This window comes from Gavia stellata, chromosome 4 (genome assembly GCF_030936135.1).
Source record: "Gavia stellata isolate bGavSte3 chromosome 4, bGavSte3.hap2, whole genome shotgun sequence".
Lineage (NCBI taxonomy): Eukaryota > Metazoa > Chordata > Aves > Gaviiformes > Gaviidae > Gavia > Gavia stellata.
In genome coordinates this window covers 58,788,090-58,858,687 of record NC_082597.1, presented here as the reverse complement: position 1 = coordinate 58,858,687, position 70,598 = coordinate 58,788,090, and the positions used below count along the sequence as shown (strand labels likewise).

Sequence of the window (70,598 nt, the reverse complement as noted above, 5' to 3'; positions counted from 1 at the left end):
GAAGATGCTTATGAGAACAGCCAGGATAAATTGCTCCCATCTGATTTTTGGTTCTTGTCTCCCACTTCTCCATTTTTGGGCTCTGTGCTGGTGTTAGCAGATCCATAAAAGAGGGGGTCGTTCCAGCACCGTGGCTGTTCCAGTCCAAAACCTTCATTGCCGTCAGCCTCCACTGCAGGTCGGGACTTGCTGGAGAGCTGTCGCTGGCTCTGTGTTGAGCAGCAGCCTCATCCTGCTGAGTGAGGACAATATGCAGCTCAGGCAGTGTCACCAGAGGTTTGCTAGGTTTAAATGAAGGAAGGCAAGTCCAAGCTCCCCACTCATTGGGGTCCTTTCCTAGAAAATAGATCACCTCTGCCTTGACTGAAGATGCCTTGGAAAGCCTTAAGATGGGTTGCTTTCCAGCTTGCGTGACTGGACTTCCACTTAAAGAGGCAGCTGAGGATTGGAAGACTAATGTTCACATTAAAACACTATTTTCTAGCAGTTCCTTTTCTCATTCTTGTAATAAATGCAACAAAAATAGCCAGTTGGAGGTTTTTTCCCTCACTCAACAACAAACACACTGTATGCCTGTGCCATATGCTTAGTTTCCATTGCCCCATGCTTCTTGGCAAACCCAGAAACCGAGAGAAATAGTCTCAGCCTTAACGCCTTCCCCTTGCAGAGAAGCCTGATGTTTACACACCTCTTCAGGTCAGATTCTTCTTCCGAAGTCATTCTCGTCGTCTTTAAAGCGGCAAAACTCACTTCTGGCTCCTGGGCTCTCGTTGCAACCGACCTTGGCCATGTATGAAGTTGCTCCTGCCGTAGGCCAGTATTCACAGGCTGGGAAGCCCTCTGTCCTTCCCTGGCCTTCCTCTACACATCCCATCTTTCCCGTTGCACTTTTAGCTGCCTTCTCAGTCTGCTGTTCTCCCAGGTCAGGTGCTTCGCTGCGACGTGTGGCCTCCTTTTCATGCCTCTCCCAGGTGCCCTGGAGGCTGAACTATAAACCTGCCCTCCTTGCATGGCAGTTCCTCGCCAGCTTTTTTTGGGAAATGCGTGATTGGATTTTCAGGAACCCTGGAAAAATGGCCATAAAGCAACTTTACTGTGCACGTGCTGGGAATCTGATTTTTAATTTGCTGCCTGTGCGATCTAGCAGGGCTGGGAGCAGGTGGCACCTGGCAGATTTGCTGTGTGCGTTCAGACCAGCTGTGTCCGTACAGTAAGGTCCACGGAAGGAATGTGCTGAGTTTTTTATTCTTGGTAGAGGACAGTACTTTCACTGCGAGGCTTTCTCTCTTTTCCTCCTCCCACCATGCCGAGCTCTCCCCAGAGCTGCTGGGCCGCACCGTCTCACCCTCAAGTACAGACAGGGGCAGGCTTCCCCTTCTCAAACCATGTTGCTTCTGTAGGCTGAGCTCAGAGCCTGGCCTTGCATTGTCTGCTCCCTCCGTGCTACCAGGAAAAGCCACAAATTTATGGCGCACCCCAAAATTGTCTTTCTCTGAATTAGTGCCGTCTCTTGCCTGGCTTTGACCATTTTTATCACCAGTGTCAGATCTCTCCCAAGGCTTCTGTAGCTTTGACCATCAGGGCCTGGACCGTGTGTATTGTTGAAGAGGCAGCATGTATCATGCTCTGTCCTCGTCCTCAGCTGCTGAACACTGCCCTTTCCAGAGCTGTAGAAGGAGCCCGTGTCTGGCTGTCTCCTCGCAAACTGTCAGGAAGATTGCCTTCTTTGATCTGCACTCAGGGCTGGATTTTATCCCAGCAGCCAACAGGCTAATTCCGTAAGTTTATTCTACAAAGCTCAATTAGAGCAGCTGGCGCCGGCAGCATCCCTGCTGGCTCTGAGCCTGCAAAAGGAGGGGAAGGCTGGTGCAGTGGCTGGGGTATGAGCTTGGGAGTCCACAGGCTGAGCTGCAAATCCTGCTCTGTGGCTGTCCTCTGGGCCACCCCAGTAAGCCTCCTCAGTGGGAGCTTGGCACCTCCATGCCCCGCAGGGAGGAACAGCATTTCCCTGCCTCACTGGGGGAGAAATATGTTTGAGCATTTCCCTGCCTCACTGGGGGAGAAATATGTTTGAGATACAAGCTATCACGGTGATGGGGAACCCTGTCAACAGAGGCAGAAGCAGGTCATGGCTGTTGCATCTGGAAACACTGCGCAGACCCAGCCAGGCCAACAGCGGGGAAGAGGATGGGGCCCCGGATGATGGAAGCTGCGGGGTGTGCCATGCCTTCCAGCCACTGAGTTAGCGGTTTGCCTTTCAGCTGCGGGAGCCCCGCTCCGTGCCCTCCAAAACCCAACTTATATTCAGCACTGTCCTGAAAAGGGTCCCGGCATGCGCGAGCAGAACTGCAGGCAACATGGGCTTTCTTTACAAGGGCACTCTTGCCCAGCACAGAAGTGTCCACAGTTATTTCCTTCAACATTAGCAGTGTTACAGCAACCTCTGTGAAAACTCAGAATCTGCTGGGGCTAAACATCCTCTCCAAATACTTCTGCCTGGCTGGTCCTTCCTCTGGAAAGCTTACTGTTTATGCCAGCCAAGCAAAGAGGTCTAAGCAGGACATCAGGAGGCAGAAAGAGAGTCCAAGCAATGTCTGCTAGGGAGCAGAGTTGAACCCTATTTGCAAAAGATCTAGTTAGCAAGGCAGTAAGGAGTCGAACGCAGATGCTACCTATGTATAACATGCTGTTCCCCTCCCAGGGACTCTCAGGAAAGTCCCCATAAAAGAGAACAGGGGCAAGGGACACACAGCAGTCCAGCAAACTTGTGGTTACCATCCCCTTCCCTGCCCCTCAGTGAGTGAGAGACGGGGCTGGCCGACACGCTTGGATGGGAACAAATGTGCCTCTTGGGGTACAGGGAGTGCGGAACCTCGGGGCTATTCCTTCCTCTCCTCTTGAGCAGATTTCAGTGCCATCTGCTCTCTTCTGTCTTTGGAGTAGTCAGCGGGGTGCTTTTGTCCCTTCTGGCAAAGCTGTGCTGCGTATGTCCCCCATCGGGCATCAGGCACCCCGAGGCAGCCGGGAAGGATGCGCACTCTCAGCCTTGCCTCAGAAAGCTCCCACTGCAGCAGTCCAAGGTCTTTCTTTCTCTCCTCTTCCTTGTCTGCTGCCTGTCCCTCTGGATGAGGCACTTCCCAAGGTCACAGCTGAATCCCAAGGTCAGGTCTGGGCTTTGGCGTGGCCTCTGCAGGAGGGGATATGAAGGGGCTGGGAAGGGACCTGACATGCACTGCTGGCTCTCCCAGAGCCCATGAGCAGTACCAAGCCCTCGGGGGAGAGCAGCAGGGGCAGGAGGAGGTGTGGGACCAGCCATGGGGCTCCCTGACCTGCTCTGCGAGATTGCCCTTTTCTCTGCCCATGTGAAGTACCTCCCCTCTAAACGCTCCTTGGACAATGCCTGGCTCGGCATCAGCCAGAGACTGGAGGAGCTGCAAAATTTAAGAGAGGAGAGGCGGGGAGGCTTGCTGATGGCAGGCAGCTGGCTGGGACATGCTGCCTCGAACCTCATGGCCACACAAAGCTCAGGGTAAGAGTTTTGTCTCTGCCCTCCCCTCCTAAAATCGTACCTGCCCCTGGGCTGGCTGGAGCCTATCATAGGTAGGATTGAGCCAAACACCCATGTCTGGGTGAGTTTACATCCATTGTGTGCCCTCCGAGCTTTCCTGCTGGAAGGAGAGGGGGGAATGAGGGGAAGCAGGTAGTGAGGAGCTGTGGCAGGCTGGACATGGTCCCTGGCCACCCCTGTGCACCAGTGGGACTCCGGGTAAGGGTCCCGCTGCCGCATCTCCTGCAGGAGCTGTGCAGCTGCTCCGGCTACTGCACAGTGCAACTTTGACACTCTGCTGCTGTGCTGAGCTCGTCCCACGGGATGGCACTGCCTGCTCAGGAACAGGCAGCCAGGCCGGCGCTCCTGGCAGGCATAAATTCAGCAAATTAAACGGTGGTGGCAGATTCTGATTGACAGGTCCCTAGAGAGCAAAGTCCCTTGTTTTCTCCATCCCCGAGGGGATCAGGAGCAGCAGGAGGAGCAGGAGGAGCAGCAGCAATGAAAACCCTTTCCCAAGACCAGCACTTTGCCCTTGTGGATCTGTTTTTGGGACTCAGCCCATACCGGTATATCTTGACCCCTTTGCTGAAGCTGCCGGTGCTGGGCCAGCTGGCTCATTCACTGTGGACTTTCCGCAATGTCAAGAGCCGACTGCTGCAGAGGATGCCGAGGCTGCCTCATCCGAGCCCTCATGGCACACATGAGCCGTTGCACCCTTGTTGCTCTGCGTCCGGGGTCCGAGGCATGGAGGTTTCAATAAAGGGCAAGGGAAATGAGGCCAGCAGGGTTTGTCGTCATTCGCAAGTTACTCCTCTCCACGGTGTAAAACTGGCACAAATGACAACGCTCTGCCAGAACGGTTCACGTCTGTGGCAGCTCTGCTGGAGCCAAGTCTAAGTGGGGATTTGCAGCCCGAGAAGATGAGGGCTGGGTGAGCACCCGGACGCCACTCTCCTGCCTCTGCTGCTTTTCCCCCAGGAAGCAGCGTGGCTGGTCAGGGTCCTGGCTCCTCCTGGGGGGTCCTGCAGCCTGATGCCCAGCAGGTCCCCAGCACGCCTCTTCCGGCTGGTAGTTGATGGTTTTCGGTCAGGGTATCCACCATGGATGCTGGGATGTCACAGATGTCTGCCCTACCCGTGTGGGCACAGATCCCTGACAAAAGGCCTTTTTAGGACCTGTCCCATGCCCTGGGGAGAGGTCCCCATCCCCTCTACAGGGCTGGAGAGGAGCTTCTCTTCTCTGTGGGGGATTTTGGCTGCACAGCTGCTCTGGAGCTCTGCGGAGCCACCAAAACGTGGTGCTAGTGTGCTCGGTTTGGTCAGGACTTCTTGTAAATGCCCCACCTAGGTGAGGAGCCACATACGGGGCAGCAGCCCCTGTGGGTTGCAGTTCCATGCCTCAGCTTAGCGAGAGGGATGACTTGTTCTCCGCTCTTGAAGAGAAAAGTCAGAATGGTGGCATTTAATTCATATGCCCTTAATCTGTACACGTCCTTGGCTACTCTTAAAGTTCACCCTCCCTCTGCCCCCCTTCCCTACAAAAACTGTTGCCTCTTCTTTCTCTCTTTCCAGGGGGTGTCCCGAAGGGCCTGGGGAGAGCAGGGGAGAAACCCCCAGCAGCTGGAAGGCAGCCAGGGAGGGGGTGCCGGGTCATCTGGAGCCACCTCTACCCTCAGACAGACGTCCAGGACATTCAGCTGGCCTGCCCTTTGCCAGCATTGCTCTCTCAGCGGCTTTCGTCAGGTTGACTGTACCTCCTCACAGACCCCCTTTCTCCATCAGCTCTCCTTCCTGAGCCTCTCTCCTTCATTAGCCTCAGTGCTTGGCTTTGGAAAGGTGAGATACGTGGCTGTCTTCCTCCCCTGAGTCAGTCCTCACACGCAAGCAAGGCAGTAGGCTTGTGTGTCTTACACTTGGCCTCTCTCTGTAGTCATTTGGCACTAAAAATTATCTGCGGAGAAAAGTACTGGGCTCCATACCTGGGTCTTAATTTCCTCCGTCACCAAACCATTATTACTAATTACCACTCATAGGTGTTTAAACCATTTCAGTAATGCTGTTAAATGCTCGGCGTTAATTTAATAGCCAAGTATCTGGGTTTCCCCACATGAGGAGCTCTCAGAGCATCTCCCACAGAAGCCAAACCCAGCCAGCCCTGGCTGTGGTCCATACGAGAGAGGCAGCAGAGGAGAGATGAGCACACATTAACAGCAGACCCACCAGCACCAGGAGCCAGGTATTACTCAGCAGGAAGCGCTCCCTCGCCCCGTACTGTCCCCCAAAGGGAGCCCCCTCTTCAGCCACACTGCCTCCATGGTGAGGGAAGACCTGGCACCACTGCCAGTGCCGGCTGGCATCCCTTGGGCAGAGCATGCCTTCTCAAGCTTCATCCTTTGATCCCCCATCCTAGGGGATAGCTCCATCTGAGCAGGGCAGCATCCTGCTTGGCAGACACCCTGCCTGCCTTCCACCCATCCCTGGCCAGTGTTTGAGAGGGTGTCCTCAGATTTGGAGGCGGTGGGGGGACTGCCAGAAATCAGCCCCATGCAGGGCTGGGTGCTGCTTTCCTCCAGCACCTGAAAGCAGGGACCGGCCATTGCGCCCATAGAGGTCTTGGGGCTGGGGCGCAATGGGGACCTGGCTGAAGGCATCAGACCAGACTTCGCCTGCTGCATCTCTGCTCCTGACATGCTGCAAAGGGCATGCTGGCTCTCCTCACCCACTGCTGGGGCGTGGGACTGGGGCAGGGGGATTTTTCCAACCCAAATATTTTAACTCATCTCTCAGTCAGAAGGTGGGAGGTCTTTGGCATCCCCAGGACCTCATCTGCCTCAGTGCTGTGGAGGAGAAGACCCTGGTGCCCTGCCCACACCTGATACACCCAGGGCCCACCAGATCATGCTCACAGCACTGGGGGAGGTGAGCAAGTGGCACCGGGAGTGCCGAGACCCAGGAGGGGCACAGGGTGACATTTTAGGGTGGAGGTGTGTGGGGGGGCTGAGCCACGTACCTCCTCCACTCTGGGCAGGGCATCATGTGGGAAGTGGGGCTGTATCTCCCCAGTGCCCCACTGGCTTGGGGGGGGATGAGGGAGCACCCTCTTGTCCCCAGCTCTGCAGCAGACCGGAGTTGGAAACATCACAGGGAGGATGGAGAAGATGTGGGGGGCTTTCTGCAGCTCATCCCACCCCTGCCTAGGTGGGGGCACCCAGTGCTGGTGGCAGCTTCAGAGCCAGGCAAGGGGATGAGGAGGCAGTGAGAAGGTTTTGGGGTCTGTGAGCTAGACAGGGGCGTGGGGGCAGCTGCGTTCTAGACATGCACATGGCGGGACTGGGAGCTCCCCGGCGTCCTCCAGAGCTGGTGCCTGGCCTGCTTTGCTGCCTCTCCCCTCCTCGCGCCCTCCTTCTTGGCAAGGCTGCTCCCGGGAAGGGTCCCCAGAGTAGGAGCAGAAATGGGGCGGCGGGCGCCCCCAATTACCTCGGTGGTGAAGCGTCCCGCCGGCTGGCCCATGAAATGTGTGTGCTGAGAGGCACACCGGGGAGGTGCGGGGTGGGTGTGGGGTGCTACCGGGGGCCCAAAGGAGAGGGCTGAACTGGAGGGGATTGGGCTGGAAGGGGGGCCGCGGAGGGCCAGCGTGGGGACCCACAGGTGCCAGCCAGGGCATCCGGATGCTGAGCACCGGTATCGACCTGCGCGAGGTGCAGTGGGCAGTGGGCAGGACTGCAGTGCTGTGATCACACTGTGGTGCACTGGTGTCTGCTGGGACACTGGGAGCTGGGTGTGCCTTCACCCCGCTGCCCCCCTGCCACTGCCAAATTAACCCCCCTGGTCCCACTTGCTTGTTCAGCTTGTGGTCTTACTCACCTGCCATGGGTCAGACCCTGGCTGCACTTCGGAGGGGCTTTGTCACTCAGGTGGCTGCCTTTCCATGTCACCCCTCTGAGCTGCTGGTGATGGGGTCTGGTGGGGATCCTGATCCACTCCAGAAAGCCATGGAGGGTCCCATGGCAAGTGGGAGCCCAGCAAAGGGTGAGGGGATCTCAGTGCATTGGTGGCACCCCTGCTGCCGGTGGTGGGGTGGGAGGTGAGGGAACACACCTTTGCAGGGCTCCTACCTCCCAGCCCTGCTGCCACCTCACCCGTTTCTGGTCTGCAGCTCCAGCTGTAAGTAACCCCCTGCTCCAGACACCAACGCCAAGCATTTCCACCAGGCCACCAGGCAGCCACTGCCAACCCAGCTACTGAGGAAATCGCCAGAAATCCCATGAGTGGCTGAACAAGACCCAAAACCAATGTTAAGCCCATTTTCTTTTCTCTTTCCCTTTTGAGCCCTTGAGCCTGTGTGAATTCTGTGCTTGCCGGCGATTCTTGGCTTGCCGCCACAAGAGCTGCTGTCTTTGGGTGGGAGTTGGGGCATCATCCCTTGTGGTAACACCACCCCGGGAAGAACGGGACGGGGGGGCAACGCTGGGGGCTAAACAGGGGCTGGAGCAGATGTTTTGGGGAGCAGCAGGGAAAGCCCTCACTCGTGACTTGGGTTTACCCACACTTACTTAAAAAAAAAGTTGTGGCAAAGCCCTCTTTTCTTGCCTCGTCCTTCCTCCTTGTATCTTGAAGACCGGCTTGAGAAGAGCAGCTGAAGCAAGACTGTCTGCTCAGTCGTCAAAGAGGACAAAGCTGTCCACAATAGTTGACTCTCTTGCTGGTTTTCCAGGTGCTCCTCCGGCACAGCAGGACAATAAATCCCCCCCCAATAAATCCACATAAACGAGGACCAAGTTATAAAAAAAAATCTTTATTTCATGTACCAGGATTTTTTTTTTTTTGTCATTTTCTCTTTTTAAAATTTTTTTTCTTTTTAACAGTCTGAAAAAAACCACAAAATAAAGAAAATGGAGGTTGGTTTCTTGTACTGGTTTGAGCTGGCCATGAGCAACACCCTCAGAAAAAAGCTTCCCCTCCAGCCCTCACCTCTCCCCTTCCCGCCTGGCCCCGGGGGCACGCTCAGCCCTGTGAATGCTCCGCTGTGCCACAGAAATCCCAACACCACCCTGCCTCTATGCCGGGTCTGGGAAACTGTCTTTAAATTATTCCTTGGGGGGTGTGGTGTGGGGGGATCCCTGTGAATCTTTTTTAAAGGGCTGGGGAGTCATGGGAGGGGATTTCAGTGGTAGGGGGGTCTAGACACCCAGCCAAGCCGCTCACATCCTCTTCTTGCCCTGTGATGCTGTTTTTGGGGGTGACCCCCTCCCACTGCTGCCCCCTGCCCTGCCCCGGAGAGGAGGAGTGGGGGTTAAAGCAGCGGATGGGGGGGTGCGGGGAGGATCAGACTGCTTTTAAGCAGAAACCCCACTGGGACCTGAAGCCGGGGACTGCGCGGCTCCTAAAACTGGAGCAGCAGGAATGGGGACGGAAAAAAAGTTGAAAAGTGGGTCTGAGCTGCTGAAGGGCTCAGCGGCACCATCCTGCAAACCCTCGGCCTTGCACCTGCCCGGAGCGCTGCTGCTTTTGGGGAACAGCCCCAACAGAGGCTGTGTCCTTGTCCCAGGCGGGCGGGCACCTTGCGGGCTGTCACAGAGGCCCCTCGACCCCGTGGCTCCCCTGCTGCTGCCTCCCCACCTGTATCCGCAGCGGCCATCGTGGGGGGAGCTGGATTAAAAGCGGTTTCTGGCACCCCTGGACCCCGGTTTCCCCGGGGTTAGGCTCCCGGCATGGTGGGGAGGGAGGGGGCTGCGGCCAGGATGGGGGACCCGGGGCAGGATGGCAGGGGCCCAGCTTGCCTTGCCGCTGCGGATGAGACCACGGCAGGCCGGGACCCCAGGCAAGGGGGCAACGAGGACAAAACCCACTGGGCGTGGACATGCCCGGCAGCCTTGCACCTCGCCCTGTCACGGCCGCCAGGACTCGGGTGGGCTCAGGCCCGGAGCGGGGGGCTCCCTGGGATGGGAGCCGTGGGGCACACGTGTCAAGGCCAAGCAGCTGGGCAGCTGGCTTTGGGTCAGGGCGGGCTGGCTGTGCCCAGGGGAGGACAGGAGTGATTTCACAGGGCGGCTGGGTGGGCCTTGCCATGCCCCCACATGGCTGCAGCCCCACGGGTGGGACCTAAGGGGGGTCCGGGGAGATCTGGGGGGCACGTGGCCACCCCAGAGAGCCTCTGGAGCATTCACAGGAGAGCGTGTGTGCACCTGGGCACACGTGTGCGAGCATGGGCACACCTGTGCGTGAGTGCCACCCCCCCCCGCCATCAGCATGCTGCCCTCAGCTTTGACCTCCCATATCCCACCCAGCCTGCAGCATCCTGAAGGGATGGGAGCCCCGGTTCCCCCCACCAGCCCCCCACCCTCTGCCTGCGCCTCCCACCCCACTTCCCTCTGTCTTTCCCTTTTTTTTTCACAGTTTAAAGCTGGAGAAAACAAAAATGAAAAGAAAAAAATACTATCTGTTTTTCTTGCAAGTAAATTCACTTATTATATTTACATTTATTTATAGCTGTTGTTTTATTAAAAAAATTGCCACTTTTTTTTTTTTTAAGAAACTTTTTTTTTGTCCTTTTTTTTGTCTCTGTGTGTGTCTGTATTTACTGTGTCTGTTTGCTTTTTGCACTGTCACCATTAACCCCAGGGTCCCCAGGGCCGGGGAAGCCGGGGACCCCCCCTGGGGACACTGCAGAGGGGTGACTCAGCATTGGCTCCTGCACTCCCTAGGGACAGGAGTCGCTCTTAACCCCTACAGACCCGTGGGGGACAAGCGGATCCCCACGGATCCTGGGGGAACGGAGTGGGTCGTGATTGACCCTGGCACCCCGGGATCCTCCGTAACCGGCCCAAGGACACCGAGGTTGCTGCTGGCCAAACCCCCGTCCCCTGTTCCTTGAGGAGCCGTGCTGGCTTAAAGGTAAGTGGGAAACAAACTGTAAAATTAAAGAATAAAACCCCTCCAAATCCAAAGAGCTGCCTCCTCCTCCTCCTCCTCCCACTTGATTTATTGTGGTTTGTTATTTCTTGGTTCCCTTTTATTTTTTTACGTCTGTTTTTATTAAATGTTAAAATAATGGTACATGGGAAATCATGCATTTTCTTTTAAATTTATTTCTATTTTTTAAATCTCTTTCTCTCGGTTTTAAAGTTTTTCTTTTTTTCCTTTTTTCTTTTTCTTTTTTTTTAAAGAATTTTTTTCACTGTTGTCTCTTTCCTCGTGTTTCCTTTTCGTTCATTTGTTTGTTTTTTTGTTCGCTCGCTTGTTTGTCTGCTTATCTGCTTGTTCCTTGATTGTTTTTTGTTGTTGTTTTTTTTGTTTGTGTTTTTTTTGTTGTTTTTTTGTGGATTTTTTTTTTTTTGCGTTGGGAAGGTCCCCACCCCCCCAAGGGGCGCTTCCACCTCCTCCTTCCCACCCCCCTGCAGCCCCCTGCCCCCCTCCACCCTCCCCACCCTGCAGCCCACCCCGTCTCCTCCTGCCCGCTCCTGCCCCATTGTCAGCTCCTGGCGACGGCTTCATACCGGGGTGGTCCGGCGGTTGGCTGTGTTGGTGTGGATAGAGTCCTTGTTCTCTTTCTGGATACAGTTGTGAACCTGGAGGAAACTGTTATCCCTGTCGGAGTTGTAGGTGGCGGTGGGGGTGGTGGTTGCCTTCAGCGGGTCTCTGGTCAGGGTGTACATCGAGATCTCTGTTGATGGGAGGGTGTTGAACCCTTTGATCCCGACGGGAGAGGCATCCCTGGAGTGTGAAGGCTCGGTGGAGCGGGAGCTGGAGCGGCTGCGTCTCTGATAGCGGTACCGGTAGCTGGGGATGCGGGTGATGGCGGAGGACTGGAGGTAGTCCGTGGCACGAGCATTGGCGCGCAGCTGTTTGTGCCGGTCTATGAACATGTGGACGGCCAGTACTCCCACCATCTCGGCTATAATGAAGGACAGGGCCCCGAAGTAGAAGGACCAGCCGTAGGAGTAGCTGTTCTTCTTGGAGTCGCTCTTGGAGGGGTCTCCAGCATTGGCTGATATGTATACGATGATGCCAATTATGTTACTCAGACCTGCCAGCCGGCCGGCGGGGGAGAAAGAGGGAAATGTCAGGAGGGCTGACTGTGCAGCGGGGGCCGTGGGGTTGAGCCCGTGCCCCCAGGAGGGGAGGACGGAAGGGCCCCCAGCCACCCATCCCCTCCAGGTGGGCAGATTTCCTTGGGAAACCTGGGCAAGACCCTCCTCGCGTGCCTGCTGCATCCCTGGACTGCACTCCTGGCTGGTCCCTGAGAGATGCTGGACACAGGTAAACCATCTCCCTCCAGCAGCTCCCAAGCAGGAATGCCCCTGCCTGCAGGGTGCTGCTGCCTGCCTCTGCCAGATGAGCAGGCAGGGTGGAGAGGCAACCTTGGGAGGCTGCTTTCACCCCGAATAAGGCTCATCAGGGCTGGGAAACACAGGTGCTCCCACCCAGGCACATGTGCCCCTACAGGATGCCCTGGCTGGGCAGCCCCCCCACCCACCAGAGCCCATCTCCGGGGCATTAGGCCCTGTGCATCCCTTTACCTGCAGACACGAAGAAGATGCCGGCACTAAGGATGATGTTGTGTCGGGTTTTGTAGAACTCGCTGGCTGCAATGCAGAGTCCACCCATGAAAAGCAGAATCACACTCAGGATCGGGAAAATACTAGAGGCTCTAACAGCCCCTGTAGAGGAGAGAGGGAGAGGGGCAGAAAGAACAGTACAGGTGTGAGAGAGAGGAAAAAGGGGCATGGAAATGGTGCCGGGACGAGGGGATGCAAGCACGTTTTGTGGGTGGGGGTGAAGGGGAGAGACGGACAGCAATGTGCATGGGGGGAGTAATTCAAGGAGGGATAAAGGCGTTGGGAGACGGAGAGAGGGAGAGAGAAACAAAGTGTGTCAGAAAAAGAGAGCTGTCTGAAGCAGCTCTCCCACGCCCTGGCTGCTGACGTTGATGCAAAGCCAGTGGCCTGGCATGGGGAGGTGGAGGGGGCTGCAGGGCCGATGGCTGAGCTGGGAGCCTGCCCATGCTGCCTGTCCCCCCTCACGCTGTCTTGTCTTCTGCTTTCGGGGGGACTACGGGCTGGAGAGGGAGCCCTGGCACCATTCGGCTTTTCCTCCTGTGGGCTCCAGCCTGCTCTTCAAAGATCATCAACCCAAATGCTTCCCATGGAGCTGTTCAATCTCAAATCCTCCCGAAAGGGCACGAGCATCTCAAGGAGAGATTTTTTTTTTTTTAGGGCTGGGAAGCAGCTCCTGGTGCCATGCACTGCTCTGCAGCTGTGGTGAGGACTGAGAAGCAAAAGTCCCAGCGCTGTGCACTGAAACGTGGGGCTTATCTGAGTGATTAAATGACTGGGCTCCTTCCAGAGGGCAGTGATGGGTTCGGATATGCCAGCTCCCACAAACTCACGCTCTCCATCAGTCGATATGGGAAGACCTCAGCCAGCAGAGGGCAATGGCATAGATGCATGTATATGCTCATACGCGCATGCAAAACATACCCCAAAGCTTCTGGGGGGACTCTCTCGTATTCGTGCAGCGAAAGGCCAGGACTGTGTATACGCACACCCGTGCACACATGCATGCACGCACATACTGCTCGTGGGCTGTTCAGTGGGTATCAAAGTTCTGCCTGAGTTTGTGTTGCCAATATTCATATTTTTTAAGTAGGAAGGCCTTCCCTCCTCCCTTCCCAAGAGAAAATAAGCTGTTAAAGTGTGAAATGAAGCCTTGCTCGATAAAAAAAGGTATCAGACGGGCTGGTGCAATTCTGCCTGTGGAGCAAAGATCTGGAAGGGGGGATGAACACTAATCACTCCTTGCCTGCAAGAATGAACACTACTGAAGCAAGCACAGGACTTTTTCCTAAGTGGGCAGAGACCGTGCTTCAATGACCCTGTTGGCATCAGGATCCTACCAGGCACAAGCAAACGGCAATTTGAGAGGGGACTTGCCCACTGCCTGTGCATGGGGAATGCAAAAGGCAAGGAGAAACCTCTCTTGCTTCCTTTTCAGTTCTGCTTGGCTGTGTTTTGGGGAACAGGATAGTGATAATAACCATCTTAATAGCTTCTGGAAAGCAGTGCAGGATTTGACAATGCGCAGCTTAAATGGCAGTAAGCAAACATCAAGCAGACAACCGCAGTTCAGAGGGTTTCTAGAGGGATGCTTGGTCAGTCTTGCACCCTAGCCCTGACCACATCAGTTTTATCTGGGTCTTAATTCTGAAATTCACGTCTGTTGGGAGAACACAAAGTTGCCGGCTGACATGGGGTGCTGCGGGCGTTATGTGATGGGGGAGGACAGCAGCCTCACTCAGCCCCTGCATTCTGCCCCTGAGAAGGACCATGCCAGCAAGAGAGGGGCAGAATCTCATCCAATCTTTCTCGGTCCAGAGCCTTTGTTCTAAAGAGAAGGGGACCCATGATGGCATTCGGCTGCTCCCTCATATCATTTGTCTACTCTCTAACTCGAGTGTCTTCTAGCAAAGAAATGCAGGGATGCTTCTGCTTCCTCTCTGACAACAGGCATTTGATTTCAAAAAGCCTAAGACACCTTACATGGACAGCTGGCAGACATAAAGTCTAAGCCCTTCTAGCCAGGCCATGGACACTGCCCCGCAATCGTCCTGGTCCCCTGAATGAGGGAATTGCCTAGTCTAATACTGACAAACAACTTCCTAGCTGTTCTTGCCAGTTTCGCCAGGCATTGCCCATGCAGAGCACCCAGGGGCTCTGGTTCGGCGGAAGTCCTGGGAAGAAGCTCTTCAGTGGGGTCTCTCTCCAGTAAGGTCTAAGCCAGCAGAAATCCCACTGCCCTCAGGAGTGACGCAAGTAGTACTTTATTGACTTACCAAATCCTACTTTGAACCTAGTTCTTTCTTAAAAAGGGCTCTACCCTGGGGACACCATCAGGTCCTGACGCTGGGCCAATTTTTGTCTTCAGGTCTTGTTCCCTCTGAGGGAACAGACCATCCTTCTTGAGATGTTCGCCCCCTTCCCTCAACTCTTCTTTCTGAAGAGCAGCTGATGCTGCAAGCAGCTTTCTTGCTGCCAAACAACTCTGCAAGAGCTGGTTTGCCCTCAGAGGCAGCCTGCCCAGTTGCTGTGCCAAACCAGATCAAACCCCAGTCTTCAGCTCTGCCATTCAGGGGCCATGCAGTGATTAAGAGACCAATGCTGCATAAAGGCATCTGAAAGAAGGAATCTACCTGGGTTATTTACAATTTACAGTGGATGAAGAACTGTTTGAGAAACCAAGAGGAAGCAGCATAAGATCTGCCTCTTTTCACATGCAAATGAGGCTCACAGAGCCTAAATTATCTCTCTTATCCCTGCCGCAGGGCTGGGTCTCCACATCTGGCTTGGAGCATGCCCAGATGACAGGGAGCTATTCTGAAAGATTCCTGGCCTTTGGAGACCTCTGTTGCTTAACATTGGGAGGTCAAAAGCTCTTATCTCAGATTTCTGAAGGGAGAAGATCTCTTCTCATGATGTCCAAAGGTGTTGGGCTTGTGGAGTGAGGGCAGGATAGCAAGGTCAGGACCTAAGAGGAGGAGTGATCCCTGTTCAGCTGTGCTGAAGGAAGAGAAAGCTCCTGCTTCTGGGACAGGTGGAAATGCTGACTTGTGATCAGGGAGGGCAACACATGATGTGGAATCTGCCTTACTGACCATGCTACCTTCCCAGTCCCCATGCGCAAAGCGGTGCGAGCTTCACCTGCACGTCCCAGGCTGGACTCAGAGCTCAGGTTATGTTTCTTTATGGAGACACTGTGTGCCTGGGGTACAGCACCTCTCCCCAGGGACTCTGGGTGAGCACCAGGCCTTTTATTCAAAGGGCTCTGTCTGTTCTTATTCCTGCTTTCCGTTCCCATCACTAAAATCACTAAAACCAGCAAAGATGGATGTGCAGCCTCTGTAGGCAATTGGTGTTTGGGGAAAGGTGAAGACAGAAATAGGTGCTCCTTGAACACAGTCCAGCTAATTTCTTAAATCTGATGCAACTGGAGTATCAGGTAAGGAAATATAAACTTCCTTTGCTTTAGGAGGACACACACAGACTCACACATACTCACACTGCCCCAGCTAGCCCAGTCCTAACCTTATGCCCTCTCAGCAGCTCTCCAATGGATTTGAATTAAGACTCTGGATTTATGTCATAATTAATTGCCGTTAATAAAAAATGCCAATGATTGTTAAAATGGAGTTCAAAACTTGTACTGTCTCATGGGCAGGGCCCCAGGGAGGTGAGAGTGGAGCCGTTTTTGGGAGTGGCGAGGCGCTGGGGTCGCCTCTTCTGGCCCGCTGAGCTTTACAGGTCCCATTGTCTCCACCACCCTACCTTCAGAAAGCAAAAGGCACCCGACACTAGCACCTACGAGCCATGGCAAGGAGAAGAGCCTGCGGACTTACGGAGGAAATATTCTGCTGTATCGGCTTCATAATCTGCATCCTCAGGGAAGTGATCGATTTGCTTACACAGACCTTTAAAATTCCCTAGGGAACAAGAGAAAAAAAGAACAAATGAGAACACCAAAATCTGCCTCACAGGAACAGCTGCCCTCTGCGTCGCCCTTTTTGCCAGCCCTGCCTTCCTCCCAGGCAGCATGCCCGTTTGTGTACGGATGCCCATTAAATGCCCAGGTACTCTCCTTGCACGCTCACACATGTATCTCCCTCTTATTTGCACAGGAACATGGGATTTGCCGTCTGGATCCAGCCTGATGCCCGCCTAGCCCAGCGCCCCTCACTCAACCGTGGAGAGCAGCAGAGGCTTTGGCTGGCAGGTATGACTCCTGTCGCAGAGGGACAGGAGAGCACTGCCTGCCTCTGAGGGAGGTGGGATGGGAGGAGGAGCCAGAGAGCGGGTCAAGCTGCAAAGCACGAGGGTCAGGGTCCTTCCCTCAGCATCGACTGGGGTAGTTGGGTGTTTGTGTTTCACCTGGCATGGCCTCGGTGGATCCCAGCAGTGCTGTGTACGGCAGGGTGATCAGGTTTGGGTGGAAACGCGTTTGTTTCTCTCAGCTGTGAATTTGTGGCCTATTCATTTCATGGGCAGAATACAACCCATTGTTCTGGTGCAGTAGGAGAAGTACAAAAGCTTTTAATCTGCCTTCTCTGCATGACTGCTTGTTTTTGCATACCTTTGTCAGGCCTCCTCTTGTGTCCTCTCACAGACTAAGGCTGCAAGAAGCTTGGTGCAAGTGTGTGTATGCAGCTCAGCGGCAATCACCCTTTGCACTGGGGGAGCAAAATCTTCCACCACAAGTGAGGGAAGCTGCGCTGGTCACCCTCAGTTTTGTCAGGCTGGTTTACGTACAGGGCCTTCTGCTAGCTTTAGTCATGGGACACCCTTTTTCACACACTCCACAACCAGCAAAGCCATCCTAGCAGGAGTCCAGTGACATCTTCCCAGTCTTTTGTCATCTGGGATGTCTACTAGTTTCTTATTTTCATCATTGACTTCTCTTTCTTCTTGAAATCAGGAATACCACTCCAGAGAGCTAATCCTCAAGCCACGTCACCATCATGACCACTGGTTGTCTAGTATCTCAAAGAATCAGGTTGTTCATGCTTGTACAGGGGTGACCATGTGGAAGGCAATTTCATTATACCTCCTGGGGTTCCCCCAAACTTTTTCTCCCGCCTTCCCTTACATTTCTCTCTGGACTCTTGCACTGGCTGTCCATTAACACAGAACTGATGGACATCATCTGTCCAGAAAGGAGGAATGCAGTGTCCGTATGAGGTGCATGGGTAGGCATGGTGATCCCATGGGCCCCTTCACTAGAGGTCAGCCACCAAAGTGGCTCAGGCTGACTGATCCTTCAGCAGAAGAGTTTGGAGCCCGAGTCTGGAGAGTGACAAATGCTGTGGCAATCTGGGAGAGCCATCTGCCACCTTGGCCCTGAGCCCAGCCGCTGGACCAGGGCGAGGGGACAATGAAGCCACCACACTTGCAGTTATTGCCTCTGGGAAGGGTTGCTTGTGAGGAACCCAGAGCTCTTCCAGGCCAAGCCGACGTGGGCTGAGATCTGCAGGGACCATGTCAGGTCCCCGAGTTATGTCTTGGAAGGTTTATTCCAGATGAATTCCAATGACCTTTCAGGTATTTGGGAATAGCTGGAAGAAAGACCAAGCTCAAAGGATTCCCCCTGAGTTTCCTCTTGAGGCCAACCCTGCTGGAGCAGGGTTTGGGATGCTTTGGGAGACAGTGCTGAGCAAATAGCTGTAGAAGGCAGGTAGGTGGGTTCCTCTAGGTCGGACCCCAAGCTCAGCTCCTTCTGCATCCAGTCGGCTTGTGTCTGATGCTTCTGAGATACCTATCGCCTTTAACTACTAGTTCAAAGACCTTCCATGAAGAGGCTAGAGACAGCAGAGAGGAGTGTGTGTTCATGTAAGAGGTAAGTAATAGGAGAAGAAAGTAGGAACAAAGTCTCTCCATGTACCTCTGAAGTCTTATTCCCACATTGAAACTGTGGGTTATGAAAGGAGATTTTTAATCACCCATCCCCAATCCAGTTACCTCATTCAAGAAGTGTCTGCTTCTCAGCCATGGCTCTTCTGGAAGAAAAGCTTCATACCCAAGCAAATTCCCTTGCCACACTCCCACCCTGCTACTTGCCCACTTAAATACTCGTGAGGAACGCAGATACAGCATGAAGGTGGCCCTTTCCCTTGCTTGCCCCTGACTGCCTGGGGCCATCTGGCCATGACAGACAAGTAGCTCATCACCCTGATCCTTTGGCTGCGGTCACTGCTGTACAGTGCACGTGAACACTGCTGCTCTCTGAGGCACTGGGGAAGTCTCCAGCCTCAGATTTCAGCTCCTTGCCCAGCAGATACTGAACATGGAGTGCCTCCTGCCCATACGTGCTGGGGGAGCAGGCAGGGCCTGCATGCACCTCCCAGGCGAAGCTCCCGGTGCACAGCCAGAGCCCCCCAGTTGGAATCAGCCAGGGAGGGAAGAGGCACTGCATCTGGAAACCCCCTCACTCTGTGCCATCCTTTCCGTCCTTCCTCTCTTCTCCCTCTCCCCTGCTCTGTTTCTTGCTGTATTTGAGCCTGATTAATTCCTATGTGAAGTATCAAGCTGCTTGGGAAATATGCTGCATCTTGTGAGGGTGTTTTTTTATATGGACTTGTATGGCATAGCTAGTTAGAGGTTCAGCCCCTTAGGCAGGGTGAGGGGACATGCAGACTCTTTGAAAATCTGCTGCTGGTGCTGAGTGTCCAAAAGGCCTTGCTCATCTGGCTCAGCAGGGCTCTTGGCCATTGGGGTGTCCAGCCTTGGCTTGCTTAAAATGCTGTGGCATTGAGGAGCTGCCCTTCACTGTAGGCTGATACACTGTGCCAAGCTGATCCCCCTCCTTGGCTCAACCCTGCCGGGGTTCGTGAGGGCAGGGTGGGCAGCGCTGGTCCCGCTTTAGCCCCTGCTTTGTCTGTGCTCAGCACAGAGTGCTGTGACTCTGGATGCTGGCTATTTGCCTGCGCTGCCACACCATCTCCTCCAATGCCTCATAGCTCCTCTGGGCGATGGATGGGGAAAGGATGAAGAATTTAGGTCATTAATGCACTAACTGGGAATATAAGACAACAAGATTCAGTTTTTGCTCTGCCACGGGCATGCTGTTAAAACCACTTCTCTCTGCCTTAGAGTCCCACCCTGTAAAATGGGCGTGAGAGCACTCCTCTGCCTCGTGCCGTACAGGGACATGTTAAAGAGGGCACGGTGTGGGTGCGCTGGTGCCAGCGGCTGTGCAAGCCCACGGAGTAGGTGAGCAACGGATGGCGGCAGTTCAGAAACCTGTTTGGTGCAGGGAAGGCCTCTATGCCACTTCTTGTGCCAAGGTCACTCGGCAGTTCTCTGACGGACATCTGTGGCCTGCTGAGATGGTGCAGCAGCCTCCCTGGCACCTGTGCTGGTGGAAGCGCCGCGGCCACACGCGAGGAGGGGGATGGAGCAGCTCAGCAGCGCTGATGAGGTCTGACACAACAGCCTTTGCACGTGCCGTTTGTGGAGCCAGGGAGGGAAGGGCCATGTGCCACCCTATAGTTAATACTCCTGAATGCCTGAGCAAGAGCAAATCATTACATGGCGGGCGGGTAGGGCTCTGAGAGCCCCTCAAGGGAATAAGAGCAATGTCTCCTCTGTATTTGTGTCCCTTTGCCCTTCCCATTCTTCCCGACTTGAGCTATTTCATGCTGTGAGCTCTGAAACAGGCAGGTGTTGAGCTCTCTGGCTTCTCCTGCACGCCTCTCTGAGAAACTTAAGCCACGTGCTTCCACCTCCTCCCTGCAGCACTCCCAGTGCAGTTTGGGCTCTACCCTCATCCTCTTTCTCATGCTTATCCACCAGATCTTCCTCCCATTTCTCAGTCTCTCTCATTCATCGCAGCTGTCTCCCTCTCCCTGGCGTATCAGTGTGGGCATCCTTCAAGCAGCCTGCTTTGGGATGTGCAGGCTGCAAAGGAGGTGGGGAGGAGCTCTGACTTGTCTCAGGACAGAAAGGCTGGGGATGCCTAGGTCCATGGAAAATTACAGAGCAGCTGCCAAATCCCCTGCGTATTACTTGGGAGTCCTTAGATGAGATCCCCACCTTTTGCTTGTTGCCTGCCCAAGCTTTGGAAAATGCATTCTGGAGGAGCTAGGACTGGTCCAACAGGCACCCCCCCAGTGTCTGGACCGGGACAGAAGTTGCCCAGCCAGGGCATTAAGAGCAGAGACAACCTGCCATACTGCCAAGGGGGACTGAATGTCTAAGATGCATGAAAATCAATGTTAACTGCACGTTCAGCCCTCAGACAGACCTCCTCCAATGCGGCCAGGTCATCGTTTGGGTACATGCTGTCTATCCAGGACAGTTGGCAGCCGTCAGCTCTGCTGCAGCGAGAGTCAGACTGAGTTACCCCCGATGAGAACCTGGCTCAGTATCGTTGGTGATATGGTTTATTTTTGTGCCGCTTTGTGCAGCCCTGTCTCTTTTGTGCAGCCCTGTCTCGCTTGCCTGCAGAGTGCAATCCATCGCAAAATAGTAAGTTCCAAAGAATGAAAAGCTACTCCCTTCCTGTGGGGTAAGAACACTTTTAAGTGGTCAGGACTGTACATCTGAAAATTGGGAGCCAGAGGCAGAGGAAAAGACGTCCAAAAGGAGAGAAGCAGACAAAGAGGGATGAGAACAGAAAGACCTGTTTTCCCAGAATGATTTGTGATATTTCCATTTATGGAAAAAAGCAATCCGCTGAAAGCTTTCCTTCAGTCTCACTCTCTAATTTAGCAGAGGTTTTGGCATGATGGCTTCTAGAGAAATAAATAAAAGTGGCTGGATATAGCTGTTGTGTCTAAAAGCTCAGAAAGATGGCTTGGTGTTGGCCAAGGATTCAGTACCTCTTCCCGCCACACGCTCTCTGTATCATTTTAGGCAAGTCACTTAACCCCCCTCTTCTTTCACTCAAAATGGGAATAACGGTATTTCCCTGCCTCGGGGAAATAGCCTGAGGATATTTATATTAAAAATATGAAAGCGATCAGACATTGGATCATTTGGCCTTCCAGTTCAAACATAACATGCTCATCTTTGGTGTGATCTTCTCCCAGATAAATGGGAAGGCTGCGTCCATGTGAAAGCTCTCCCAAATTCACACTTGTGATTCCTGCCTTAGAAGTAATCTTCATTGCAGATTAAACTAATATTTGCTATCTACCCATGAAAGAAAAGTGAGAAATGGTGCACGAAGGGCAGGTAGTCAGGCACAAACACAAACATTTCTTTCTGCTCCAGGACCCTGTTTCCGAGCGGAGTCTGTTTGGTACCAGGTGGTGAAGTGGGGCTCAGACCCAGCCTCTGGACTGGGAAGACAAATTCCACAGCTACGTGGCAAACTGTTGGCGTGTCTTTCTTACATGTATTGGCAAAGGGCTTCCAAACCAGGAGAGGACGTCTGTCGTCCCTGTCAAAAAATGACACTAGTGACACTGAGTTGTTAATGCTCAGCCTGACATGCCTTCAAGAGGAAGGAGTGAGGTTTAACGAAGCACAAAGGGAAGCACAGGAAAAGCCCTTTGAAGGCATTTTGATTGCTTTCCACCCTTCCAAGAATGAAGCACTCCAGAGCACGCATCGTTTTGGGGGATTTGGAGCTGATGAAGAGCACGGGGCAGGGAGCACAGACAGTGCTCAGGGGCATCTGCTTTTACCCACCTGTGCTGACATGCCCAGAAGAAAGCCTGGCTTTTCAACAGTGCTCATTATCCCTCTCAAGGAATCTCTCCATAGATAGCACCTTACAAAAATTAGGCCACCTTTTCACGTGCCTCAGTATGCATTTAAAGGCCTTGGTTACAGGGTGTAGGGTTATGTCAGTAAACGCAGCCACTGTGCCACAAGGGATGGTCATTTTGGGGCTTGAGCGGGTGCTGCTCTAGCAGCTCTGACATGGCGCAGCGGCAGGGCGTGCTGTGCAAGTGGCAATACCTTTTGACTCAGGCAGGTAATTTTAAGACCAAAGAGTCCACATCTCTCCTTAGGGACAGAGGAACTTTCCACTGTAAGTTGAAGCTCAGTAGGGCAGCAAATGGGGTCTGTGGGTGTGAGCCTGGGACAATAGCAGAGATCCCATGGGAACAAAGGACCATCAGAAACCTCACCACCCTCCCATCCAAATGCAATGTGCCTGCTTTGATGTGGTGTTCTCCAACATAAACATGCAGCAGTGCGTATGTTAAAAAACACAAAAAAACCCCTAGCAGCATAACCAGTATGTTGCATACATAATTCTCTCCCTGGGGAGAGGATAAAAGAACAAACCACATGTGACTGATATCAAGCCCCATCACTTAATGTGCCACTGGAAATCATTCAGATATAGTGGTGAAGAAGCCTGTAAAAGAACTGATGCAAAATAGAAATTGATCTTATAGTTATGAAAGAATATCCCCCCCTGCCTACAAGGTAGAACCATTATACCAGCTCTCCTCACCTTTTTATTAATAATCATGTTTATTACAGCTGTTGCCAAGGATCAGATGATAAAGGGAGTTTACTGCAGTAAAAATGGTACAAACACTGCCTTACAGACCATTGCTGCCTTGACGAGTATGAAGGAAGGGGTATGTCACAGTGCATTAGCAATGACCAAAACTACAGCAGTAAAATGGCCTGATAATACCAATTCTGGGGAGATGAGTTTAGTCAGGAGATGGTTAAAGAACAGAAAAAGAAATGAAGACATAGATGGACAGCAGAGAAAAAAGTGGGAGAAGCCAGTATGGGGTAGCATTGAGGAGGAGATGATGAGGTGGAAGGAAAGAGATAGAGTGAATGGCCACTGAGCACCAGGGAGATAAGTCCCATCCAAGCCAATACCAGGCTCCTGTTCTGCCTTTTTCAGCTGTTACTCCTCGCTCCCTCTTTGCAGCCCTCCCTGACAATCAGCCAGTGAAGGAGAGGGGGCTAATGACAGAAGACACCATGTGTGCCGCTGGAGGCGGCTTGGGTCCTCCCTGTAGAGTCTCGGCAGTGTGGGAGTGCAGAAGAGCCCCATCACGTCCCGGCATTACCCGCATGGTCCCCCTGCAGCGCTCCGCCTGCCTGGCGCTGCAGCTGCGGCGGCGAACGGGGATCGCGCTGCATTACGGCTGGACCCTGCGCCTGCTCTCAGCCTTGAATCGCTTTGCATTTTTCCTTGGAGGCAGCAGCCTCCTTGCCTTCCCGTCCCACTCCGTAACGCTGCTGCGTGCTGCTAAGTAGCCGATAGACTCTGCCTCAGAGCTGGCTATAGCTATTCCTTGTATGTGGGTGGAGATGCAGTGGTAGCAAAACCTATTATTAAGATTATATGAAGATTTCCATTTATAAACATCCTCTTTTTACAGGGTTGTAACTTTCAAAAATAGCCTCACTGTGGCTTGAAATTTCCCATGCCTTGTCACAGGCAGAGAGTGAGATTGACTGGGAAAATTGGGCAAAGGCTCCTGAACGTGTTTTGGTGCAAACACAAATGCAGCACGTTTGAGCTTTACAAGCTGAAACGTTGTGGGTGGCTGGTTTTCAGGGACTGCTAGACATCTGTCCAAGTTCCAAATGAAAAACCTCAACACAGCAATAATAAAAATGATTCAAAAAATCCTTTTTGCAGACATCCAGTACAAACATCTCCTTCAGTAAACAATTGCCTCTATTTTCTAGACTTTGCCAGAATCAAACCTGAGCTGAATTTCTCCTGAAAATAGTACTAAACACAGAAATGTGTTAGGCTCATCTAAATCATCTAAAGCTGTGGATAACTTTGCCTCTCCTAATGTTGTATTTCTCGCATTTCCCTGCTGTGCTGGCATTCTGGAATTGAAAATAGTTTTATATATACATATATAACAAACGCACGTTATGATTTCATATATATGTCAATGAAATTATTTGATTTTTCTAACTGATATTTTCCTGTGTGATTCAGTGAATGTGTAGAGCATTGACAATATTTCTGATTCCTCAGCAGAGAGGTTAGAAACTATTTCTACAGTTGTTAGAGTGACTAGTGTCACTCTAGGTAGGAAAAATATATTAACCTTCTGGTGTATGAGCCCTGTTGCAGAGTTTTCAAGGTATATCAGCTGAGTCGGTAAAAGCTATTGCCTTTGCCTTGCAAGAAGATGCAGAAATGGTCATTAAATGAGCTGGGAACCAGAAAAGAATTGAGGAAAGAGATTGTAAATAGCTGTGCTCAGATGTTGTAGCATGATGATGGGTTTTAAACTCCAGGAGCACAACTTAATTGCTGGAGCTGCTGGGGTGGAGGATGGAAAAGTGAAGGCAGAAGTTGATCAGGACATGGAGAGAAGTCCAAGCAAAACAGAAGGGGCAAGTGAAAGAAATCAAGATATTACAGAGGATTTAAAAAAAAAAAAAAACTGGCAATTTGTAGCAAGAACATTCGTGTGTGTGTAACGAGGCAAATGTGACACTACAACTGTGAGTCGAGTGACAGGAAGGGTGATGCAATTATCTGCAGTGAGAGAGAAATGATGTGCATAAGGTGTGGGAGGAGAGGAGATGCTCCGTAGTTACCACAGGCGATCCCAATCCACGGCTGCACATGCAGATGTCAGAGGAAGGGAGATACTAATGTAAGCCCAGAGGGAAAGGGGTGGATGGGATGAAGGGAGTATTTAAGAGCTGTTACTTCTCTTTTCTTTTTTTTTTCCCCTATCACGGCAACAATATTGTAACTAGGACGGGTTTTGCATATAGGGTTACAACATCAAACTCTCAGAAATCAGAACATGTAAACAACATGCTGGCTGGATGAGGACATAAGGACTGAACCATCTCGAACTTGAACTCAAACACCCAGAGCTAAGGTGGGTTAGTCTCTCCCCAGAAGTACGCAGAGGAAATCCATGGGCCAGAAAATTTATAATTCAGCTTATCCTATCAGGTTGCATTTTTCTCCTCAGATATAACTGTGTTGCTGATCTGTGAGCGTGCATCCGAGGACAGAGCCAGGCTCACCTTGTACAGTAGATCATGTTTTGGGTCAGTGGTGAGACTATATATCTAGGAGTGGTTGGGAGTTACCATGCACAGGCATGGAGTTACCAAGCCAGAAAAGAGGGAAAACCAGCCCTCCTTACACTGTGACAAGTGGCCCGTGCAGCCTAGGACACAGCCACGAGCTGTACAGTGCCTTGGTTCAGATGCGGGCTGAGGCCCTACCCCAGTGGGAACGTGGGCTTGGCTGTTCCCAAACTCCAAATCTTGAATCTTGCAATTGTAATGCTGTGTTCACAAGGCTTTATGAATGCAATTTCCTTAGTCATTTTTAAATTATGAAGGAGGAGAAAAGGCAATTCAAATCTTTCATCTCCAACTCCACACTGCATTTGTCTCTGACATATCCAGCAGGATCTATAGGGAGATGCTGTCCTCAATTAAACTGGTGTAAATCTAGTGTGACTCTGAGCTGCTCCTTCAGCAGATACAGGCACAACTAAGAGAGGAATTAGGCTCGCAGCTAGTAATTAGCTTATGAAGTATTTGGTGTGTTTTAGGGTCCTTCAGGATGCAAGGCGCTATATAAAAATTACTATTAGTTATTAATAATAAAAATACCCAAGAACCCCAGGGAAATAATCCAAAGAATGGAGCAAGTCAATGACAGAGACAGCTTTCAATCCACCCTCCCTCTTCTGCACTGCTTAACCTCTCCTTCCCCTTCCTCTCCAAGGCTCAGACACATGGAGGAAGGGAGAGACCCCCATTGCACGTGTTTAGCAATTTGGCAGTCTCAGCAAGTCTCCTGTGTTCTCCCACACAACATCATCAGCCTGCAGTAGGAATTGTCAGATCTGTAACATAATTGACAGCCAGCAGTAGAAATTTTGGGGAATAGCAGGGCGTGGGAATTCGTTAGCTTGCTTCCCATGGGAAAATTGCAGCCCTGCCCCAGTGGTCCTCAGGGCCTTTTATCTCATTGCCCTCCCTGCCCCTGGGAGGAGGAATGGGCAGGTAGGCACCACCTGCTTTCTTTAATGATCTCTGGGTCAGAACTGGGGGTCCGGCCATGGTCACCTGAGTTGGGGTGAGCAGCTCCACTGCACAACCTGTTTTGGCTATTCCAGCCCAGCAGATGAGTGTGAAGTTTATTTTAGGTGAGGAAATAGAACAAGGGAAGGGCTGGGTTTTCTCTAGCACTTTTTATACCCCAGGGAACCCAAAGCCCTTCATGCAACACTGAGAAAGATCCCCCAGCGCAGTGGTTCTGCAGATGAGCATGGCAGCCATTACGTGCTCACTGAGCTCACACACACTTGCCCTCGGACAGTGGAGGCGGCTTTACCCGGGCAGGGAATATTGGTTATCCCTTACTCCGTTCAGAAAGCGCGCTGGGATTTTTGCTGTCTCTTCAGGCAGCCCACCAGAGATGGCCAGGAGGGAACTCAGCACAGGATTTCCTTGGCAGAAAGCCCTGCTGACTGCAGTGCTTTGGGTTGAGCTGCAACGTGCAGGGCCACGCACTCGTGGAGCTTTTCTGCCCTGTTCCCTTTATGCCCTGAAATGCACCACCTACAATCCAAAAATGAAACCCCCGAGGAAGAGGTCAGGACTTTCTAATTTTGCAATTTCCTCTAGCAGTTGCTACGTCTTGCCCTGCAGCACTGGTGTTTCGAGAGAAGCCCAACCCGGAGCAGCTCCCCAGATGGGCCAGAGCTACCCAGAGCTGTGCTCTGGGGAGCTCCCTAGGATGAGTGGAACATGAGTGTGCCAAACCTCTTTAGGATGCTCACCCCTGGTAAATCCATTCCTGACCTGGACCTCACTCACAAAATGATCCAGAGCCTCCTAAATGCTCCTAAAGCAATAAAGAATAAGAAACTGGAAGATGGGGCAGGAAGAGTAGAGGGCTGACCTGATGTCCGGCAAGCCGCTTCTTACAGACAGCTGGGGAAGAAGCCACTGGTGTCCCCAGCTATCGCAGAAAGGGGAGTTCCCTGCCTTGGCAATGTCCCCAGGGTGGGGACAGCTTCCATTGCCACCCCTTCCCAATCAGTCTGAACACTGAATCCAGAAGTGGCTTAATATTGTTTCTGGCATTTCCCAGCTATGCTGGGATTTGGGATTTGAAGAGTTGCATAGGTTACTTGTATGGGTCCCAAACAATTTTAGGCTCATACTTCCCTGGGATTATTTTGGTGCAATTGCTGGCAGGGCAAATATCCAGAGTAAGAATCAGACTGGTCTGTGAAAGCTGTAGGAAAGCAGTGCCCTCTGTGCTAAAAGCACCAGGACACAGAGTTTGCTTTGTTACACACGAAACAAACATCATGCTTATTTTTGACTTGGGTCACTGGAGTTCAAAAAGTGTTGGTAAACACAGTCTATATCCTACAGGGCTGAACAGGGTAGCTGGCCTGTGTGAGTCTGATCAAATTGCGTTAGCACAGCTATGCTGTGGTTCTCAATGTCTCCAGATGAGCTGCTGCTGTTCCAACTTGCTGCTTTACTCATAATCCATGTCAAACATTGGGTGTTAAAGCAGATATTGCACAGATTTGATTTTAGGTCCCTTTTTATGCAGCTGAGCAAAAAACAAATGCCAAGCCTTGTGAGTGGTGTTAGCTTTTAGAGGCTGCTATTGGAACGTTAATAATTTTATTATTGTTATTTCCTCTGGGTTGCATGTACCCCAGTGATTCACAAGGAAACAAAGTCACTTGGCCCTCTCCTGAAGCACTTACAACAAAAGTTAGACTTAAGCACAGCACTGGGCTTATTTAACAAGCAAACAGTGCCAGCAGGGTGTTTGGCAGAGGGAGGTTTATAGCAGCACAGGATCATGAGACATTTACGGTTGTGTGTGCATGTGTACCATGTTAGTTTATACTGGCTTTTAAAAAGAAAACTGTGGAGGGGAAAAGCATGCTAGATCTAGGGGCAATGCCTGCAAGAAAGGTGAGCAGAGGTCAGCAAGGGAAGGGTGATTTGGAAAGGGGAGTTTGAAGGGGAGGCTGCGAAGGAGGAGTGTGAATCTACCTGTGGCACAGCCAGAGAAGGCATATGGGGGAGCAGGTACTGCTGCTCAGTCATAATAATCCCTTTGAAGCTTGACTGCAAGCCATGCTGCTGCACCAATATTTTTTCATCCATTGAGCACGCTAATTTATTACAGAAGAGTCTGTAGGTGTGAGCTATTTGCTAGGGCTCGTCTCTGAAGCGTTTTCAGCTACTGTAGACATTACATTACTCTTGTGTCCTGGGGAGGAGGCTATTCATAATGGGATAAAATTTACTCACAATACTAGACTAGGGAATATTATTTCTAATGTGATCTGGTCCAGTTACACTCAGTTAGAAACCTGAAAGGCTGCTTCAGGGTTTTGAATCATGTCCAAGCCAGGTACCAAGCCACCTTCTGTGGCCAGGATTGTATTACCTGGAGACATGTCCATCAGAGCTTCTTACACCAAACCATACTTCCCCATCTACCCCACACACGGAATAACGTAGGTCTCAGAACTGAAACTTCCCAGCTGTAAAGTCTGTAAAACAATAACTTGTCTCCTAAAGACTGCCAAAACCCCAAATCCTTCCAGATTTGCCCACTTTTCCTTGGAAAAAAATACCAGTTCTCCACTGGAATCACTGGTCTGAAATCCCAGCCCTTTCCTCAGTTTCTAATTTACTGCTATAGCTACAGCAGTCTGTAAAGCAACAACAAATGTTGTGCTGCACCTTAGATCTTAACCTCATTATCTTACCTTAGAACTGGAGTTGCCAGTCAGGAAACGTGCCAAGATCAAAGAACAGCAGCATTTCAGTCTCACCGTGTGTTTCTCTCTCCATGAGCAAATTCCTTTTTTTGCCCATGCTACAGCCACTGCTGAACGTCTTTCTCTCTTGAGTCTGGTCAGAGTTTTTCAATGAAAATTTCTCAGAGAGATACAGAGACTTTGACCTGATCACCTGAATCCCAGGTGAATAAGGTGAATACCTGAACTATTGGCTTACTGACAATTTCAGTGCATCTAACTCATCGTTTTGTCTAAAAAAACCCACCTTTAAAAACCATCTTTGTCCCACCCCAGTGTAGAACAGGAAGCTTTGTAATTTCAGAGTTTTGTGGGACAGGAAAATAGTTCTCCATGTTTTTCCAGCCTGGTCTTTGCATCTACCTGACTTCATGTCAGCTACCACGCACGTTACTTAGCATACGTTTGCAGCTTCTCTTTGGGTCCTGCTGGGACAGCTGTGGCTGCTGAAGGCACAGCTTGCCAGCTGATCCTTGGGAACTGCTTGTCCACTTAACTGTACCCACAGTTGGCACATCTCAGTCTATCAGCCTGTTTCTACAAAACTGGCCTCTGAGATACATTGTGCACCAAGACCTTGTCCTCTTGGCCCTCTTGATCAGCATGGCCTTGGAAGGCTGTGGCCTTGGTTTTGCCAAGCCAACATTAGAGTCATGTCAACCTCAAACATGAAATTCAGTCTATGCATTAGTCCCTCGTCCAAACTGTCTCTTCTGGAGCCACTTTTAGTCAACACCAAAATAAGTTTTGGCCAAGCTAGAACCAAAACTGTGCAGGTTTTACTCTTGCTTCCTCCGTGACCTGACGTAACAAATGCATTGTATGAATACCTCTTCAGGGCTACCCTCAATTGCTACTGAAGGGCTCCTCTTTTCCTGTAGTGCACTTCATGGTGTGCTGCGGAGCAGAGGTGGTTAATACATCAGAGCAAGAATGAATGACTTTGCCTAACCACTGGGATTCTGTAACAACCCTGGCACTCAGAGATTCCCCTGCGGGGGGGAGAAGAGAGAGCATTTCATGACTAGCTGGAAGCCCTGTGTACAGAATACCTGTGGAGACCGGCAGCGAAAGCGAGCGAGCTGGGACTGGATGCCTTCCAAGCATCAGAGCAGAACAGAGTCTCTCAGTGGAAGATGCTAAATTTTGACAATGGGAAAGAAACAGATAGACAAAGGGTGAGTGGGAGGGGAAAGCCTTTCCCTGCTAATGCTGTCTGCTCATAGTGTTAAGCATTGTTATGTATTTCCACATGCCATCATGTGTACACGGCATTTTACTGGCAGCTGAAAAGGCAGAATCTTGCCCCCAGGATTTCACAGTACAAAGACCCCAGCCTTTGGGGCACTAGCAAGTGAGGATGCTCAGCTCTTCAGAAGAGGCTCTCAGCAGCCATTAGGCAGCATCTACGAGGCCTGGATCCTGCTTCTGGTGAGGTCAGCGGGAAAAGAGTGAGGACAAGATTAAGTTTGAGACTTGCAGGCTGGAATGAGGGAAGGAATTTCCTGAGAAAGGTCACAAGCTGGGCTATGGCATGTTCATCTCTTGTTTTCTCCTGGCTTTGGCCGAGTATCTCTGAATCATTCCTCATCCTAAAGATGTGATATAGTAAATAAAGTTAATAGTCAGAAGGGGCAAAGCTTGCCAAAGGCATAGGAGAAGTGGAAGTCATTAACGCAGGAAGACTGGCTGCAGTAAATGAGTCCTGAGGGCAGGCACGAGGGCGGTGAATAAGGTTGTGTGGTGAAAGGAGGGGAGAGGGCAGCAGGAGAGAAGGAGCAGAGTCATTGCTGCAGGGAGATGGAGGGGGGCCGGGGAGGGGAAGATGTGCTGAGTGAGCGCCAAGTAGTATGGGAGAGGAAGGAGGGAGCAAGCTCTGACAGAGCCACGTGAGGCCTTGAAGATGAAATGAGGAACTGAACTTTGATGTAGAAGGAGACTGGAAGTCGGCATGGGGATTCTAGAGGAGAGTGACACAAGTGGAACAGCAGGTAAGGAAAAGATAATGTAGCTGTGCCACGCTGGGTCTTTTAGTGTGAGTATTAAGCCTCCCCTATAGTCCTGTTGGGCCTCTCCGGCTCTGAGAATTGAGTGGGTTTGTGCTTCCGTGATCTAGTCTAAATAGCTTGGTAAAACGTTGTCTCTATATTGCTTTTGACTAATCAATCAGCCATGCATCAGGAGTGTTAATTTGTAAGGGGAGGCAGTCGCAGGGAAAGAGCTGTCTGTGAGCAATGGGATGGGTGCCATCACAGCAGCAGAACAACATGAGGGTCTGAGGATTTCCCATCCCGGCCCACAGGTTGTAGTGTGCAGAGCATTTCTACAAAGAGGAAAGCAGTGGGATGGCCTCCAACCTCAGGACCTCCCCAGAAGGTGACCAAGGGGATAATCCCAACAGTAGAACATTTCCCACACTCTGCAAGTTCCCAAGGAGATCAATACAACTGTCTCTGTTGTTTATTGCAGCTTCCCTAGATCATGTCCTGCCAAGGGTAGTTCCTGCAGGACAGAACTGCCAGCACGAGCAAGAAGCATTCCTGTTCCTGTGTCTCCCTCCCAGGAGAAGCCCCATCTCCCATCTCTGAAACTCTGAGTGGAGTGGATCCTATGTCTTTTTTTTAGACAGCTCATCTTTCCTTTCACTCCTGAAGCAGTTTTCTGCATGTGAATTTCTTCTATTTTCTTACCGTCTGTGATCTTTCAGACTTCTTACAGTCTTTGCTTTATTACTCCAACTGTGTCGACTCTTTCTTCATGCTGCCCCTTCCTCTTTCTTCTGCTTCTTTCCCAACTATTGGCATGCAGTTTCTCACCTTCAGCTTCCTGATCTCTGGGACTCTGTCCTAATGAGCCCAACTGTTCCCTCCCTACCCAGTGCTGCCTTGCTTCAAGATCTTCTTCAGGATGCTTTTGTCCAGCCTCTGATATTCAGTCGTTTGGGTTATAATTTCAGAAACAACAATATGAACCCCTCCTCCCTATCCAGCAGGAGACTTAGGGCAGTTTATTACGGATAGTCTTGTTCCTATTCCTTCTTCGTTTCTCAAGCTGCTATTAGCCCTTCCTCCTTGTTTCTCTGACACTGGTATTCTTCCCAGCACACCCATGTTGTTCTCACCTCCTAGCCCTTTTCCAGACAAGTACAATATACTTTTTTCATCTTTCAATCACAGATTGCCCTGATTTATCTCACTTAGACTTAACACCCTGCTTTCCTCGAGCCTTTCTCATGCCTCTCCTCCTACTCTCTTTGCAGCCCTGGAAACATCTGACATAATTCAGTCGCTCAAGAAAACAGCCACTTCTCTTGACCGTGGTACCTCTCATCATTTAGGCCTATCTCCTTACTCCGGCTTTTTACTTTACTCCTGTTTCCAGTAATTCCTTAGCTTCTGGTACTCTGCTTAGCTCTTTGAAAATAAGCCATTATCTGCTGTGTCCTCAGGCTCCTCCATCGACACCGCCGTTCCATTTAACAAGCACCCAGAGCCTCCTTATTCTTCATAGAGTGCTTAGGAGACTCACACCCTCTTATCTCTCCTACATGACTGTCCTCGTCCATTTTCACTGTAGGTTCATGCAGACCATAGTGCAGAAATCTAATGATCTCCTTTCTGCTAATGATGCCTGGTCCCATTTCTTTTTTACCTCATGGCAGCCTTGTGAAATGGTTCACCACTCCATCTGCCTTGGGGTATTAATTGCAATGAAGGTACTCTGGTTTCTTAGCAACTGCTCAACTTTCAAGCAGTTCTTCGGACAGGGATGCCTCTTATGTGCTGGGATCCCTTCTCCAGGGATAAATGATCCTTTAAACATTTTTCTAATAAAAATTATAATCTTACTTAACATCCATACTGCTTTTCATCCGTAGAGCTCAAAGCATTTTGCAAAATCAGTAAGCATCATTTTCTCCATTGTAGAGATGGAAAAGCTGAGTCACAGAGATATTAGGGCCAATATTTTCATGTGTTCATTCATTTTATGCATCTTCATTTCTGGGAACCCAGTCTGAAATAACTTAACCTAATTGATTTGCCGTAGGACTTGAAAGGGAGCAGTAGGTCTTCAGCACCTTTGAACAATACAGAATAGAACAGTAGGTGCAAAATATCTCAGATGAGGCACTGAGAAATGAGTACCCATGAAAATGTAGTTGTATACCATCTGATCAAGACTACACAGAGCTCAGTTACTTCTGACATCAGAGCCAGAGACCTCCATTCACAAGGATACTGCTGCTTCAGGGTCTTCTTTCTGCCTTAAGCGGTGGAGACATGTGATGATGCAAAGCATCAGGGTGTTTTAGAAGTTTCAGAATAAATCTTCAGTTTGAACTGTGCGATATCCATACCTCCTCAGTTGTTTTTTTTCTGTGAGGAAGGGAGAAAACAACCCTGCCCTAGAAGAACTAGTGGTCTAGCAGCTAGGCTTAATATTGAAATGGTGGAAACTGGTTCAAAATTATTCTTCTCACCCAGCAAAGACTTCACCCTGGATTTCCTGTATTCTAGATTAATTAATTAATTATTTGGCTCTTCTGATTGCCTCTTCTTTTTCTCTCCTTCTGGTTAGTGATTCCATATCAGATCTAAGCAACTTTTTCCACTGAGACTGGAAAGTATGTTCCTGCAGAGTGTCAGCTGCAACAAACTGACATTCACAGAAAAAAAAAGTTTCAGTAAAAAATTCCTGTGAGCTCTACCATCCACTTTAATGTCAATAGTACTCAAATGCATGTACCTTTTACAACTGTGCTGGCTCTTCCCTGCTTACCTGCAGCCTCTCTTGCCTAAGGAAGCTTCTGGATTTGGAACACCTTTTCTCAGTTAACTCCTTCACAGGTAGAATAGTTCCTCTTAATCTAAAATGCTTCAAATAATCCATATTTCTTTCCTGTCCCTCTTTGAAACCCATTTTGTGTATGCTAGACATAACCTGAGCATTTTTGTGAATTTTTAACTCATCTTCTCTACCTAGATATGTCACAACAGCAAATCTACCAGTCATAATGTCTACAGCATGGTCTGACCTTTGAAATATTCTTACTCAGGGCTTTTCCAAATGTGTGTGTACAACTAAGCACAACTGGTATTTCGTCTTTGCCTCTTCATCTCAAACTCTTGGTTTCCCATTTGTTTCAAGGCAAATTTTCAAATTCCTTTCCTTTATTTTCCAAGCTGATTTGCTCCAGTCTGTGCCATCACTGACATTTCTCTGCTAGCGCTGGCTTCCTCAGTGTCCCACAGCTCCAGCTGTTGACATATCTTTTTCCAATACTGCTTTCTTGGCCTGGACTAAGGTTTCCATCTCTCTGCTTTTTGGACTCTCTCTCTTTCCCCCTGTCTTGATTTCAATTGATCTCAGATTTATTTTTGACTGTTTTTTAAATTTTAGTCTTGTATTTTTCCACTGTGAACCCAGGCCAGCCTGCATTCTTCTAGCACACATTACAAATGTTACAAAAGATGGGATTGGAAAGCAATGTAAAAGTACAATTCCGTGCATGATCTCCCAGCTCTTTTGAAGAGCCTGGGAGATATCCCTCCCTCAAAACTATTAACACTCACTCCCATCTGTTTTCAAATAATTCTTGGAGGAAAATAATAATTTCCCTTGATTTGTTTGTTGATTGACATTTTTTGACAACACAAGGGCAATTCAGCCTCTGATTTGTTTGCTAATCCATTTCTGCCAGCATTGCTTTAAGTATATGAGATGTGAAATTCAGTTCTTTTCTGACTGGACATATATACTAAATGACTTTTATCCTATGCCATCAACTGGAAATGGAAAATGTTTTAGTTTCCATTGCCGCCTCAAAAGGATGAACATATCAAAAATATGCCCAGAAAAACAGATACTTTTGCAGCTCTTGTCATTGTGTGTAAATTCTGTTTCCCTCAGAGAAAAATTTCCAGTAACAATTTGGTAGCGGCTTTAACTCATTAATGGTAGTGTCTCATCAGAGTGAATACTTTCTGATTATAGATTCAACATTTGCTTTTTACAAACATGTTCACTTAAATGTTGCTGTCTGAGTGAAAATCCATGCCAGTAAATATGTTGCTGGAACAGCCACAGAAGGCAGACAAATGGAGTGGGAACACAATTGAAGCAAATATGTTTAAAGTAAACTGAATGATCACACACAAATATTATGTGATATTTACTAAAACCTATTTCCTTGCCCATCTAACAACCACCGCATAATTTTTGCAAAGTAAGATACAACATCCTGACAACAGGCCCATCAAAGCGTAACCTGTCCCTTCAAATGGTAGGAGTTAAGCAACAGTGGGAGATGTAGCATGCTGAGTTTTCATTAAAAGGGTAGTCTTAGAGGTTAGTCTAAAATTCAGGTCACATCATACACATTTCACTCCAAATGCACGTGTACACTCAGTCCCGGTTTGACTGCAACCACAGAATCCCTCCTTGATGAAATAAGCCATTTAACAAAGAAAATGTGACTGGAGAATCAATACTTAAGGATAATGATAGGTAGAGGGTATGAATTGCTACCTTCTCCTTGTGGAAATATATCAGCTTTCTCAATTACTGGTCTGTCCAGCTATGTTTCTTTTCTTGGCTGCTCCAGGAACACTACTGTTGTAGCACAGGGTAGTCTTAGAGGTGCTATTAGGAGCACCACATCACTATCCTATTTATTGGGCAGCAAGGTACAAGTGCGGGGGAGTCTAGAGGTAGTTAAGATAGTTTAAGTTGTGTGAGTTATGTGCTAGCAGGACAGAGAAAATGACACATTACAGCAGCTCGCATGGCCTCCAATTCACTCAGCTCAAGCTGTGAATGCAGCCAAATGTATACGAATTGCTGGCATTTTTATTAGTTATAAACTTCCATCTTCTCCATTCAAGTCAGTGAAACTGCTTTTGTAGCTTGCTGGATGAAAGGCCTTTGCTCCTGAGTGGAGAAGTCCTGAAATTAAATCCCAGATGTTGTGTGCAGTGAAATGGCTGCAGTGCAAAGTAATGGCTGCGGGTAAATAAAGTTGGTATTGGAAACTTGTATTACAAACATCTGATGAACTGTTTAAAAGTGAGATGACAGAGATGACAGTGTCACCACATCTAGCTCTGGATCAATCATGCTGTTGTACACCATTACATGCCTAACATATAGATTATAAGCCAGCTATAAAACTGATAAGCAGCCCTGAGAATCACACACATTTCAAAACCAGCAAAACACCAAGTGCTCATCTACCATATGTAGCGCCATGACGCTCTGTGCCATGGGGTGTAGTAGTGAAGACGAGCAAGCAAATTTGGGGCTGTTTGCAAAGTCATTTGACTGGGTTCCTCTGGCTGCACAACATTAGGTTTGGAGTACAGTATCTCTCTCTAACATAGCCCCACTTCCTAGCTGGCCTGGGCAGTCAGCTCCAGGAAAGCGGGATTAACAGTAACCGATACATGTGCATGCAAGGAATTACTGGAGGTGACAGTAAAGAGGAGATGCGTACCACCAATGCAACCACTGCTACGGCAAAGGGGCAACCTTCTGATCATATAAGAGGCCCAAACTGTTACCAGGGGTCTGCACAAAGCTGTTTGCAGCTCTACGGCCGGTGTCTCTGGAGCATCAGCGTGCAGTACCACCCAGAGGTGCAGCCTCTCCCAGGAGCCTGGAGTTTGGGAAGGCTCCTCTGGCTGCAGGTTTGACTGCCCTGACTGGACTAGATCCAGTGGGCCAGTCTAAAGCCTTTTTTGTGTGTTTGTCCAACATGTATCTCAGTAGGAGAGCTTAAAGCATTTTTTTTGTGTTTATCTAACATGTATCACAGTAGGAGATACTGCTTTATGAAATACTTATTGTTTCTAATTACAACATGGGGTTTTCCAGAGTGGTGGCATTGGCTGACAGATGTTCACGTGGTTTCAGATTGCTTTTTACTGTGTTTCTCATCCTCTCATTTGTCCAATAGACCATTAAACTATTGAGCAGCCCTGGCTGACACAGTTTTGAAGCTCTGAGACCTACAGCAGTAGATCCTCAGCACATGGGGACTATGATCCCTTGTCACATTTAGGAAAAAAAAAGTAGTTTTTATCTGAAACAGCTAAATTGATTGGTGTTGCTGTTAAAACTTTCCTGTCTACTTTGCACTGCATTATGAAAGTAGTATACTCCCTGAGCTGTTGTACGATTTCCTGAATAAGGAGCTAAATAAATGGGATTTCAGAGGGATATTTTTCTCCTTGTCCCTCCTGACAGGGCATTTTACCTCGGTGCAGGAATCCAAATCCAGTAGCATCCATGCTGACCAGAGACAACTTCACTGGGTTCATACACCCACCGCTGCTCCCAGGACTCTGAGGATGGCCTGGATGGGTTATGATACGGTGATTCCTCCAGCCTAACCCTTCGCCAACAGAAAGGCGTAAGTTCCTGTTACATGCGCAGAAGACTATAAGAGATGGCTCACAAAGAGGCATCCACTCACCCCTGGGACAGAGGGGAGCCCTATACGCATCTGACTGCAGTGACCCATATTCCCGTGGGTTCACAGCCTCCAATGTGCACACAGTGAGCTCCCAAGGAGCTTGATACTGCAGATCACATTTTCCAACATCTCTTACTCTCTGGCTACTCTTTAGTTATTGTGATAAGGTAGATGAAGCACTGCTTTCTCTCTACTTGTGTTCACCACCTAGGAAAAGTCATACAAGGTGCTTCCTTTGGCTTTCTTACAAGTATGTGGCCCAAGCAGGGCTTACAGCTTGTACTGATTTGGGATCTAAGATCCATTCTTGATCAGTACCTACTGAGGACTGCTAGAGTGAGGAGCTGGGATAAGTTTCAAAGGTGTGATGCACAAACCACCAAGACCGAAGTATTAATTTTTAAAAAGCCATATGCCTCTGGAAGTTTGGGCATGTCTGTTCTTCAGTGATACACTACATCATTAATTTGCAAGTTCTGCTGGGATATGATACCAAACCTGGCCCTGGCTGGATAAAGCCCTGAGCAAACTGACCTGGCCTCACAGCTGACCCTGCTTTGAGCAGTAGCTTGGACTAGAGACTTTGTGAGGTCTCTTCCCACCTGAATGCTTCAGTTATCAAACTTAACTAACAAACACAACCCTCTGACCGACATTTTCTTTACCAACACCCCCTGCCCTGTGATTGGAGGGTGTATATAAACAAGCACAACTGGAGGTGAAAGTCAGTGCTAAGTCATTGCAAAGCCTGGCAAGCCAGTGCTAAAATACATACACAGCATGATAATGACCAGACTATAAATACCTATGGAGCAACTGTAAAATTTAATCCTACCACAGGATCCAACTGCTGAAACTTGTGTTATAACTGAACTTAGAAGGAGAAAAGGAATCAGATTGAAAAACATGTATAGGGAAAAGCAGACTTTCCCAGACTGGCAATGTATTGACAGACTTCTGTCAGTGTGAAATAAAAGAAACTTCCATGCTAGTTTAAACATAGGAAAAGTATGAGTGCTCCAGCGGATCCACCCCATTGGCTGGTCATGATGTTCTTCATAACTGGTAAGCCTCTGAGAATATTTTGGGATGGAAGCCCAGACTTCATCTAAGATTTAAGATGCATTATTATTTCCAACATACCAGTGAAGCTGAATCAGAGAAAAATGACTGAAACTGAACTCTAACTCAGGCCAGGGGTGTTTTATTTGGCTTGGGGTCACCATAGGTCCCACCACATTTGAGAAGTGCAGTGCTCAGAGCAGGAAAATTGGAATCCTAAAATCCCAATGAAGTAGTCTCAACAGCCAAAAAGCAATGCACTTCACTGGATTTTGCTGCATTCTGGTGGAAAGTAAAAAATCAGCTTGTAGTTCACAAGAAATTGCAGCAAGAATCCAAAATCCACTGACTCATAAAACCACTGGTAAACCCCAGTTCTTTCCCTCTCCAGCCCTGGTTGTAAGGTTTCCTCAGAGGCATGCCAGGTCATTTCTGGGCATGCACTTGCTGTAGAAGAGAGGACTGGGATTATTAGTTTTGTCCCTTCTCCAGTGGGGCTTGTACAATTTCATTCTGTTACTTCACTGATGAGACTGGTGCAGGCAATGAGGTCATGACTGCAGTTACCTTGGACCTTCAAGGGTCTTTGGGGAATTGTAGCCCTTTTCTCCAGGAATGCAGCTGCACGCTTTCAACCTGCATTTATCTTACAAAGCAGTGTGTCTCAAATCGAAGTTCTGCACAAGAAGATTCTTCATAATGGACTTGACAAATCTGGGGCAGTGCATAGAAAATCTCGATTCAGGTGCACCAACACCGATTTTCACTCATCAGCAGATGGAAGGCTATTTAGAGGTGGAACACTGAAGATGGCGTTATTGCCAAAACTTGCACCCTGGGGTTGAAGGGAAGGGAGCTGTCAAACAGGGAGGTTATGCTGGTAAGAAACTCCCAGACCACCCCAACTCCGTTACAGAAGGAGAACTGAATGATCAGTGACCTTGAGCAGACACATCTTTTATGGGGCTAGAGGGCTTCATAAAGTATTGTTGTCCCTGTGGAATGTGTCCAAGGAGAGATAGGAGATGTGTCTGAGGAAAGAATCTAAGATGAAACAAGAAGTGTGCAGTCATTCAAGCAGATGGAAAGTGGTAGCGCTGACTGGCCTGACAGACTCGTTTGTATGTGCATGGTGAAGCCTGGAGATGAGCTGCCAGGGATGGCTGAGTGCATTCTCTCACTGAGGACTTCTGGATGGCATCTTTAGACTGGGATCTCCCTGTGAACTCAGTGAAACATACACCAGTTCCAGACCGTGTTGCCATGCTCAATAGCTTGTGGGAGAGCAGTAGTGCAAAGACAGTCTTGCCACTCCAGACTCCAGAAGTTGCTCTGGTGGGGGTCAGGATCTTCATTCCTCTGCTATAATGAAGGAAATGTCCCAGGCAGGAATAGAGTCCCGGAGGTGTCATACAGAATAAAGCTAAGACAGGCATACTTCAGCTTCTGATGAATGGCAAACGGAGAGGGATGAACAGGCTTTTCCTTTTGTTGCCCCATCCTGCCAGTAGCTATTGGACTCTGTAAGGCTGCTGAGGTATTGCTAACTCACTGTGTTAGAATCTGCTTGTTAACGCCCCATGGATGTAAGAGAGGAGTGAGGACTCCTTTGGGAAAAGGCAGAAATAGAGGGAGTATGGAAAAGATCTTGGAAGAAAAGCCAAGGATAATCAGATATAGTCATGATGCTTTGGCTGGGATGTATATTGAATGATACTTCCAAGTTGCCCATAAAGTCAAGATCCTGGCAGAGGATGGATCTGGATGCTAACTCAGCATTTGTGTGCTATGGTGAGAATACCATGGGAACTCAGTCTATTTTCCTCATTGAAATGATCATTTCAAGTGAGCTAACTTGGTTTCCACCTCACTCAACCTAAATCATCCTCCTTTGAAGTTCTTCTTCCTCATTCATGCTACGTTTGTACCTTATATACAAAATCCAGTGTGTCTCAAAGGCAGCTGGAGTAGAAACCACAGAAGGAACACAGAGGCCTTTTATCCAAAATAGACTTACACACAGACAATTAGTCCTGTTTTTGGACACTGTTACAGCTCTCAGATTAGAGAGACAGAAGAAGGTAGCACGGCTGGACTGCTGACTATACCTCTGCTTGCTGCCCTCGAAAGGGACTGATTCAGGGGACTTTGCTCACCCACACTAAACTACTTGGTGAGTTAGAGGAAGGTGGAAGGTGGAAGACCTTGTCCTGATGTTACCTAAGCACATCATGTCACTTAAACTGAGAAATCAGTTCAACTCTGTAACTGTGAGCAGGCATAAGTGTAGCGAAGTAAAATTGTTATAAGAAGGAGTGAGAAGGGGTTTAGGGACTGTCTTTTCTGTTATATCTCTCAGAGAGAAAATCTCAATGAAAGCCACCAGTATTAATGAAAGCCAATTGGAACTTGATAGGAATTATTTTGCTGTTTTGTCAGCATTGGTTGGAACACAGGGATTTAGGAAGATTTCCTTTGTAGAAGCACATCTAGGAATGCTGTGCTGTCTCCTCTGAGCTGTGAGATGCACAAGCATTTGGGAATTTGCATTTCTCTCAGGATCTGGTTTGTATTCAGCTTTTCATATTTTTATGGGAGACCAACAAACCCACTGTACTGGCACCCGTTAACTGGATGAGAACACACAGACACGAATCCTACCTACATGCTGTGAGGGAACCAGAAGGGTGGAAGGGAAATTCAGGTTGTCAGCTCTAATCACTGCACCTTTCTAAAAATCACCTCCACAAACTAAGGAGGGGAGAGCCAGGATGGATAAACAAATACCTTTTCACAGTGGGGTAAACTGCCAAGTCCCAAAGAATGGGCTTCAAGAAAGTCTTTCTCAAATCATTAAACAGGTCATATCAAAGAAATGGCACATGAGTAAGTGGCCTCTGTTGTCCACTGTCATGATGGGTCCAGGAACTGGGGTGGGAAGGGGGCGCAGTAAGTGGGGACCAGCACAGCATGTAGGGATCCCAGAGAAAGGCACATGCTACAGCTGAGACATTTCCTAACTGCATTTGCTGGTATTGCACTTGGCTCTGACCAGAACCATTCGTTGCTCTTTCTCAGGAGCACACAAACATTCCCCTCCATTTAAAAGTAAGGAGAAGGAAGAGCTCAGCTGCAGGGGAGAGTAGAGAAATCAGAGAGCGAGGGAGGGAGCAGCAAAGGAAAGAGCAGGTATAGTGCACGTCCGATGATGTCCATCTGTTCCTCATTAACCAGATGTCCCCCACCCACCTCCTGAAGTGCCATTGACTGTATATTGTCAGGACAAGAAGGGGATAACAATGCCACCATGGCGCAGACATTCATACACCAACAGGAGTCCTGCCATGCAGCCATCCCTCCCTCTACCACCCTTCCAGATTGGATGCCAAGTCCATCTTTTTCCTAATCAGCTTTTAAACAGTTACATCCTCATAAAGCTTCTTCAATTATAATTGCCATGTGTTTCATCCTGCTCTGAAAATGGCAAGTTATTTCAGCACAGTTTACCAGAATCAGACCTTACTTCCTGTAACTGTGTCACCACTTCCTGCAGTGTTTAAATGAGAGAAGAGTGAATCCTTGATTTAAAAATTGATTTCTGCTTGCCAAACTTCATCATTTTAAGAGTCAGAGAGTCCTTGGATTCACACCTGTATCCAAAGAAGAGCAATAGATTTATGGACAATTCAACCTACTAAAGATTATTCACAAATGCAGGAAGAGCCATGAATTACTTTGTCTATGTTGTTAGCCAAGGATCATTTATAATAAGAGCCCATCAAGTCATCCTTACTCCAAGGGTGATGTGTGCATTGGTCTGTGTGTGGGCATGTCAGCTTAGGAAGACTGTCTCATACCCTAAGCTGTATTCACAGCCCGTTCATGGGAAGCCTTCCCTTACCTCCATGTCTCTGATGAAACCAAAGCACTCTGTCCTCTACCCTCTAAATCATACTGCAGCACGACTCATAAATTGTGCTGTGCAAATGGAGCATCTGCTGAGCTGCAGCCACAGATAACATGATGCTTCCACCTATTTCCCTTTATAAAAACATGCAGGTTGTGCTGTGCACTGGGTCCCTGACTCATGTAACAGCTAGAAGACAACCTGCGTCCTGATCTTGTCTTTCTGCTCTGAGCTCCTGCACAGGGAACTTGAATGGGTGGAGGAGATCCAGGTGGGCAGGTGGCCTCCAGAACCAGCAGCTCTGAACACTTGCCAAACGAGCAGCTGAAGGCCCCAATTGCTTGTTGAGATAAATATCTCTACCTCTTTCAAAGTCATTGTACTTATTAAGCCTGCAACACTACTAGAATAGCACTAGGTTTAAATGCCTTTTCCCTGGTTGCCAGCTGTTGAACAGCTGGTCCTGAGCCTCATGTTGATGTGGAACCTCTGCACGGGTTGTGCGCTCTCCTTAATGTCACGATGTTGTTACATTGCTGTAACTAGGAGGGTAGCTTCAGCGTGGATGCATGCTCACTATTAGGCGGAAGAGTCCTTCATACATCATCGACAGTAGTTGGTCCTTGAACCCTGGTGGGTGATGACTGAGACTGAACACAGGGGTGGTGGGATTGCTGAGCCCTATGCACATTACAAAAAGCTGAACAAAGCCAGGTAAGGATGGAAAGAATTAAAGGAAGACTTGGGAAAGGAACAAAACAGGAAACTTCATCAAGAGACAGGAGACAATGGATGGCAGAGAGGAGAGTGAATGGTTTTTGAAAGAAAAAAGCCTAATTTAGTGAAGGGAATAACCACGTTCAGAAAAGACAAATTATGAGCTGGCAATCTGAAGGCAGGAGATCCCCCACTGAGTCAAAGGCAGAGGGAGCAGTGGGTGGGGACATTGTGTTTGTGTTTTTCTCATGATCTGTATTTTCTGAGAGATGCTGGGTTCAGACGTTATGTGCAAAGTTCATCTTTATCACACATGTGTTACAACTAGCAGTGCCTGCTGAATTAAAGTGTAAGCCACAAGGCTCATGTCTCATGATAGGATTCTGTGAAAGGCTGCACTTAAGCTGTCTGGGGAAGTTGTGCGAGCCTGCAGGGAGAGGCAACTACAGTAGGAGGTCAAGGTCTCAGGAAGGGATGGTCGATAGAGGCTCTGTGCCTCTCAAACATCCCTGGAGATGCCCAGTCAGGTATAGTGCTTTTTTCTCTCTTTACACTCCAGAGGCTAAAAGCACATTGGAAACTCAGCAGCTGGATTCTGCAGCAGCAATCTGATGAGTGTCCAACAAATGGCTCCCAGCCAGGTTTGTGACAACCTGATCAATCAAATTCAGAAAATTTTAGCTCCACAGCTGACATTGGAAAAGATCTGGGAACATGTTTGGGAATTGAAGGCACCTGCTGAACATGAATGAGAAAAAAAAAAACAGACAAGCAGGTGGGGAAAGAAATGAATGGATGATGGTGAGATGATTCCTTGTGCTGGTGTGTGGAAGAAAGCAAGCAATGTGAGGTGCCAAACTGTGTCTTTGCCTGCATCACATAGCACACATGAGGCTGCGCTGCGGTGGCAAGTTAATGTGGATGCCTTTCTGTCTTGCTTTTGCAGTAGAAAAACACAGTTGAAAATTTCTCCAGGTGAGTTACAACTGACATGGAAAGCCTGAGGAGAAAGCTGGAATCCAGCAAGACGTGGAAAGGCATACCCACAGTGACTGCTGTTGCTGTTAAACACCATCTGTCGCAGATGTACACAGGAACTCAGTGTTGGATCCTTCTTACATCGCAAAGGTTAAATGAGATAATCTGCGTCTTAGCCTCACACGCATCATTGCTGAACATAAGAATCAGTGGTTTATGCTCACTTGTAGTAGCTATGGATTTGACCCAATATGCCAACTTCAGGCCTTACTTCCCTGACACTGCCCAAGACTTCAACAGCATGGACTTTCTTTTTCTTTTTTCCTTTGCTGTTTTCTTCTTTTCACTCAAAGCATTGTAGAGTTGGTTTGTTTTTTAATAAAATCTTTTTTAGGTACCAAGTAAGTCTGGAATTGCAGCAAGAACAATACCCAGTGTTCTCTCTTTCCCCTTCGGTTCTAACAACCTCTGAGTACCAAACGGGCTTTGCTTTGGAGAGAAAAAAGATAATAATGAGTGACTTAAAATAGCCCTGCTGAGGAAAATATGAATTCGATTTCAATTGCAGAGGGAATAATTTTTTTTCTGGCTCACTCACTGACACCAATAGAAGACCAGCAAGATTTGATGCAGCTCCTGCAGAGACCTCCCATGTTCAAAGAACCTGGGAGCTTGCAAGAAGTGCTGTAGAGATTGAATCGGCTCTAATACGTTGCTGAGTGCAATCCTGACATTTCCGTGGTGCTTTAGAGATCATCTATGTACTTCGCACTTGGAAATCAGGCAATACCCTTCTGTGATGTGATAGGCAGTGGGACCAGGTAAACAGCACTCTGGAAGGATGGTGGACTGATCTAGATATGGACTTAAGACTTGTCGAAAAGTGAATTCAGCTCTGACGCAATCTTTGTATATACTTAGCTAACCACTTAACTTTCTTGTGTCCGAAATTTTCCACGTATAGAGTGGGCATGGGAACATTTCCTTGTGCTCCAGGGACACTGGGTGATTAAATGCATCAAGGAGTGAAAAACTATGCACTAGCAGAAGGACTGCTGTTGCTGTGAGCAGAGAACAGCCCTGGCATGCATAGAAAGCACAAGTTGAAACCTCACCAGCAGCATTGTTTTGCTGATGAAAAATGGGACATTTCCTTCAGTAAATAATTTGTTAGTCTTTGTTTATCTGACCAATGATGGCACTAGTGGGTTGCGAATGTCATCCTGATTGGTACCAGTAAAACTTTCATACCACAATGTGCCACTCTCTATTCTGGTGGTGCCATGTGTGTCATGGAAAATAAATTTATTTTGAGATATTTAAAAATGTTATTGAGACTATTCTTATGTTCCTTCTCTGTGAAAGCAGGCATCAGTTACTATTCAACTAACCACAAAGACCTCACAGGAGGCCATAACGATGTTTTACAAAATCCTAGAATAGTCTTTCTATGCATAAAAAATGTCAACATTTTAAACTCTTGCCATTCAAAGTGACTTCTATAGGAAAGCTGTGGATTTCCAGCTTTCTCAGTGGTATCTGAAACAGGATGGATGGTGTAGGGGTTAAAGGTGGCTTTGTGATGCATTTGTATTTTTCTGACCATCAGACCAGAAGAGATTGGCTTAGTCTCTGATGCAAGTTAGAGTCACCTCAGGGCTATTCTAACATATACCTGACCAAATCGTAACTCAAAACAAGGTACCACTGAAGCAGGCGACTCCTGGAACATGATGTCTTGTTACTTGTACTATTCGTCCTTTGGCCACATGCCCTAATTGAGGGGAGGTTTATGCATTTCTTGGCTATGTGGGTGTTTCTCTGTAACAGGGAACTTTAACCAGCAATGTGCAGCAGTGTTAGCAGAGGACAGGATCTCTTTCTGACTCTATGGAGTCAGGCAGCAATACAACTAACTGAAATAGCATGATGTTTTCTGTTCTGAAGAAAAGAAGTCACTGGCTCAAGACTAGATCTTGCCTGTTTTGGGCCTTGGGCAGGTGTTGTTTTGGAGGCGACAAATCACAAAAGTCACAGTGTCTGTTTAAACTAATAAACAAGACAAATGCACGTTTTCCACGGAAGAGATACTTCAGCCATGAGAAGAGACCGTAACCAGGTGCACTAGAAGGCTACGCAGCAAACCCTTCTCGTCATCCCCCTGACATACTCCAGCAGGGCTGGAGTTAAAGATATGGTATCTGAGGAACCCAGCATGACCCCATGACCCAGCAAAAACCTGTATGACACAGCAGTACCTGATACAACCAGTGCAAAATCACCACAATAACCTAGCATGACCCACAAGATTGACCCTGTGACAACATTTGATTTATTACAAATGATATGGATTAATCACTCACCAGAGAATGCGGAATGACGCAGCACAGCGTTGCTCACTGTGGCTCTACTGAACTGGCGTGCTCTGATTGGCTTCGGGAACACACCCATTGGGTGATTCATCCAATTAAAGAGCGGCCAATCCTCCCGACGCTAATGAAATACATCTCTATTTTACTTGTAGCACTTTCTAGCAACCCATTTAGGCTTTTCTGCTGCTCTCGTCACCCTAAGGTATGTGCACATTGTAATTGATGGACAGCTGGTTTGCGTTTGAGGTTAAAAGGAAAACCTGGTTCCTAATAGGATAGGGTTGAATAATTTGTGAGTTTATAATCAGAATACAAATGTTCAGTCAGCTAATTAATTACTATACTGGCTTAGCACACGTTGGATGGTGTCCCCCACCCTAAAAACATTAACATAGTACTGTTAAGGACTGTGTGTACTAAGCAAACCAGTGTTAAAACATAGTTGCAAAGTGTGTAAACTATATCTCAACTATGGTTTGAGATTTACTGCAGACCATGAGAAAGACACTGTGGTTCTTCTCCACTGGAAAGAAAAGTAAAGATAGCTTCAAGGTGCATAGCAAATTGCCCACTAAGATCACTAATATATTAGCATATGTCAGCCAGAGTATAGATACAGGGCTCAGTCCTCAAATTCATTCCAGTTGTTTCACCCCATTTCATAGCACAAAACAGCAAAGAATATTGCTTAAATTCCATCTGAAGACATTCCGTATATAGGGTAAATCCTGGATGACCTAAGTTCAGGGACATGCGAATGTGATGGTAGTTTAAGATTCCTTTCTCCTCCTCTTTCATTCTGGACTGAGTACGATCCAGACATGCTGGAAGATCTAGTCCACATGTGAAGGACAGCCAATAGGGTCTGTCATGAACTAAACTGGTTCAGTACTATTGTCTCAACCCTCATAATAGACCTAATTTTTCCTGTTAGAGCCTCAGTTTCCCTTACTCCTTTTGCATGTCCCTTGGTCTAACATCCATGAGGTCCCAGCTCACTTCCTTCCCTGCATGGAAATTAAATCTCCCCTCAGCTGTAGGCTTTACCCTGATTCCCCACTCATTTTGCTGCTGTACAATTAAAAGCCAGATTCTCCCTCATTCACTCTCACAATCCTCCTAATCTAATGTCCTGGTGTTAGTCTCGTAACAGCATGTAGAGATATGAACTGATCTGCCTCCCATCTTGTCATCTTCTCTCACATATCTGATCCAGTTCCCAGGGTCTGATTTTGTACAGCTATGAACATTTATTCTTGAAAATTGATCACTGGCCCAGAGGCTAAATGTTTGTTATCTGGAAAAAGAAAGACGACATTACAGTTATTCTTATTTTAGGTCCTCAAAAGGGCAGGAAGTCCTACTACATTAGCAGTGAAAGGAACAAAGGTGGCTCAAGAGGGTCTTAGCAGGTTCATAAAGTCACAGCATTTGAAAGCAAAGTCCACATTTGATCACCTATCAACAATTTATCAATAGCTCAGTGATTAAAACCAAAGCTCTTTCACTTCATTAAACATATTCAGTATCATTTGCTCTACATTCCAAATGGCTGAACTGATGTTCCAAGGCAGCCTATTTTTAGTATTTCTGATTAGTTCATTATTTGGGAAAAGCTACTGACTGTGTATCTGTTCCAGAGATCTAATTCTTCATGTGGATCCCAAAGAAGAGAAGGGCTTCATATAGATCTTAAGAATTTGTTTGGATGTGGGTTCAACCTCTGTCCCTGCTGTGGTGCAGTTCAGTGAAGTGATGGCTATGAAGCTCTCCTGTCCTTGAGTCCTTTCCTTTGTTTTTATTATGGGGAAGAAGCCATGTAACATATTACACCTTTTTCCAAGAAAACTAAGATCAAGAATGACAGAAAACTAGCAGTCTCACTGAGAATTAAACAGGATACTCAAAATAAGTGATCTCTTGGGTGTCTGAGTAAATTACCACCTCCAGATCAGATTTTATTTATTTTCAGAACAAACTATTTCTTTGCTGGTAAATCCTGCAGTTTTGTCATGAATCCAATACATTTTTACTGGTAAGTGACAACCCTAGAGACTGAAGTGGCCGTGTATCCCCAGGGCAGATACCACACAGGCAAAAGCATTCCAGCATTGCCTCTTCAGCAAGCTTCAGCCCTCATGTGAAAGGACAGGTTCTGCAGGTCACATGGAGATTAGTCTCTGCGTCCTTCAGCCCTGCCTGCTAAAACTGCAAAGGAGAAATCCACCTGTGATGGCATCTTCTGGCCTAAGATTTCTCAAGCACCTGGAGACATGTCTGGGACCAAGCTCCCTTTCAGAACCCCAAATAATACAGTACCCCTCCCACAGCAGCAGAACGAGATGTGATGATTCATTCCTTTCAGACCACCTATGGTTACCAAGTATGGCGAAAAAACCCTCCAACCACATAGGCATGACCATACGGGGATATGGGAATTAGATTTGGATTGAGAGCTGAGAGAGGCTCTTCCTATAAGTCTCCATGGCACAATGTAATGTGACCTTGCGTGGGTCTTGGAAGCAGCACATCTGAGTAAGCACTGCATCCTGACAGCTCTCAGACACATTGCTAATTTGCCTGTGCAGAGCACCATGCTTGAGTAGCCATTACGGCTTGAAATACCTAAGCAAGCTTGCTTAGAGTTATTTGGGTATCTCCTCCTAGCACTGCCTGGCACTGGGCAGATATGCTCTGTTCTGCATTCTGCTCTGCCTGGAGAAGGAGATGAAGTCAGTTCTAGGTGTAATACCCTCTTACTGATGTCAAAAGCAACAATGCAGAAACAAGTTCTGCATGTTTGCTGTCTTCTACTTTGCTGCCTTTCGTATGTCATTTGTCATCTTAGATTGTCACTTCTTTGATGTAGGGACGACAGCTTTTGTGTATGCATAGTGTCTAGCATAAAGGTGTTTCCACCCAACGTGAAGCATTTTGGTGCAGCCGCAATGGCACAATGGCAATAAAACTTGAAATCCTCAGAAACCCTCTGCCAAAGAGCAGCAGCCAGAGAGGAGCATTAAGTTTTGATTCCCTGGTTTTACCAAAGATAATCTGGCCAAACCATGGGTTCTCTGCCATGTAAACTATACCCCAGGCCTCCAGAAGAAGGACAAATTTGTGTGCTTACAGCTGTGAGACCAGCAGAGAGTCTCAGTGTAGGAGGTGGCCATGTCTGCCTTAAGTTGCTTACATAGACAAATTTTTTGGCATCACCAGGTCAGGACAAAAATTTTATACTCCAGCTCCTTTGACTCTTCCTCTCCCTGGCTTCCCTTTGTCAGACTTTACCACACGGAGCCACGACCACTGGTCACACTTTCCAAATTGCTGCAGGTCCATGGTTGGTTGGTTTGTGTGATTGATCCTGCCCTGTCTATGTATGTCTAAACCCTTCTTTCTCCCATGGACTGGAGCAGGGAGGAGAGGGAGAAAAGGCCTTTAGGGGTGGCAGATGCTGGCATCAGACAGGAGAAAATCTGTCCTATTCCACAAGGCAGAGAAGATAGATGAGGAGGTCTGTCTCTCCATCCATCAGCTCCAGCTGATGTTCCTGCTTCTCTCAGCAATTCAAGTCTCTCCTACTTCTGAGTCCCAGAGTTTCTTCTGACTCACCCTCCTCTTTCAGACCGTATTTCTCAATTGTCTCCTTCCAGCACTCCCAGTGCATTCCTATTACCACCTCCCCATGCCATGCCGTGGCCAAGTCCTGGGTCCGTTCTTGCCTAGTGTTTCCCTCTGGCCAGATGTTCTTTCCAGCTGCCACAGACACTTCCAGCCCAAACTGTCCCACTGTTGCCAGCATGCAGGGGGGAGAGGGAGCTTTCCTCCACAGCTGAGTCAGTCTACTCCCAGAAACAACCCATCCCTTCAGTTTCTGCAGAAAAGTATAAACCCTCTCTGGCCCTGGTGCCTTTACATCTTCACAGTGCTCTTTCTTGCAGTCTTGCTTTGCTCTGAATGCTTTCCCCCTCACTGTTCCTGTAAATGTGGGACAAGCTGTAATGATGCAGCACACAGAAAAACACCTTTCTCCTGTGATCTTAGACAGCCCCTGGAATTAATTCCTGAAAAGCCATTCTTGGCCTTTCTGAGTTATTCTTTCCTGCAAACACATGGACAAAGTGATGACCGAAGAGGGGAGCAATGGTTGGGGAAGAGTGGTGCAATGATTAGGCGGTCACCTGAAATTTAGGAAAATTGTCAATCCCATGTTTTTCCTGTGTGCTGTGCTTCTGTTTGCATTGCGCTTCACTCGGCAGAGTAGACATATTAGTTTCTCTGTTGCTCCCTTTCCCAACAGCAAAACAGCTGCACTGCTCTGCTCTTGGCAATTGTTTCCTTCGAGACTATTGAGTACACTTGTAATGGAGGTCTGTCAGCTAGAGGACACTGTGCAACGTTCAGCTCCAATTAATTTCCAACACCAAGCCTGTTCACAGTTGCTCTGTAACCCCAAACCCTTGCACTGCATGGTAGACCGTGTCATCCTCCCTGGTTTCCTCCCAAACCTCCTATTGAACTTTTCTGTGCATTTTCTCTTCCTTGAAAGGAATACATGACTCCTAATTTTGGAGACACAAGGGGAGCAGGAGAGATTTGAACAACTGCATGACTGGAAGACTTAGGGGTATAGCCCACTGTGCAGTCCCTTCCAGCCTGGAAGATATGAAGGAACCTAGTCCTGGTTATTTCTTGAGGGAGAAGCTACATGTCTCTACTTCTGTTGTTTTACAGGTCAACTTCTTACATTTTTACTTTGTGCTACATACACTGAGATGATAGGGCTCCAGGCAGGCAAATTATTTGAGGAATATCTGAGACAGAGGCTTCTACACCAAACTGTAGCACCCCACCATCCCAAAAGCATACACTGTAGGGGTGTTCTGAAGTAAGTTGGAGGAGATAGGAGCTTGGAGATAGCTATTCCTGGACCTTTCCTCTCCCCCAGCTGCATTTCCACAGTGCGTTGAGGATCTCTATCTCCCACTCAGGTGTTTCTTCTGGACACCATCCCCTCTTGCTGTCCCCAAAATACGCTAAACCAGCTCTTCACCATGCCTACAAAGTTCCCACTCTCTGTGGCCAAGTATGAACTTCCAAACACAGGGAAGTGGTCATGTCATTCAGTAAAACTTCATAGTTTCTTCAACCTATTCCCTGTACTTTATTTTACCTCTCAAGCACCATTCCTTAGTCTCTGAATATTTGATTTGTCTCCCGCTCCGCCTTCACATGGGATGACATTCTTTTCTGCTCGAGTCTTTCCAGGCGCTACTGATCTTGAAACTCCCCAATTACAACCACTTTTCTTGTGATGGTGACACCTTAAGAGACAACAGCAGCTGCCTATAAAGGGCCTCTGCCATCTGTTTCCTCTGCGACTTCTTTGAGACAGCTCTAGCTATATACAGAAAAATATTTACCACAGTTCATTCACTCCCTCACTCAAAAATGAGCAAGAGAAAAATGTCTTCTTTCATGATTCTGCCACTGCCCTTCAAAAACCCATGACCCTCAGCCTAAGCAAAAGGGCAATGCTTGAATCTAAAAGGAAGCAGCAGAAGTTCTTGATGATTGATCCCTTGAGACCTTGTACTCTGAAGGCAATTCTGGGGGCCATCTGCATTCGGAAATGACTCCTCATGGCTGTCTGAAAGGCAAAAGTCAGAGCCAGGCCACTTCATCTCAACCACCAAGCTTTCATATCAACCCTATCTGAAAGGGGATGCACATGTGCACACACACACACACACACGAACACACTTAGTTGTCAATCCTTTTCCACCACCTCTCCATAGAGGCTGAATGTGAAGCAATTAGGGGGAGTAATTCCTACCCAGGAGGACTATGGGCTAGAAATGTAAAGGGTGGAGAAGAAATGTCATCAGGAGTGAGGGCTGGGGGATAAAATGGCAGACATGAGAGCTGACGTGGAGAAAAAGGAAAGAAAAAAAGAAACAGTGAATTCTGAAGGGGACTGATGGAGAGAATGAAGAAAAATTGAAACCAAGAATGAAAAAAAGTTGAAACTAAGAAAGAAGAGTGTCAGGCAACATCTCCAAGAGGAAATAAAGCTCCAGGAACAGGTTCTCAGAAATTTACTGGTTACAATGGACAGGTCACAGTAAGGTTGCAGGAGTCAGCAAATAGGGTTGGGTCAAAAGTGGTTTGATTGACAGTACTTGATCTATGATACTGAATGAACATCACCAGAAACCTGGGAAATATTCAGTGTTCAAGCATGATCCATCGCACTGCAGCTACACTGGTAGTATAAACAAGACGTGAAGAAAGAGAGAAGTTCTCTGAGCAATAGCAAATTTAAGAATGAAATGTAGTTATGAAGCAGTGGGAGGAAAAAATAAAACAGGCACTAAAAAAAAATCATGTTCAGGAGGAGAACAAAAACTGAGAAATAGGAAGAGAAAAATCAGAAAGGGATAGAAAATCCAGGGGACGGAGGTGGATAGTGTTATTCTTTATTTGACAGAATGTATACTTTATACAACAAGCTAAATCAGAAATTTATAGTTGTTTGCTTCTAGCAAAAACACACATCAGAAAAATCCCTACCCATGGATAGGATGGCATTGCATTATCAAGTTTTTGTATACCATCCTAATTTTCTGTTTTTCACAGCTAGCAGGTAGGAGTATATGCTCTGGGGGAATAGGAGGTGCAAGATAAAGTCCATATGCTTCTCTGGGGAGTTATAGATTTGATAGGAAGCTAGTATAAAAACTTCAGCAGCCTATGCTGCAGAAACAGAAGTGGATTTCACCTATCCTGCAGGGCTTGTTATGAAAACTCTGATTGTGTAGTTTGGAATTTTATGGGAGAGGTTTTCTGTACCACAAAGAGGATAAATGGGGCTGGGAGACAGAAAGCTGTCAGTAAATAAGAGAGATTCAATGAAAGATAGAGATGCAGAAAGAAGAAAAAGAGAAAGGTGAATGCCAGGGGGTTCATGGTCACCTCTGCCATTTTACATGCTCACCGATACAAGGTGAGGAGTCTGTAAGAGGATTTTTGCCCCACAGGGAGGGCAGCCAGGTTGAATTTTTCTAATGAGGGTGAAAGATGATGAAACTGGAAATAGTTAAAAAAGGAACTGCTGGACTGGGTGAACAGCTGGCATAAATAAGTGCAGAAACTCATTAACTTTGAGGCTGTTGCACCCACTCACACTGGACATGAATTTAGAGCCTGGTTTGTTGGGAACAGCCCTGGCAAAGCGGGGACACGCAGTGACCTTGGGGGCATGGCTATTTAAAGCAGGCACAGCCCTTCCTCAGCCTCATTCTCCCCTTGCCTACACGGACAGCATAAGCAGCATGGCCCCATCCAAGTCAGTGAGGTTGCATCAGTGCAAACGAGGGTAGAATCGGGCCTTAATCTCTTGTGCATAGAGACACTACAGTATTGTACGTCATCAGATGCCAGTTCAGTAATCACTTCCACAGATACAAGAGACAACCTCATTTCTAATTTAGTCATGATAGCATCAAAGAGACCCAAAGCCTATTGCTTTCTGAGAAGCAGGGACTTCAACAATAATAATTCTTCACACATATATAGCACCTTCATTGCTAACTACTTACTTTATACCCTGGGGTGTGAAGAAAAAGGACTCCACTTAATTCCATATGCTCTTAATTGCTCTCTATCCCAGATCCTTCCTAGAGAAATTTGATAGAAATACCTAAACTCGCTGTTAATTTGTCAAATTAGGGCAGTCATTGACACCAGCACAAACGCAGGCCTAGTTTGCACCTTACATTGCAACTGCATAGCATAGCATCTAGAAACAAATGAAATGCCAGACTAAGTAAATCTGAGCTCTGTTTAATCCCTGACAAATGTTTCAGGGAAGAGGCAAGAACCACATGGCAGTCAGATAGGGGATAGACTGCCCTTGTGAAATGTTATCCTAGTTTTCATGGCGACTGGCTTAATTGCTGAATTACGAAACACCCAAAATGCTGTTCACATCCATTAGGAGGATGCTTAATTTTCGTGAACTCTGTCGTAAATGCCCACTTGCTTGCTAAATGCTGTTAAAATCTTGGCCATGGGAGCTCCGGTGGCAATGAGCACCACAGCCCTGATACGCATCAAATGAGAAAGCTTTAACTGGGTCTCTGGTGACTCACGTCAGGTCCTCTTGTCTCTGTGTTACAGAATGGGGAAATCAAGAGCTACTGATCCATCTTCTCTAGCCCATTCATTATTCAATACAATCCAATCACTTTCCCTCTCATTCAGCTCCTTTTCCAGGCAAACATGTCTAGTCTTGCAGGCTGCCTTCATACACACGGACTTTCTTACTCCTCCTTGTCCCTGTCCTCCTTTTATGAACCCTCTTCTGGCTTTGCAAAATTCCCCCTTGGATGGCCCTTGCTCCTGCACTCTCTGCTATTCCCCCCTGCTCTACTCCTTACCCCTGGGGACTTGATGGTGGTGGGTTCTCTGACTACAGGTATGTGCTGCAACTGGGCCACTAACAGCAATATCCCTGCATCTGGCATCCAGTGAGCTGCCGTGGTTCATGTAGAGCCCTCCATGGTACGCAATCCCCCTTTTCCCCCTTTTCCCACCAGCAAGCAGTACCCTCTGAACTGATTCACTCAGGTTCATCCATCTGATCATCAAGATCCACTGGGCCTGGAGACCCCAGCCCCATTGACATCACCCCCTTAGGCATTCCTAAGAATCTCAGAGAAAATCATCCCCTGTAAACAGCTTGAAAAGGATGACTGCTTGCTGAGACACTTCTTCTGACAACCAAAGATCCTTCACTGTAGTGCACAACAACTGCCCCGGGGTTATGGCTACAGAGACCCTTATTTTCCATTTGGATCCTGGCCTGATCCATGTCTGAGCATTGCCAGGGAGGGTATTTAGGGCTGCCGTGAGCTCCTTCCAGCCCAGTTGCTGGCTGCATGCAGATGAGCCAGCTCATCAGCTGAGCTGCCAGTGAGCCCTCTGGCCATGGGAGGTTTGAGGCAGCAAAGTGGAGGGATGTTGGCTTGACCACAAGCAACGAGCAATGAGGGGAGCAGGAGGGGCTTGGGTCTCACCCCACCTCAGAGGTAGCTGGGCTGCCCTGGGGCAAGAGAAGACAGCAACAGCAACTGGTGTCATACACTGCTTCGAGGAGGGGGGACATTGTCCCGAGAAAGGAGGAGGGGGAGAGACGGAAAGGGGTTGGAAAAGAGTTGCTTTAGAGTGCAGAGGCAGCACAGCTCCAAAAGGATGGGGTCCTTCAGCCAGGGGGAATGCCTGTGTGTGAGATGGGGGAAAGCCAGGGGGAAATGGTGGCAGAAAGAAGAGGAAAGAGGACAGAGAGATGAGACAGCAGGAGCAAAGGGGACAGAGGAGAGTAAGGACAAGATAATATAACAGAGGAAAGAGCAAGGGGGATGGGCCTCAGAGAACTTGGAGAGAAACAGGGAGAAATAATGAAGGAAAAACTGCTTTTGAGAGAAAGCACAGAAGAGACATGAAGATGAAAGAGAAAAATAAAGAGGAAAAACAGGGGAAGTAAATGAGAACAAATTAAAATGGAGATGGATAGAATGAGTCGAAGATGGAGGGCAAGGAAAAAGCTGGGGTCATACAGGCAACGGAAAAATAACTTTTAGGTGTGTTATATTTACAATACATTCTGCGTATGCCTGACCTGTTCTGCGCTCTGCGTTTCCCCTGCTGGGTAGCTGTCACCCTGGGATGGGGGCTGCAGGGAGAGGAGACAAAGCAAGAGCCCTGCTGCTAACTTTTGCCCCTGTCAGCAGCCCCCTTCCCTCCCCGAGAGCCCCCTGAAGGGGAAAGGTTTCATGCCTCTGAAAGGCAGCAGCACATCCCCTGACAACGAGTGCAATATGGAAGGGAGAAGCAGCGCAGAATGGAGCAGCGAGGGCTCCCCCTGGGACAAACCGGGTATGCTTGATTGGGAATCTGCTCTTAAAACAGGGGCAGGGGCCAGAGCCATCTGAGAGCCTGAAATGTTCCCTGCTCCCCCCCCTGCCCCCCGGCAACCTCCTCACTACTGCTTTTAAATTAAATAAATACGGAGATTCTGCTGTCAAACCTCAGCGGTCCTCCTCCCCCAAAACTCTTGCTTAGATCGTAGCAAACCACGGTGAAGTGAGATGGGAGCTCAGAGGGCTGAATGGGGAAAGGGATGGGTTAAAAGGGAAACATTGGATAGGAATAGCTCCTGGTCTCCCTGGCAAAGAGACATTTGTTCTATCTCTGTGTAATTTCTTTATACATTACTGCTGCCACACTGCATCTCCATGTCCCTCCCACTGCATTTCGCTCTCGCTCTCTTCAGCAAGGCAATTTCTGGTGCATTTCAGGGCAATATTAACCCATTCCTCTTTCTCTGCCAGCAGGAAGATTCATAATTTAAAAGCAATTTAGAAGTCAGTTCTAGCAACTCACTGATGAGGAACAGCATTTCCTTGTCAAATCTTACAAAGGAATTGAGCTTGCAGGTCTCAGGCCCTCAAATCCCTGCCTTCTCGGTGACTTACAGTCAGGTATGAATTTAAGCTGAGAGGAGAACCAAACCCATCCAAGTCTGGGATCCCGAGTATTTCTCCGTCATCATCTGTCACCCACTTTTTAAAATCCTTTGTCTTCCTCTTCATCCAAGGCCTGTCCAGCTCTGCATCCTCCTTCTCCCTGGCAGATGCAATGCCAGCAACAATCAGCTATGTGCTGGGCCATTGCCTCCTGCTGCATTTCAGGGCCGTGCTAGGCTGCTCCTCGTCCTGAACCGCGAAGACATGGAGACCCTGACTTAATCTACTGCTGTTTTCACTGTGTGTTCAGAAAAGCCCCTAGATTAGGACAGCAAGAGTCAGGGGAAAGGACCCTGGCAGATTTGAGGATCCTTGGAAGTAGGACAGCTGGCAATTCCGCAGGGCAAAACTAAGGATGCTGACAGAAATGAAGGGTAAAAGAAAGGAAATTGGGAAAGGTAAGAGGGAAGATAAGGAAAAAACCCACTCATAAGATAGGTGTGAAAGGAAAGAGGTGGCCTAGGAGCAAAGAGCAGTGGGAGAAGGCAGTGCGAGGAAGCAACACAGCACCAGAATTGTCTGGCAGAAGCTTGTCCACTGCCTGTGCCCTGCCTCACTTTGCTGTCAGCTCTTCATTTTTGCAAACACTGAAACTGCACTTAACTCTCATGCGCTGTTCAGATACAACAAGCCAGAAAGGGAACAGATCAGCTCATTAATTTTCCTTGGGAAGGGTCTCTAGGCAGGAATTATTTTATGCACCAACATCCTTTCAATTACTTGCCTTCACACCAGTCAGATCTACAGGGATGTCTAACCCCATGTGCATCACTCATGCCTGCCTGCCCTGGACTCTTCTCTCCCTCCTTCTCAGTATAAAAGCCTCCCAGACCTATCCCTTTCCTAATAATAATGACAACATGACAAAACCAATAACCTACAGATGTAAAATACATTTCAATTGCTTGCTTCATAAGACCCTGACAAGGCATCGTCACTCACTTTTTGAGATCCTGTAGGAGATCTACAGGAGATCTACAGGAGCTAATGAAAGACTTAGACAAGGCATCACTCATAATAAAAAGTGGTTTTAAAGCATTCAGTGCCAAGAAGGAATTAGGCTGGAAGATCCGCAACCATTTCGAAGTTGTAAGAGGTGCAGTATCCATGTGTGGCATGAGCTTGCAGACCTCAATTGCTGAACGTGTGTCTTTTGTGCCTACACAGTTAAAGGTCTGAGAAAGGTCATTTTTCTTGAAGGGCGAAGATTTTTGAATGGCCTGGGGACCCATTTGGGCAACCCCAAAATCTGAAAAAGAATTATCTCAAGGAAGATTAGGGAAAAAATCAGAAGTGTGATCCACAGTAATGTGAACCAACACCACCTTTCTGCTTCAGCCCCACCATGGAGCAGGGGCTCACTGTAGGATGCAAGAAAAGGGGGAAAGAAATCCCAATAGAAGAGGAACATGCCAAATGACACTCCTCTTTGGAGCAATACAAAGATCTGAAAATGCTGACTGAAAGTCCACTGGGGGGAACAGAATGACTGAAGAGAGGGGAACCTGAAAATTGAAAGCCCTGAGACCAAATTCTCCAAAAGGAGCTTGCAGTTCTGACCTCAGCATATCTGTGTGTGCAGCCCGAGACTGAGTCCCCATGTTCATTTTTGCTACTGGATATCTTGTCCAAGAAGAGAAAAGACAATGTAGGACAATATTGTGAACATGAGGAGTCCACCATCTCTGACAGCCTACAGTCTTGACCAATGCCAGCATCCCCCCACGTCCCCAGAAATGAAGGCAACCTTGTCAGAGGGTTCCTACCAGTAGCAGGAGGCAGTTTGGGCTCCTTGTTTGATTATTTTCTTGTTACAAAGCCTCCTGCTCTCCTCTTCACTACCTCCCCTCACCCTATAACCCTGCCCTGACACCCACCCCAGGCAGCAGAAGTGTATCTGTCCCATACGGTTTGTCAGGTGCCTTTGCCACACTGTGAGCAGGGTGTGAGCAGAGTTCAAGGATTTTGCCCTTTTTACAGTTTACATTTTGCCCTGGGACTAAGACCTTCCCTCCACAAATCTGCCCACCTTCTGCATCATGGGGGAAAGGAGCCTTTGCTTCACCCTTCTCCCTCTCACCCACCAGCAGGCAGTATTCGCCAGGGAGAGAGCAAGTCAACCAAGGACACCTTTCCAATTCCTTCTGCCGAGAAAGAAGATAACCTGCCCTAAGGTGATCAGACGTGACAGTAAGAGGCCTACCGTCCAGGGGCTGGTGGCGATATTTGGCTGTGCTGTCCTGGGAGCAAGAGAGTGCCAGCCACCAGCCCATGCAGATTGTGGGGCTGCAGGAAGCCAAACGGAGGCATCCCAGCAGCAGTGCTGCCAGACCTGTACCATGCCACCCCATGAGGCAAACCCGTGCCCAGGCCCTGCTCGGCATGTGGCCATAGGGCTGGTTTTGCCCCTTGCTGAGACGTTCTTGCCACTGAGCCTTTATCCAAGTTTTGGTGCAACCTGTGCCCTCAGGCTAGGGACTCAAAGCTGGGTGCAGCTCCTCTGTGGTGCATTGCACTCTCCTACCCTGCTCACCACTTCTGCCCAGCATCTGGGGGCTGGGGAAAAGGGCCAACCCAACCCTCACATGGCTGGGGCGTGCAAGAGCACCCTGCCAGAGCTGTGCAGCTTGTGCTCAGGCTGCATTTCACAGCCCTCGTGCAGGGCTGCAGTTTGAGCCCGCTGGTGAGCATCCACAGGGAGGGCAGGGGGACTGAGCTGGCAGTGCAGTGCTGAGGGGGCTGGGGGCACCACTTCGGAGCTTTTAATTGGAAGCATCCTGGCACTTTCCTTTGCCATACAAGCCACTTCTCCACAGTGCCTGTGGGGTCCTGTCAGATGTAAAGGAGAAGGAGCCCCGAGCTCCTCCGATCTGACAAACCTCACCCGCCCCTTCCTCCTCCCCCTCAGACCGCGTCCCTCTGGGTACAGCTCTGTGGGCAGATAGACATGATCTGAATTCACTGCCTCTCCCAGCCGGGGTCCTCATACCTCCTGGTTCCACCACAGCCTCCCTCCGCCCTCCAGCTTGGGGACACGGCTCAGGAAGGGAGTTCTTCCCCGCAGCCTCCCTTCCCCGCATGGCTTTGCATTTGGGATTCCTTTTTTTTTTTTTCCCCTTCCCTCTCTCATTAATTTTTAATTAAGGAGATGTCTTCTTCCCTGTTTGTAATGAATAGCTGTGTAAAAGGCTTTTCATTTTTTATTAATATATACCTCCATATATTTATCTATTTGGAGGAAATGTGTGCGTGTGTGTGAGCGAGTGTGTTTAAAACATCCCCCATTAATTTACTGCTATTGATTTTCTGGCGTGGAGACGGCATATAGTATTCAGCATAGAGCTCCTCTGCAGGATATGTTAAAAGGCAGCAGTTTGGGTTGACAAAGGGCACTAAATGCAGTATGCGTCAAATAGACCATCGCTCAATGAAGTCACTTAGCTATTCAAAACATGTCCAGCCATCACTCAACCGTTTGCACCAAGAACGGGGGGGAAATTCGCGCTTCTTCCCGGACACAACCATTTCCAAACAGCAGCTTTAGCTTGCTTTGGTGAGAGACATCAGGACACACATAGTTTATTCCCCCCTCCCCCCTGCCTTCCATCTCCCAGTGTCGGTCTTAGAAAATCAGTTCTGCGGTACCCACTCCCCATTCTCTCCCATCGGGGAGCTCCAGGCACACCCAGCTCTGGTGGACACAGACATTATCCCTGGATGTCCATAAACCCCCAGCAGCCCACCCTCCAGCTGGGACCTGATTCATAAACAGGGCTTTTACAACGGGCTGTAATGTGCTCTCTTGTGCTCTCTGTCTCTCCTTCTAGCTATGTGTGTAACATAAACCATGCATTTACATCAGTTGCCCCTATCCCTCCAGCACAGGCTGAAGACCACCTCCCCAGCCCACACGTACGCCAATAGCAGTACTGAGCAACACATATTTAAAAGCGAATCACTGGCCCCTCTTTTCTTTTCCCCTCCCTTAGGAACGTCTGATTCCAGAAGTTGGCTGCGGCGGTGTCTCTTCTGCCATCAGACATGTCACTGAGTTGCTGTTCAGTTCCACCACATCAGACTTAGGCTGATTTTTGCATTCAGAGACTTGTTTATTTTTAGCCTTTACCATAAACCTTTAAAAAAAGGCCCCGAACAAAAAACCCACCCTCCAACAACAAACAAACGGGGGAAAAATCCGAGCCCCAAACCAAACCAATCAGCCTCCAACTAGACCCCTCTGCGCCCAACCCAGTGAGATGTGTTTGCTTACAGACATTACGACATGCTCTGAACTCTGCTCAAGATGACTGGAATCGTTAGATTTACTGTACAAGGCATTTTGGACATAACTGGGTTGCTTCCTTTGCTCTCCTTTTCCCTCGTAAAGTGAACTAATAATTGATTCCAAAATGCTTTGCAGTCACCCCCTCCCCACGTTGCCCCTCGCTCCAGATCTTGTCTTTGTAAATAAACCATTTGCAAAGAGAGCAATTATTTTACTCTCTGGTTACAGCCAGAGAAGAGCAATAATACAGCATTTTGGCATTGCTTTCCCAGGCAATACAGACAAGCTGAAGACAGGCAGACTGCACAGTTGCTTTTTGAAAGGGTCTTTTGGTGTTTTTGCAACACACACACATTACTCCAGTTGGAGGGGCGAAGTGAATTTTTGGGGAAGGTGGTGGTGGAGGTGGTGGGGTGAGGGTGGGGAAGAGGAAGGGAAAAGGGAATGGAGCAGAGAATGTTTTGCCTGTCTTCTTGCCTCTGTGCCCTGAGTAACTGAGCCCACCGCTCTCGATCCATGGTGAAAGGAATGAAGTGAGAAAATGGTGGAATACGGAGGGATTTATTTGGAGGGGGGGGAGAAACATGGGGTGGTGGGTGAGGAAAGAGGAGGGGGTGTGGAGATCCAAAATCAAATACCTTCCAGGCAGCAGGTTCTCCATAATCCAGAATGGGTCATGACTTCCTCGTTCTTTTTGCTGGTTTCGTTCTCACTGACAGTTTTAGTCTTGCAAACCCCTCTGGAGTAAAGCCAGTAGTCGGTCCCCACAGCTATGGTCATCAGGCTGAAGGCAGCGAAAGCACCAACGGTGGTTAAAAGCATCTGAACACCTCTGTCAAAGAGCCCCATAATTCTTCATTATACAAATACCCAACCGCCTTCTGATTCTTGGGGTGTGTGTGTTTAATAAAATAAAAGAATAATAATTCCGACTAATAATATAATGGGTATATATAGAGAGATAGATATCAAAAAAGGGAGGTAAGAAAGCCCACGGAAAAGAGTGTAAATTAGAAAGACCACACGGGAAGAGGCTTGCCTTTTAAATCGGAAACGTTCTGGTTGTAATATAAAAAAAGGAAAAAGGAAAAAGAAAAAAAAAGAGAGAAAAGAACCAAGAAAAATCAAACAAATAAAGAGAGAACCCCCCCCAAAACGAGACGCCTTAATCCCTTTTTCTAAAATTCTGGTCTCCAGTTTCCATATGTAATGGCTAATTTGGAGATGGCTTCCACAGTGAACAGGGGAGCAGCAGCAGCATCCTCAACACAATCTCTCATTATCTGGACCTAGACAGTTAGAGACTGTAAGAGCAGAGATGCAACCTTCAGTCTTCTTGCTTAGCTCTGCAGCCTGCGCCATGAAAATCCTTTTCCTTCCCAGTTATCTTCCTTGGGTTTTTATTTTTTTTTTTTCCCCGGCAGCGGCAGTCGCTCCAATCCTCTCTCACTTTTTCTTGCTTGCTTCTCCTTCCTTTCGCTCGTTCCTACCACCAAGCCAGACTGCCCAGTATACTGTAAGCCCTTGATTTCAGCTGAACAGGTGCCGAGGTCTTGCCTCCCATGGCTTTTCCGCACAGCCGCGGTGCTCGCTCCCGGCGGAGGTGGGCGAGGAGAGAGGGGGGCTCCTGGGCGGGGGGGGAGGAAGGGGACAGGCGCGGCGCCCCTCCCGGGCGCGGGGCGCGGAGCGGAGCCCGGCTGCGGCACCCCCTGCCCCGCGGCGGCCCCCGGCGATTCCCGGGCCCCGCTACTGCATCAAGGCGGCGGCGGCGCGGCGCTGGACGGCTCCCCCGCGGCGGCGGCGGCCGGCGGTGCTGAAGGACAGCTCCCCGGGCGGTGGTGCGGGAGGCGCGCTCCGCGGCCCCCGGTGCTGAAGGACAGCTCCCCTGCCCGCGCCGCCCGCCCTGCCGCGCCGCCCGCGCCCCAGCATCCGCGGGCGGCAGCCGCCCTCCTCCGCTCTGCGCGGGCAGGCAGGCAGGCAGGGAGGGGCGGAGGGGGCAGCCTCCCCCCTCCCTGCGCCTAGCCGGCCGCTGCCAGCCGCGGGAAGCGTTGCTCCCCCAGGCTGCCGCGGAGCCCAGAGGAAGGCGTACCTGGGGCTCTCCCTCTTTCTCGCTTTCTGCCTTTCTCCCCCCACCTCCGCCCCCCAGCTCAGCCTCCTTCCTTGAGCTGCAAGTGCAACCCGCACATCGCAGTTAGACCCGCACAAAACTTCCGTCAGCCGTTCGTGTCCCCAGGAGACAGGTGAAATATAACGTGGAAGGGTAATTTAAAAATAAGCATTCGTTACTGTTATTACTGCTGTTGTTAAGGTTTTAAAGTGCTTGCTCTTCACTCTTCTCAGGTTCGCTGTAAGTTGCATATGTTTTGGTGTTGCTCGTTTTCTATTCCTCTGTCTCCCCCTGACCAGTGTTGTGTGAATCCCTGCGTTCTGACTTTGTCTTTTAGCTTTCTGTAAAATCCCAGTGCCTGCTCCAAGAAGCAGACATTTTGGGAAGATTCTTCACAAGAAGGGACGATTTATTATTATTACTATTATTTTGTTAAGGGAAGGAACCACCAAACTGAATCCACACCCCCACACCCCCCCCAACCACTGGAAAGCAATCCACCTTTCATATCCTCATTTTACACAGAAAGATGCCTGAGCTGAATGGATGCAGACTGAAATCTATCACTGCTTAAGTTTCCTGTGTCAGACACAACCCGATAGTACCGGGAACATACACAAAATTGTGCAATACTGACATCTAAGTATGTCATAATCCTCTCTCTCTTCCTCAGCAGTATCATTACACCAGGTTAATTACATTAGTCACCTCCTGGTTCTATACATGTAGCTGCTCATTAATGCAACAATCATAAAGAAAGGAAATAATCTAATTCTTGATGCTACCGATTTTGTTTCTCTCTGATCGGCCTCATTGTTCAGTGAAAAAGAGACCAGAAGAGCTGCTTTAGGTTCACTGCTGTTCTGTGCAGGGGAGCGGGGCTGGGGGAAGGGGGTGCTGGGAGGTTGAACCAGTTGGAGGGCTTCAGCTATGTTGCAATTTCATAACTCCATTTATTTCTCCTCCTTTCTTCCTCTCTGGGCACAGACTGGGACTGCCCTTTCAGGACAATCTGCCCCAGGACTATTGGACATGAAGGGCTCTATAGCAAGCAGCAGGGGGGCCATTGGCTGCCCTACAGACCACTGATCATTTCCCCAATTTGGAGGGCACAAACCAGGCTGCCCTCGCAGCTGAGACAGAGATAGTGGTGTTTACCAGCAAGCACTCATGATGTCTGGCATCAGCCATATGCAGATCACCACCAGCAGGCAGGAAAGGCCCTGGGGGAGGCAGGAGAAGGGATAGAGGGAGGGGTGGTAGGAGACAGTGCAGGTTGAGATCATTGACACATGGTTGGGGATCAACCACAGTCCCTAGCCTCACCTGGGGGTCTCCTGGCCTTGCCCTCTGCCACAGGAGCTGGGGGTCTCTTTCTGCACTCACAGAGCTGCCAAAGAACTGAGGATGGGCAAGCGGGGAGGTGGTTCCAATGCACCTTTGGCACTCTGAGTACAGCCTGCTGCAAGAGTGCAGAAGAGGGTAGCTGTGGACAGGCTCTCTGAACTGTGGCTTTTGGTTCAAAGGAATTTGAGAGGCAGAAAGATGCAGAGAACACCCCTAAGCTGATGGGAGATTATGGCTCTACAGGGATGGCCTGTGGTGAGGAGGAGGCTCTGTGAGGCTCTTAATGGGGGAAGCTAGAGAAGATCACTTGAGGACCTTTCCTTCCGTTCTGAGACATTTCCACTGAAAGAAGGAAGGGGCCTTGAAGAGGGAAGACATAAGGGAGAAATAAGTAATCCCTGGGACTCTGAGGCATTTTCTTGTTGTGTTGGTGGTCATGCCCCTCCAACCCCACCTCAGTATTCAAGTCTTCTCATTATTCAAAGGAGGGTAGAAAAGCTGGGCCCAGAGCCTGAAAGACTCTGAAAAGGAAAAAACTTCAACTGGCTATTCTGGCACTCAAATCCATCAGGCACCAACATCGCATGTGTGGACAGGGAAGGCACTCTGGAAATCTGTGGAGCTCATAGCTCCAAGGAAGGTGGGTTCATCCATTACTCTGTACTCTCAAAAAAGTGTAGCACAGCTCTTCTAGTAATGCCACACAAGCAACCTGGCTGGAGTGGAAGCAATAAGGTCTCAGGCCCTTTGAAATCTCACCCATGCTTACACAGGAGGGTCATTCAAAGAGGAGAGGGAGAGAAGGGATGATGCTGTATGTTTCCACTTAGGGCTCACCTGTGTAGCCCATGTGGTTAAGTGTTTATTTTACTGCTACAAATGGTAGTGCTGCTTTGGGTCAGGGTATGCTGGGCTGCACAGACAGGGCTTGTCTCTGGGTGGAGGAGCTTGCTTCTGTTGTTATCTGAGTCTAGTGAGACTAGTAGGGTGAGCAAGTGGTCACTGCAGAGGTTGTGGATTTTGGCTTGCAGAGGACCCCAACACTGTGCGAAATTACAGATTCCATCTATAACAAGAAAAATATTGCTGAAATGTCAGGATTACTTTTATTTACATGTAACAAATCATTCAGATACAGAGGATGAAGCAGCAGCTGGACCAAAACAGAGGACCCTCAAACCAATCCAGAACTTTATTACATATTTCTACAGCCTTTATTACCCATTTCTACAGCTTTGACAAGTTTGGTTTCAAGTGACTACAGCAACAGGAGAGGGGCATGTTCTGCCCAAAGAAACTGCCAGTGTAAGAAGGCCAGGTTTGCATGGTGGTGAGTTCTTTAATCTCTGGCTAAGAGGACTGAGACCTATGAGGGCTCAGTACATCTCAGGATCAGGACTAAATATGGCTTCCTGCCTCACACTTCCCAATTTCCAGAAATAATTCTCTTCCTGCCACCCTACTTATGTACTCTTAGACCATTCACAATAATCCCTCTACAGTTCTAAATGCCACAGGAGAAGAATGGAACAAAGGCAATGCAAATGCCAGAATGTCCTGTGTGACTGCTTGTGCTGTGGCTAGATGCTGTGCTGAGATTTCATCTTTCCTACAAAGAATCATTAAAAATTATAATACAAAACAAGAACACAGAATAAAAACACTGTGGCAGATTTTTACAACAGTCGCATTTTACTGAATAGCACAACACAGAATGACATCTATAGAAAAGTAAGGAGAGAGAAATTAATAGTCTGGAGGAAATAGAGAGATTTTAAATTACATTTTAAATTACTTGAAATGAGAAGCTGATGAGACAGGGAGCCGCAGGAAGTCTGCTTCCAATGGCAAACCAAGAGTGCTGCTATTTGTGGAGAGAAGGGGCAGTGCTGTAGGAAAAAAAGGGGCACAAGAAAGATGCAGGAAGGGAGATGAAGGGCATGAAGTCGGAAGCAACTCCGTGGGATGGTAATGGAACTGAATAGAGTGTTTGTGGATTGAGTGCTGCAGTGGAGCTTTTCGGCACATAAGAGAAAATCAGACAGCGATAGTATATGAAAACTGGTATTCAGGAGTCTTCATCCTGGGGAGGCCAGCTCAGAAGGAGCTGCTGTAATGAGATGTAAAAGAGTTGGAGTTGGTGCAGCTGTATTCACAGGCAGAACAGAGGTGTTAATAGACAGATGCACCAGCAGAGGAGATGTTAGGAAAAATAAATTGGGGTTAGGGTGATGATTATAGAACTGGAAGCCAATGGGGCAGAGAAGATAGGAGTAAGATGTGATGCAGGAAGAGAATTAAAATTTAAGATTTCGCTGGAGAAAGATGAAAAAAGTCACATCTGTATGGTTAGACAAGCAGAGGGGGTGATCAGAGCAGTCACCACTAACATCCAAAGCTGAGGATCCCAAAGCATTTAAGAAACATGTTTCACATCATATCTGCATGCTGGTGTTTTTCATAGACCAATTTAACAAACTAGCAAACTAAGGAAGGAAGATTTGTGTTTTTGCATGTGGAGATGATAGAAAGAGAGATAGCGATAGCCACAGCGATAGCGATATAGAGAGAGATAGGTAGAGATGGAGATGGAGATGAGATGGAGATAGGGAGAAAAATACAGATGGAAAAAGCCTCAGTGGTCCTCTCTTCTTATCTTCAGGTTCATATAACTTGAGTATCAACATAAAAGACAGTTTAAACATCACATATTCAAATACTACAGGAGAGTCATCTCTAATGTAACACTGTGACCAGAAAGGAAGAAAGAAGAAGGGAGATACAGGGCACAGAGGTTTAATATTAAAATGAGTAGGTTTCTATGCAAAAGTGGTGCCGGTGCTGTCCTGAGAGTACATAAAAACCTCCTGTGTTAGACAGGAGTGGAACTCTGGCAGGGACCAAGTATGAGGTTATAAGGCTGCAATACATAACTCCCTTAGTTTCTGACCTATATCCTCTTCCAAGCTAAATGTTGTGCAAACAATTCATTTAGCCTCATAACACTCTCACAAAGTAACATGTTCATTAGTTTGTGGAGGCACTGAGGCACTGAAAAATTCAGAACATAATCTCAAAGCCCACCAAAGAGAAAGTATTTGCACTGATTTTAGTGGGATCTGGGTGCTGTTATAAATGAGTTGGGTACCCATGGACACCCAAGAAATCTGTTCCAGATTGAGTCTTGAAGCTAGAACTCCTGTGCTTTCCATGGAAGACTCAGTTTTCTCACGCAACCTTTTCTTCCATTGAATGGTAACCTTTGAAATGTTTGGTAGTTGAAGATGCTTGGGGAAAAAAATGTCATCTCATAAGCCCTGTGGGTTGATGTGTTCAAAAAGGGAAAGGCTTCCTTCTTTACTTGAAAGAGATAGTGGGAAAAGACTGGGATTCCCAGGATGAATTTGCTGCCATGATGAATTGCTGGCATGTGAACTGTTTTGCCTTTCTTTCTCTTTCCATGCTGTTCTGAGGTTTGTATGTACAGCAGCCTTCTAATCAATAGGAATAGAAAAAAAAATCAATCCTGCAACCCATTAGCTCTAACAGAGGGCAGGCTGCTAACAAGCCACTCTAGCTGGAATTCCAATATTTGGTAAAGCATCCTCAGTGAGGATATGTGCACACATATACATACATATAAACTTACTGAATAAGACTAGCAGAGAAAATAAGTTGTGAGAACATTCCCCCTCCCACCAGCATGTTTATCCCCATGTATTTGCATAACTATGTTAAACTAAAGACACTATCCCCCCCCACTCAGATGCTGTCCCTCACACTTTTCCACTCCAGAGCACACATTTTTCTACACTTGATCTGTAATGTCAGGCTACCTTCATGCTGAACCATTCTGTATATAAATAAATACATGTCTCTACACATCCTTACTCCTTCATAAACCATACACCATCAAAATCCAATTTAAGCCCCACTTATTCACAAGTGTACACACATTCCTTCTCCTTTGCTGTATCCCCAGATCTTGCATGGAAATCTTTTTTTCTTCCCATTCATATCCAAAATCAGGCACAGATAGTTCCCACTGACATCCATATATATCTAACCCTGGAAGCATATTCCAGGAAATTAAAAGTTGATGAAAATGTTATGGCACAGGTTTTGTAATCAGAATCTGCTCTAAGGTCAAGGCACAGGGAAAGGGTCTCCAGAATGGATCAGAGAAGCAATGGTTCTCACTGCCCATTGTACATGAAATATGGGCACAAGTAACTGTCTTGCTCCCAATAAAACCTTTGTCCATCTATGTAACTAGAACAGACTCTCACTCTTGATCTGCCTCTCATGGCAAGGGATCATCTCTCCTGGTCAACTTCAAAATCTGTGAGTTTAAAAAGTCATCATTTCTTGACAAACAGGTTCATGAAACTCCAGCGAGGAAATGTGCAGCAGCTGTGGTTTGGTTCCTAAAAAAGAAAAAAGACTGTTTTCATGTAAACATAGCAGTGAACAGAGAATTGCAAAGAATAAGGCCAGAAAGAGAAAGGCCTTGTTTTTTTTCTGAACTGAAGGTTTTCAGAATCTTCCTGGAAGCATCAGCACAATGATAAATGCTGAGGGAAAGGTGAGGCCTACAGTGAGGGTGGTTCATGTTGACGCTGATCAATATTCCATGATATCAGGCTTTCTTCCAGTGTAAAGGGCACAGATGGGGACAGAGAAGAGGATCCTGTGCAGCTTCATCTACTCAATATCATCATTTAAAGCCACAATCCAGCCCAAACATGAGCTTTTGCTGTCTTATCCTCAGCAGCCACAGAGCTATCACTGGGGCTTCCTGTATGGGGCATACTCGGTCTCCTGGGTCTGGTGGTACTTATGCAGGTAACCCTTCTGCAAGCCAGCTATACACACTTTTGTCTTCTTTAGGACATCCCTAGCTCTTCTTCTGTCAGATGATAGTTTAGGGTATCAGGGGAGGAATATTGAACTTCTAATTTCTCTGATGCTCAGTAATAAATCAGGGTTAAAAGAGGCTCTTGAAGAACATCCTAAGAAAAACAAGAGAAATGGTTAGTCTCTGGGATAGGTTATTTAGTCCCTCTGACTTTTCAGAGGGACAAATCAAGAGAAGCACATATCCCAACACCTGTTCAGGAGTTCAGTGAGTGAGCAATCTTAGAAAATTCAAAATTACCAGGTCCCACTGATGTCAGTAACAGGCTACCGATTTTAATGTGAGAAGGGTTTCTTCCTGCAGTCCCACATAGTCAGGGAGGCATCCCATGAGATGTACATGTACTTTAGACACTGTTTCAGAGAAAGCCAGCTGGTGTATTGTGTCCACAGAGCTATTCTATGAATTCCTAGGATTTGGTTTTACATTACCATTGTAATGGTTTAGGATCCCCAATGTGAATTCCTGTAGAGGAAGTAGGTTAAACACATCAGATTAAGCCAGTCAGATGCTAGACTGGAGCATTATGGTGATGCACGGAAGAGTATACCATGGATAGAAATCATACAGAGGTGATATTCTCTGCCTTGGGAATAGAGGCCTATTTTAAAAAGAAAGCAAAACACATACATCTATCTAGGCTTCTAAGTCCATGTTTAGACATCGAAGAATTGTCCTGACTTTCAGTTGTGTTGAGCAATCAGCATCTCACATTGATTTTTCAGAGATGTAGAGGTTCCAAATACCTCTGAAAATCTGGATGTCTGTTTTGATGTCTTAATGACATTTTATCAGATTAACTTTGACCTCATATAAGTACAAAATTCTTAATAGAAATTAAATCAGAAGTCCCAAGGCCAAATGCTGGGCTCATCAGTATTTGCCGCTTCCAGTCATTCAGTGCAGCTACTGACCACTTGTGAAAATTTCTGGGAATGGTCTGAAAGCAGAGTTTACTCATACGGTGGCAAATCATTGGAAGTGAGGAGTCTACTGCAGAGCAAAGCAA

At 48.1% G+C, this 70,598-nt stretch overlaps 1 protein-coding gene across 1 annotated transcript; it reads right to left on the bottom strand.

Moving 5' to 3' along the window:
* Positions 1 to 11,039: 11,039 nt before the first annotated feature.
* Positions 11,040 to 62,066, bottom strand: CACNG2 (calcium voltage-gated channel auxiliary subunit gamma 2). The gene is made up of 4 exons (XM_059817034.1): positions 61,856 to 62,066; positions 15,941 to 16,024; positions 12,069 to 12,209; positions 11,040 to 11,575 (listed from the first exon to the last, which is right to left on the bottom strand). Exons 1-4 carry the CDS (start codon positions 62,064 to 62,066, stop codon positions 11,040 to 11,042), a joined length of 972 nt encoding a protein of 323 aa, XP_059673017.1.
* Positions 62,067 to 70,598: the final 8,532 nt, after the last annotated feature.

Excerpts from the sequence above, each read along its gene's own strand:
- CACNG2 (XM_059817034.1), bottom strand. The coding sequence starts at position 62,066 with ATGGGGCTCTTTGACAGAGGTGTTCAGATGCTTTTAACCACCGTTGGT. Across the intron at positions 12,210-15,940 it reads TACAGCAGAATATTTCCTCC|GGGCTGTTAGAGCCTCTAGT; the intron begins GTAAGTCCGCAG and ends TCTCCTCTACAG. Across the intron at positions 11,576-12,068 it reads CATCTTCTTCGTGTCTGCAG|GTCTGAGTAACATAATTGGC; the intron begins GTAAAGGGATGC and ends GCCGGCTGGCAG.